General features: G+C 31.7%; 6 protein-coding genes across 6 annotated transcripts; 4 read left to right on the forward strand and 2 right to left on the reverse strand.

Moving 5' to 3' along the window:
* The first annotated feature begins 5,837 nt into the window (after positions 1-5,837).
* On the forward strand, positions 5,838-7,745 carry LOC124915093 (putative oxidoreductase TDA3). The gene is made up of 2 exons (XM_047455746.1): positions 5,838-6,762; positions 7,253-7,745. Exons 1-2 carry the CDS (start codon positions 5,871-5,873, stop codon positions 7,627-7,629), a joined length of 1,269 nt encoding a protein of 422 aa, XP_047311702.1. The 5' UTR covers positions 5,838-5,870; the 3' UTR covers positions 7,630-7,745.
* A 2,786-nt stretch (positions 7,746-10,531) lies between these two features.
* On the forward strand, positions 10,532-12,367 carry LOC124915384 (microtubule-associated protein RP/EB family member 1C-like). Its single transcript, XM_047456091.1, has 6 exons — positions 10,532-10,741; positions 10,852-11,007; positions 11,168-11,265; positions 11,431-11,656; positions 11,720-11,833; positions 12,036-12,367. Exons 1-6 carry the CDS (start codon positions 10,634-10,636, stop codon positions 12,321-12,323), a joined length of 990 nt encoding a protein of 329 aa, XP_047312047.1. The 5' UTR covers positions 10,532-10,633; the 3' UTR covers positions 12,324-12,367.
* Positions 12,368-15,185: 2,818 nt separating this feature from the next.
* On the forward strand, positions 15,186-15,776 carry LOC124915879 (rDNA transcriptional regulator pol5-like). Its single transcript, XM_047456629.1, has 3 exons — positions 15,186-15,270; positions 15,362-15,487; positions 15,588-15,776. The coding sequence occupies exons 1-3, from the start codon at positions 15,265-15,267 to the stop codon at positions 15,774-15,776; spliced, it is 321 nt and encodes a 106-aa protein (XP_047312585.1). The 5' UTR covers positions 15,186-15,264.
* Positions 15,777-17,962: 2,186 nt separating this feature from the next.
* On the forward strand, positions 17,963-21,515 carry LOC124914302 (tRNA-dihydrouridine(16/17) synthase [NAD(P)(+)]-like). The gene is made up of 3 exons (XM_047454818.1): positions 17,963-18,294; positions 19,350-19,456; positions 20,552-21,515. Exons 1-3 carry the CDS (start codon positions 18,064-18,066, stop codon positions 21,273-21,275), a joined length of 1,062 nt encoding a protein of 353 aa, XP_047310774.1. The 5' UTR covers positions 17,963-18,063; the 3' UTR covers positions 21,276-21,515.
* A 1,267-nt stretch (positions 21,516-22,782) lies between these two features.
* On the reverse strand, positions 22,783-25,117 carry LOC124914303 (probable 2-oxoglutarate-dependent dioxygenase At3g50210). Its single transcript, XM_047454819.1, has 12 exons — positions 24,946-25,117; positions 24,649-24,764; positions 24,446-24,564; positions 24,297-24,360; positions 24,147-24,214; positions 24,004-24,062; positions 23,761-23,926; positions 23,652-23,671; positions 23,512-23,558; positions 23,363-23,443; positions 23,209-23,298; positions 22,783-23,054 (listed from the first exon to the last, which is right to left on the reverse strand). Exons 1-12 carry the CDS (start codon positions 24,977-24,979, stop codon positions 22,926-22,928), a joined length of 993 nt encoding a protein of 330 aa, XP_047310775.1. The 5' UTR covers positions 24,980-25,117; the 3' UTR covers positions 22,783-22,925.
* A 3,794-nt stretch (positions 25,118-28,911) lies between these two features.
* On the reverse strand, positions 28,912-35,117 carry LOC124914968 (CBS domain-containing protein CBSX1, chloroplastic-like). Its single transcript, XM_047455604.1, has 8 exons — positions 34,715-35,117; positions 33,443-33,530; positions 33,301-33,365; positions 32,296-32,344; positions 30,854-30,906; positions 30,169-30,284; positions 30,004-30,061; positions 28,912-29,239 (listed from the first exon to the last, which is right to left on the reverse strand). Exons 1-8 carry the CDS (start codon positions 34,955-34,957, stop codon positions 29,165-29,167), a joined length of 747 nt encoding a protein of 248 aa, XP_047311560.1. The 5' UTR covers positions 34,958-35,117; the 3' UTR covers positions 28,912-29,164.
* Between the last annotated feature and the right edge of the window lie 36,972 nt (positions 35,118-72,089).

The following is a 72,089-nucleotide window of genomic DNA, read 5'->3' on the forward strand; positions in this document are numbered from 1 at the left end:
AATATATGAATAAAAACCGTATGGAATTTTAATATCTTTCAAAAACTGATATAATCGTTTCTTGTGTTCTGATGACAATTCATAAGGGGCTGCCGGACACCGAATAACACCATCAACTTTAATGGGATGTAAGGAATATTTTATGTTCAATATGACCAAATCTTTCATCGCTTTAATCACATCCTTGGTCTTTTCTTTTAAAATCATTAAAGTTCCCAACAAACTATCACATATATTCTTCTCAATATGAATTACATCCAAGTTATGTCTCAACATCAATGATTTCCATTAAGACAATTGGAAAAATATACTAAATTTGTTCCAGTTATCACCCTAGGATTCATGAATAATTTTTGTTTTCTTGGGAAAATACTTTGTCAAACAAATTTTCTTTAGATCTCCTACTTGCAATTGCATTTCGGAACCCGATAGTAAAATAGGAAGTGCTTTATGCTCAGTACGCCCGTCAAATGTATCGGTCTCTTTGCACCAACGATGATTAGCTAGGAGGAAGTGCCGATGACTCATGTACCACTCTTTCTGGCAATTTGTTAACCTCAATGATGCAGTATTCTGATTACAATACGGACATGCAAATTTTCCCAATGTACTCCATTTAGACAAATTTTCATATGCCGGAAAATCATTAATAGTCCACATAATATATGCCCATAAGTTAAAAATATTGTGATCGGCTAGCATCGTATGTTTTCACACCGGTATGCAACAATTCCTTCAACTCTTCAATAAGTGGCTCAAGAAATACGTCAATGCAATCTTCAGAACTTTTTGGTCATAGAATTAACATTGATAGAAGAAAATATACATGTAGTGGGAGAGACATTTTAAGGGATGAGAATTACTGGTCAAATGTTGTATAATGTTTTCCCGTTAGCTAAGGATTGGAAACCATCACTTTCCAAACCAAGTCGCATATTTCAAGGTTCTCTTGAGAAATTTGGGTACAAGTTATCAAACGTCTTCCATGTCATTGAATTAGAAGGATGCCTCAACACATCAACTTCGGGATTGCTATCTTTATGCCAAGTCATCTATGGAGAAGTTTTGGAACACATGTATAGTCTTTGCATCCTCGGTTTTAATGGAAAATACAGCAGCACCTTATTGGGTATATACTTGTCATTCACCTTTGTTCGAATTGCACCACTAGATTTATTGATATTTCATCTAGAAAGTCCACAAACTTTACATTTCTGCAAATCCTTATCCTCTTTACGAAAAAGCATACAATCATTCTTACACGCATCAATTTTTTCGTACGATAGACCCATATCTGTAATGAATTTCTTGCACTCATAATACAAATTTGGTAGCTGATTATGAACTGGTAGTACTTCTTCCTTCAATAAACTCAACAAAAAATCAAATGACGTGTTTGTCTACTAACCTACATTCTTTATGTGAAGAAGCTTAAGAAGAGATGAGGCTTTGGAAATGCGAGAACCTTCATAAAAATATAGTTTTGAATCGTCCAACAATTTATAAAATGTCTTAGCATCATCAACGGGATGCTCATTTTCACTCGTATGTTCATTATCATTGTTGACATTATGGTACAAATCAGTAATAATATCTTCCATTAGGTGATCCTCACAAACGTCAACATGTTCGTCTTTCATGGTATTACTCTCGTTATTTTGTGGTACATTGATCGGTTCATTTTCAAGCTCATCATCTGATTCATCTTCCACATTCTCACTAACAGCATTTATATTCGTTCAATTCTCTTTTCACCGTAAAAATACCAAAAATCATAATTTTGTCTTATGTCGAATACAATCAGATGATATCTAACGACAGTCTTATTCTCATATACTCGATTTGTACACCTTACACAAGGACATGCAATCGATGATCTACCCGTAGACCTTTCAGCAAATTCTATGAACTTGTCAACCCCCTCAATATATTTTGGATTAGTACGAAGTATAGTCATCCATGTTTTGTTATGGACTTCCATTAGGACTAGACAAAATATTACTATGTCAAATAATGTATATAATTTCTAAATTATTCATAAAGCTAACTAGTCCAATAATTTAACATATAATTCAATAAACTATCATAACTTAATCAATATACAATCCAATAATCCAACAATTCAATAATTCAATAAAGCAATAACCCAATAATCTAACTAACATATAATCCAATAAAGCAATAATTTAACATACAAATAATCCATTTATCTAACAATCCAATAATCTAACATTCAAATAATCTAACTTAATTTAAAATCAAATAAACCAACAATCCAATAATCTAACATAACATCAAATAATCTAACAATCTAACTAATATAACCTAACATTCAATAATCCAATAATCCAATAATCTAACCTAACATACAAATAATCCATTAACCTAACAATCCAATAATCTTAACTTTCGAAATAAACTAACAATCTAACATTGATTTAAAAATCAAAGGGATTTGAAGATTAACCTAGATATTGACGAAAGGGAAGCGGTGGAAGCAACAACAACTTCAATTAGCGGCAGCAGGGCAACTTCAAACGGCGACGAAGACTTTGAAAACGAACCTGGATATTGATGAAAGAAGATTATTTGAAAAAGAATGAAAGAGATTGAAAGAGAATGAAGAGTATTTGAAATATTAGAAGAAATTAAACTAACCTGATTGTAGTCTGATATTGGGAAAGAGATGGAACCGGCGGCGGAAAGCGGAAATGACAGTAGTCTGATATTGGGAATGGGAGCAGAACGGCGATAGCTTCAACAGGCGATGGAGAGCGAGAGCAGAACGGGAGCAAAATAGTGAGCGGAGAAGAAAAGAAGAGAAGAAAGAAAGAAGGAGAAAAGAAAGAAAACGACGCTCTCATGTTTTAATAGGGTATCTATAACGGTTTTAGAGTAACCATTATAGATGTTTAATCAGTATTAGTTCGGTTATTCTCAAGACCATTACTGATATCTCTTGTGAAGACGAAATGATAGACATCGTATTAGTAACGGTTTTAAGGATAACTATTACAAATGTATGTATTAGTAACGGTTTAAAGGAAAACCGTTACTGATACCTCTTGTGTAAAATAAAAATTGAATGCATATCATTAACAGTTTTAAAGATAACTGTTACTGATACCCCTTGTGAAGACGAAATGTATAGTAATAGTTTTAAGGATAACCGTTACAAATGTATGTATTAGTAATAGTTTGAAGGAAAACCGTTACGATTACCTCTTGTGTAAAATAAAAAATTAATGTATATCAGTAACGGTTTTAAGGATAACCGTTACTGTTACCCTCATTTTGAAAAAGAAGAATAAAAAAACTAGTATCTGTAACGACTCTTCCTTATGCCCGTTACTAAATTTGTTTATTAATAACGGTTTTATATGGCCGTTACTGATATCTTGATATCAATAATGGATATATAAAACTGTTAATGATAAAAAAATTCAGTAAAGGTGCTACAGCGCCGTTACTAAAATTCGTTACCAAAACCTTATTTTCTACTAGTGCAAATTATAACTCTATCAACCAAATCATACCTGGTCTAATTCTGTATATACAGATTCACTTAGATCCCGCTTTCTTTGAGACTGTCTACTCATATTACAATATACTCTATTCAACGAATATCAAATACAAAAATAATTAGAATAATATCATATACAAAACCATTTAGACCAACAACAATAGCAATTTATTCACATGGTTTTAAATACAAATCAAACTATGTCAAGATGTTATTTATATCCTAGAAATATAATAAATAGTGAATATGCTCTATCAATAGTCATTGATACTATACTATATACTATATAACCACCACTATATTACTCATTCACCAAACCAAACTATGTCAAGAATGCATATTATAAGTAACCATAATAAAATTGATAATAACAACATAGAATTCCTTTTAACATTTATTAGTCTATTATATTTTAAAATATCAAAACAAACACATATTCAGTACATCAAATCCTGATGTTTTGAAATTAAAAGCCGACAAACAAACATAAGCCACCAGTTCAACATTAAGAGAGACAAAACTCAATATTTGGTAAGTCAATACTATCCTACAAAATCCAACAATATTATCCCACATAATTTCAAATTCATAATGAGTTTTGATTATAGGCTTCAACAAGAAAGAAAATGGCCTTTCCCATATTCATATTAGTTAGTACTTATATTTTTCTGAAGCAGCTGAGTTCAAACTTCAAACCATAAGTTGAATGAAACCCATTTGAGTATTTACATAAATAAAAATCTAGTATGTTATTACTTACACAACATAGAACAACATAGCAATCTACTAAAGAACAAGTACAAGAAATATGTACTAAATATACTCAGGTACAGCATAGAAATCTAGAACAGAGATTTCTACAATTTATATCTTATTCCATAAGAAACATAGCAATCTAGAATAAATATTTAGTAATCTAAAAGAAATAGGGAATCCACGAATCTAGACTAAATGGAATACAATGAATCAATAGGGAATCAATGAGCACAAACTAGTAACGAGATATGTTGCGGCAATGTTACTTCTAGGTTGCGGTGGGAGTGCGGTGGGGTTGTGGCTAAGGTTCGGGTAGGTTGCGGCGATGTGGATGTGGGCGGCCATTAGAATCGGCTAGCATAAGAGAATTGGGGCAGAGGTAGGTGTTAGTTGGGTAGGATTTGGTGTAGAGGAGGACGTGAGTTGGGTAGGGTTTTGGGTTGAGGGAGGTTTAAGTCGGGAAGAGAGAAAAAGAATTGAGGGAAATGAATTTTTTTTTCTAAGTTTTGATGCTTGGGAGGAGTGTTTTGGCGAAAAAAATAGTTTTAGCGGACTTATTAAAATTTTTGACTGCAACTATGTTTTCATTAAAAAATGCATATCGCGAAATAATTTTGGACTAAAGAGTATTGCGATTACGTATGCATTAATCTTAATTTAGAGTTAAATTGTAATATTTACGATAATCACATATTAAAAAGGTCAATATTGTTTTTAATGTAGGTCTAGTGGCATGTTTTGTAGTTTATTTTGAACTCTCGGGTAACAAATGCATCAATCTCAATCACACTTTACACGCCTCTTATTCGTCAGTAATCAAACCACCAATTCCAATCATATTCTCACATGTTTTTATCCATCGGAAAACCAACTATCGATCTCAATCACATTTTCAAATGTCTCTTAATTCTCGAAAACCAAGCACCAATCTCAATCATAGTTTCACATGCTTCTTATCTATCAACAAACCAACCACCAATCTCAATCGATCTTTAATCTCGTGACCTCATAATCTTTTGTTATAGACCTTCTATTTCTCGATAAATCACAACTTAATCATATTTTCACACATTTCTTGTCCCTATGAAAACAAACAATCAATCTCAATCGACAATTAATCTCGTGACCTTACAATTTGGTCAATCAAATATTTGATTCATATTTTTTAACCACTCTCAATTGTTACCGACCTATTATTCATCGACAAACCACATCAACATTACACTTGGTTAAATGTTATACTTATTTTTGTTATATTGCAACTTCAAAACATATATATAACATTTATTTATTTTTTTTTAACTGTTTAAAATTTATGAACGGGTTAACCCACGATCCGACTCAAGTATCCATTACTCTCATGTATATATCCAAATTAATCAAATGTTTCACCGTCAAACCAAACAAATTTAAATCATATATATATATATATATATATATATATATAAATTATTATATATTATTATATATTACATGAGAATTAGTTTTTCAAAAGTAAATAATTATTTGTTAAATTAGATGATTAATTAAAAATAAATAAAATGGATTCCCACCCATCTGTCTTGTCTTGGAAGAAGTCTTCTAGAGAGTGATGATGACGTCATTTTCCTTCTTCGTCTTTCCTCCTCTCTCACAATCTCCTGTAAGTTCCAAAACACAAATCGTCCAAACCCGTCGCACGATCATGGCCGCCTTATCCGCTGAAAACAATTCAATCGACCTTCCTCAGAAACCGAACCACCGCGTGGTGGTCTGTGGAGGCGGTGTGATCGGAGTCTGTTCCGCCTACTTCCTAGCCAAAAGAGGCGCTGCCGTTACCCTAATCGAGAAATCCTCAGTGGCCTGCGCCGCTTCCGGAAAGGCCGGAGGATTCCTCGCTCTTGATTGGTGCGACGATAGTCCCCTCTCTTCCCTAGCCCGTGCCAGCTTCAATCTACATCGCTCCCTTTCTCAAGAACTCAACGGCCCCCAATCGTACGGCTATCGCGCCCTAACCACCCTCAGTCTCTCGATCCACGAATCTGACCCAAAATCAAAATCAAAATCCAACTCTTCTATTATACCTTCTTGGATCGACGGCACGGCGAGAAACTGTCGCGAAATCGGTTCGACGGAGACAACGGCGCAGGTCCATCCGCAGCTGTTTGCTCGTACATTAATATCGAAAGCGGTCGCGGATTATGGAGTTGAGATTGTAATCGGGAAGGTGGAGAATGTTCGAGTGGAGGAAGGAAAGGCGACGGCGGTGGAAATGGAAGGCGGACGGAAAATTGAAGCCGATGCGGTGGTTTTAGCTCTTGGACCATGGACGGGAAAATTGAGTTTGTTGTCGTCGATTTTCAGAGTGTATGGGATAAAAGCCCATAGTATTGTATTGGAACCGAAGGAGGCAGAAGCCATTTCAGCTCACGCTTTGTTTCTGAGTTATCATCGTTCTGAAGGTGGGCCGCCATTGGACCCTGAAATCTACCCTCGACCTAAAGGCAAGCTCTAACCTTAGCCCTAATTTGAATTTTGAAAGAGAAATGATTAGGCGAGAAAATTAGGGAGGGAGAGAATTTGACGAGGGAATGACTTGGCATAATCTAAAAAAATCAAATAATTTCACTCTTTTCTCTCACTTTTATATTTTACAAGTGATCACTTTTACATTTTACAACGGAACGAAGTTGATGGAATGAAGTTGATGCCAAGTCATTTGTTCACCAAATTCTCTCTCTCTATCACTCCTTAATTTGAAATTGAGGAGTAATAGATAGAGGAGTGATAGATAAATGTAATTTGGTGAGGAAATGACTTCGCATCACTTTGGAAAATGTAAGAGTGATAGGAAAGAGGAAAAAAAAAGAAATTATTTGATTTTTTCAGCGAATAAGATTAGGTGAATAAGATTAGGTTAAGTAATTCTCTCACCAAATTCTCTCCCGTAATCATTTCTCTTTTGAAATTTTGATGTAAATTATTGAGCTGTAGGTGAGGTATACATATGTGGAATGAGTTCGGAAGTTGAGGTGCCAGACGATCCGGAGCAGATTACCGGCGACCCTGAATCCATAGCCATGCTTAAGAGAGTGGGTTTAAAAGTTTCGAGTCGGTTGGGGGAAGGGAAGGCGGTGGTGAAGGCTGAGCAAGCTTGTTTCTTGCCTAGCAGCGAGGATGGTATTCCGGTGATTGGAGAGGTTCCAGGAGTGAATGGATGCTATGTGGCTACGGGGCATAGTTGTTGGGGAATCTTGAATGGACCGGCGACTGGAGCTGCTATGGCGGAGCTTGTGATGGATGGTCAGGCTTCTATTGTAGATCTAGGTCCGTTTAGTCCGGCAAGATTTGCCGAAGGTAGGAGAAGATGATTTAGATTGAAAATTATTCTATTTAGTTTGTTAATTATATGTTTTGTTTTTTTAAACAAAATTATGATTAATTAGATTTTACTAATAAACACCAATAAAGATCTTGTTTAATTTAGAGCAAAATTTGGACGTAATACTGAAATTATGTTTTTCAAATTAAACTAGTAAATTTATTTCATTTCTTTTAACCCATTATTTCTTCTTAATCTTAATAGATTTATTTTATTTTAAAAACATAGAGGTTAATTTAATTATATAACTTTTTTTTAAAATAAATCAAAATTTAATTAAAAATTATTATTATTATTATTATTATGTATAATGGATACTGTTTTAAATCATGGTATGCTTTTACTTTATATATTATTTATATTAATTTAATATTATACTGAAATAGTGGTACAATAAAAGAAATGATGGTATAATAGAAATGATGGTATAATGTAGGAATGTATTCGAAATAATTATTTTAAGAAATAACAAGGGAATAATTTTTATAAAATTGACTTTTACTTTGGTAAAAGATCAAATTCTCCTTTAATAATTTTTCTCCTCTTCTCTTTTACTTTCTCTCTTCTTCTCATTCAGGGTAACAAGGAAATGAGGGATCTTTCTTATCTCGACAACGACCGTGGTAACGAGTCGTCCTTAATATGCCCGGTCGATAGGTCGATATGTCTCTGCTATTGTGGTAACGCCTCCTTTTTGTTGTTTTTGTATAAATTGGGATGTAATTGTTGTTTCAGATTTTTGAAAGAGTTAGATCTTAATTTGTTTCTCTTTTTGTTGTTTTAGCCAATCCATTTAACCAACCATCTTTTCAAGATTAGCCAATCCATTTAGCCATATTTTCGTGAAAGTTGTACATCTCTTGTTTCGTTGAACTTTGCATGCTTAAAGGGAGAAGTGAATTTGGCAGCTCTAGGGAGACTAGTAATAAGGTGTCGTAATCTCACAAGTCTGAGATTGAATCATTCGGTGCCTATTGACAGTCTTGAGAAGATTTTGTTGAAAACTCCACAACTGGTTGACCTAGGACTAATGCCCCTGATTTTGTTTGGACGGTTCCGATTGATGAAGGCGTTTCAACCTGGTTAGCCTACGATAACTAGTGTTTTTTTATTGTTTAAGTTTGTGGTTATTTAATGCTTTTAGGAGAAAAATTGTACCTTTGTATGTGAAATGTGAATGGATTTAGCTTGGAAACAGAGATGGTCTCATGGTTCCATTTTATTATGATCCTTATTTCAGTTAAGAAAATATGGTTGTTTTAAATCTGATTGGTTCAATTGATTAAGTTAATTTTATATGAACCATTACATAAGTTAATTTGAAAACAACACTATTTCAAACCAAATTGTCCTAAGAAATATGCATTTGATAGTTTATTAAACAGTTTAGGGATGGTTGCATAAATAGATCTTAATCAATAATTGCCCAAATTACCTCAATCCATTTGGTTGTACAATTGTGCTAGAAATAAAACTCTCATGACGAAAAATAATAATTATAATCATGTAAGTTATAACAACCCAAAATGAGTAAAATTGTGTTTCCTTAGTAACTATTTATAACAAAAGTTGTAAATCATATACCTACAATTGGAAGCAATGGTAGCAAGGCCATCAATTGTGAAGCCCTCACAACTAACTAAAATCAAGCCCTTCAAATTTACAAAAGTTTTATAAAGCAGTTCAAAACTCTCATCAGTCCAATTTGCAAAGTTTGAATATACAGTTTGTGCACTTTGCATCGGCGCAGACTCAGTTTTCGCAAAGTGCTATTAACTATAATTTGTTTAGTATTATACACTTTGCGTAGGCGCGTAAATTGCATTTTGCACAGGAGTAAATCTGCGCGCAAATTATATTTTGCGTAGGCGCAAGATGCACTATGCGTCCCAATTGATTAATAATAACTGTTTTCAGCTATAACCAATCAATATAAAACTTACCCATCTTTGTTTGTTGAAGATCTAGTTTGATGGAGTCGGGAGTTACCGTTCAACGTATATGTTACAGTCATCGGGGGGATAATAGACGGGGAAGCAGAAACAGACGTCCAGCAATAACAGAGACGTGTCGTCGGGAGATAGTAGAGACGACTCGTTGTCGGGATAATAGAGATCCCTCGTTGTCTCGTTGCCCTGAGTGAGAAGAAGAGAGTAGATGAGAAGAAGAGAGAAAGAAGATAAAAGTTATTAAAGAGAGTAATTTGATATGGGCAAAAGGTTAATTTAAAAAAAATAATTTAATTTCTCCTGTTATTTTTAAAAATAAGTCTGTTATCAAGGTTACCAATTTTCTTTTTAATTTTAATAAATTTATTTATTTTTTTAATAAATTGGATGCTCAATTGTCAAGATATTTACTTTCTTTATTTTTATCTGAACAAATTGGAGACTCAACTTTTAATTCTTCTTGATATAACTTTCGCGATTTTTCTCCCATTAAAAAGTAGATATATATTTTGTTTGAACGTTATAACTGCGATATCTTACCAAAATTTTGGTATATCGCAAATATTCGATAAAATTGATATGTCATTTATATCATATCTAGATTTTGGTACAGTAAACTTTTGATGTGATAAAAGTATGATTTTTTATTATCAAATTTTTTGATAAGGTATACCGAATCGACTCAGTTAGATAGTTAGATATATTAGTTACTAAAAAAATAAATTATTCACAACTAGAAGCAAATAAGAAATAAATTAAACCATTAACAAACACTGAAATGTTTAAAAATTTTGATGCAAAAACAAAGAATTAAAAGTACAAAACAAACAAGTAATATTAAAAATAATGGAGAAATATTAAGTAAATTAATATTTAAAAAAATGAAAACATTTTATATAAAACGTGTCTGACGATCGGTTTTGTGAAAAAGTTAGGTTTTGAATTCAAAAGACGAAACCCTCCCGCTCCCCTTTTCTGTCTCTCTCTCTCTCTATATTTCTCATTCTCTATAGGCGCTGGAGCACCAAAACACAGAAATTATACATGGCGTCGAACATTGGAATGATGGATTCCGCTTACTTCGTCGGTAGAACAGAGATCTTAGCCTGGGTCAATTCGACTCTTCAACTCAATGTCTCTAAAGTCGAAGAGGTTTTCTCCGTTCGATCTTGCTCAAATCCTCACTCCATTTTCATACAATTGCTCCAATCTCTTCATCTTAACGATTATTCCTAATTCGTCTCCATATGTGTTAATCGCAGGCATCTTCTGGAGCTATTTATTGCCAGCTAATGGATTCGGCTCATCCAGGTGTTGTTCCGATGCACAAGGTGAACTTTGATGCAAAGAATGAATATGATATGATCCAGAATTACAAAGTTCTGCAAGACGTCTTTAACAAACTGAAAATAACCAAGGTTAGATTGATATTTGTGATATTTGTTCATTTGAGCTTTGATATGTGATTCTAAGGATCTGTAGAGGATCTTGCAGTCTCAGATCGGAGATTTGGTTTAGTAATTAGTTTATAATATGAGATCTCATAGATCGTGTTTTCAATTTTTGTTCTGTAACCAGCATGTTGATGTTAACAAACTTGTGAAAGGTCGGCCGCTGGATAACCTAGAGTTTATGCAGTGGATGAAGCGTTATTGCGATGGAGGTGTTACACAGAAGTAATTTCCTCTCTGAACTAATTAACTTTCGGTTTTACCAATTGATGATTCAAAACACTTTAATAGATTGATACTGCATTCTGAATTGCCAATTCAGAATGCTGCAACCTTGTTGGGAAATTCATTTCGTCTGTCTTATAAAAATCACATATGTATCAATTGTAGTTACAATCCTCTAGAGAGAAGAGAAGCTTGCAAAGGTGGAAAAGATGCGAGCAAGAAATCTGCACCTCCACAGTCTTCAGCCAAGTCTTCTTCATCAGCTAACGCAAGGACTCAAACTTCCCACAGTCGAAAGAATGATGTTCATAATAATGCTTCAAACCAATCTGTCAAGCCTTCGAAAGAATCAAAACCAGTTTCAGATAGTGGACCGGCATATGATGAACAGGTTTTCTTTCTTAACATAAGAATTTCAACTCTTTAGTTTCTTTCTTACGCCTTCTTTGTGCAGATTACAGAGTTGAAACTGTCATTTGATAGCTTGGAGAAAGAAAGAGACTTTTACTTTGCAAAGTTGAGGGATATTGAAATCATATGTCAGATCCCCGAGATTGAGAAGCTACCTGTAAGTAAATCCTTGCATTCATTCATGGTTTCAAAAGTAGTTCAAAGAAAAGTAAAGAAGTAAGGTATAAAAGGGTTATAATTGAGGCAATGAAGAACAACATATCTAAATACAACAAAGTCTAAAAGTGATAGAACTTGATAGACTTTTCTTCAAGCTTCTTATAAACTTAGATTGAATTTTTGTTCTTTCTTTAATGCAGGTTGTGGAAGCATTGAAGATGATACTATATGCGACAGATAATAACAGTTCATCAGTTGTTGCAGAAGCTCAAGCAATGATATCAAAACACCACAAGGGTGTTGAAGGATTGTTGAGTCCTATTCCAGAAGAACCTGAATTTGCGCAAAAGTCGGACAGTCAGAAGAGGAAAAGCATTGTCAATATCGATGTTGATGATGCTGCTGCCAACTCTTTGTCTCCGAGGCAGAGGGTTTCAGATGCTTCAGATGTTCATTGCAGTGGCTCACCTCTTGTGAAACTCTATTGAGGTTTATGTTTCTTATTTGTGTGGGAATTCTTGATATATTAGTTCAATTTATTAAGTAGTTACTGAGTATAATTGTTTTGTGACATTTGAACCAACTTATATGCTTGTGGGTATGGAAGGTGATAATATTGTGAAATTTTCACCAAATATCTTGCAACCTTATGTTCTGTTTACAATATTTTTTTCGAGTTTAAGAAAGATCCTCATTTCAATTTAAGGGTTCTTAGTTAAAATTTGACTTTTATTTTATTAGATTTTATTAGGTAAGACTTTTTAACTTGAATTAACTTTATGAGCGATTTAAAACTATTTTTATTTGAACTAAATTAATGAATTATGATAATCTATTTCTTTGTTTGTTGATTTTATTAATTTTATATGGAAGAGAGTGCAACAATTTGTTGTATTGAGTCTATTGACTATACTTCACTTTAAGTTGTTCTATTTATAAACACAATTTTATTTTGTAAAAGATTATACATGACAAAATATTTTAGGTGGGTTGTTTCATTTTGAATATCACAATTTTAATTTTTTTTTTCAAATGGACAAAACAACCGTCTTCTAATTTTATAGTATTAATTTTTTTTTATTTACTTAATTTATCAAGTTTATAAATAAAATATATTTACACAAATGTATTTAATATTTTAAATAGAGTATTTTTTTCGATATCTACATATTCTGATTTATTAAAAGTGATTTGGATGACTAAAAAATGTGTGATCTTATAAAATTTAAATAAATATAGATTTTATATTTATTTTTATGGATAATAATTAAGTAATTGTTTTTTGAGATATACAAGTTTTAAATTATTTATTGCGGTTTGAATGTCTTAAAAAGAAGCGTGATGTGTGAGAATAGTTAATATTTATTTAAAAAAAATAAAAGAATTATTAATTTTTTTTATCAATGTGGTAATTCATTAAGAAATGAAAAATATTAAGTTAAAATAATAAGACAATGTTTATTTACGAAAAAATCTTAAATTACTAAAATGGTATTAATTCAACCTACTTACTTACTACACAATTAAAATTGCAGCCTATTTACCCAAATCTTAGCCTCAAATTGTAATTGAGTCAAAAATATATTTATGAAATTATTTAAAAATTTATCAAAAAAAATCATTTATTTGTTATTATCTTTTTATATAATTCAATCATATTTTTCACTAAATATAAACAATTTTTTTTTTAAATTTTAACTTTTATTTAAAAATATCATAATTAGATAAAACTCAGACTAAATGAGAATTGAAAAATAATAATAAATCTTTAAATTTAAGCCTCTCTTGATTAAATTATTATTAATTAAACTATTTAAATTATATTTAAGTTTTAGTGTCAATAATTTTGTGTAAAAGATTAAAGTTAACAAATTTCTCAGTATATTTTTTTTTATCAAATCAGGTAATTGTCCCATTTTGTTTGAAATTGCTTTTTAAAAAGAAAAAAACTATTCAATATTTATACAAATCATGGTCTTTTACAAAATCTTTATGCATAAAGTTTGCGTTCAATATTTGAAGTCCCAAAACTTTATATTGCTCCTATGTACCATTAATTTGAATAATATAATTTCAAAGAAAAATAAATAAAAATATCATTGTAATAATAACTTCATACTATAAGAAATTTGAGGAAATGACCCCACTTGATAGGCTTAATAATAGTACCAGCGCATAAATTAAATAGCGTGGTGACCCTCTTTTTTTTCTAACGAAAATGCCCCTATTGCGTCACGCAACTTCAAGTTACGTGACGCAATTTTTTATTTTTTAAAAAAATTTAATTATGATTTTTTTTGGAAGAAAATGGCTTAGTTGCGTCACGCAACCCCAATTGCGTCACGTAATCAATCGCGTCACGCAACTCCAGTTACGTCACGCAATCACTTCACGCAACCCCAATTGCGAGACGGAAAAAAATAAATAAAAAATCTCACGATTCCGGTTGCGTCACGCAATCTCCGACATGAGCAAAATCGTCCAAAAACAGTAAAAAGGATCACCAGCACTTTTTTTTTTTTAATCTCTATACTTTCCGCAATTGCCTTTTTTTAGGGTAACTCCACAAATTTCCCCGTAATATAGTTAGGATGTTTTATATAAAAATAAAATGCTATATTAAATAATAAAGAACTAAAAAAAAATGAAGAGAAATAGCGTTCACTAAAATGACATCTCCTAAAATGGGAAATTTGAGGAAATGACCCCAAAATAGGGCCAAATAGCCGATGGTGCGGGCCACTAATTTTTATAGCGCTGGTGACCCCCAAATTTTTTAATGACCATTTTACCCATGCGTCACGCACCCTCCAGGTGCGTGACGCACCCTGAACCCTATAAAGACTTAATTTTTTTTCATTTTCTTTTCAGTTTCTCTCTCATCCAGCCCCTTTCTTCTCGTCTTCTCCGCCGTGAACCCTAATAGCGGCGGAGAAGACTTTCTCTTCTTTTTCATCGCCGAAGAACCAATCGAAGAGGCACCGTCGACCATTCCACCATATTCAATGGTCTATAGCTGCAAAGAACTTCCAAACGCGAACTGCGGCTCCAACGGCGAACGACGACGGCCGAAACAAAAATTTCCACTATATTCGTTTATATTTGTGTTTATTTCGTTTACATATGATTGTTTGTGTTGATTTCCTATACATATGATTGTTTGTGTGGATTTCCTTTACAGAACGTCATTGATTCGCCCTGATTCGTTGAATGCAGGTTGATTGGTTGGTTGCGTCACGCAGGGTGCGTCACGCAGGGTGCGTCACGCAGGGTGCGTCACGCAGGGTGCGTCACGCAGGGTGCGTCACGCAGGGTGCGTCACGCAGGGTGCGTCACGCAGGGTGCGTCACGCAGGGTGCGTCACGCAGGATTACAAATGAAAGTTGACGAAGAATCAATTGGAGGTTTATTCGTGGCGTTTCTTCATCAATGGAGGTATATTACCTTACATTTGCTGACTTCAAATTCTGTATTATTGGTGCTTTCATGTTAATGATGTTTTTTAACTAATATGTCCCGTTTACAGTGTGCTAGGCAAGGTTTTGCATTGGGTTTATCTGTCCTAGTTAGTTCTATCCCAAGCATCAAAATTGATGCATTGCTGAATCTCATAGTAGATACCCTGCCGGCCACTTCTTCAATGAAAGGACAGGTTACAAATGAAAGCCTCAATTTTTTTATATTTTTTTTTGCCAAATGGAATAATGTTCATTTTCATTAAATATTTAACTAGATGATGGTGGCCAATATAGGACATGCGAGATAATCTTTTGGGTCGATTATTTGCTTATGGTGCTATTGCACGATCCAAAAAGTTATCTGAAGATTGGAGAACTGACCAGAACTCAACGCAAATTGTTGAATTCATTGGTTCTCTAGTTGGCCTTGCATCCAAGAAGAGGTACCTTCAAGAGCCTGCTGTCTCAATAATTCTGAACTAATTAACAAGGTAAATTTCTTCGACATGAGTACACTTATTTATCTGAGGTGTTCACTCATTTATATGATATGTTAATTGGGTGGTGTTTACAGGTATCTGCAGAGTCTGTCTTGAATGAGATTTTGAAGCACCAGGTCTTGGTGATTGGTTTAATGGTGCAATTGAAGTTGGAAATCCCGATGCATTGCTTCTAGCTCTTAAAATGAGAGAGAAAATATCTGTTGAAAGCAATGTCTTTGGGAAACTTCTTCCTCATCCATATATAGCTGGAAGCTTTTTTACAGTTGAACACTTGTCCTCTATTTCTAACTGCTTGAAGGTGATTCTCGTAATTGAATTTCTCTTGATTCTTCCTTTTATGCAAACTAGTCTTAATCTTCTTTGTATGGCCTAACTTGCAGAAGTCTACTTTCTGTCAGCCTCGTGTTCATAGTATATGGCCTGTCTTAGTGAATATTATCCTACCAGATGTGGTCTTGGAAGTAGACTCAACTCAAAGCTCGCATTCTGGAAAAAAACACAAAAGAAACCGCAAAGCTAGTTTGTTGGAAGAAGAGGTTGAGAAAAATCTGAAGTGCTTCTGCGAAGTTGTGTTGGAAGGATGTCTTTTTTTGTGCCAATTTGAGTTTTGCTGTAAACTCTGTACTGTGTATATATACAACACCTTTGTTATAGATTATTCTTCATTTAAGTTGGTTCAAACATTTAATTTATTTATCTTTTTTTATTTGTTATTTGATAAGAGAAGTGTGATTGAGGTAAATCTTTGAATTTTGAACGAAATGATTCAATGGTTTAGTTTCAAGTTATAGAGGGTTAAACAAATCTAGATAGTTACAAATAAATTGTGATTTGTGAACCAGAAGTTGTGATTTGAGGTAATGTAATGCTTTACAATTATTGAGTAATGTGTGATTTACAAACCAATGTAATTACATATAAAGTTCCCAACATATTTGATTTACAAACAAATAAGAAACGATTTATAAAAGACAGTATAAAGACACATATCATCTGATCTTTGTTGATCATAAAAGAGATCGATCAGATCCAAAAATTAGGGTTCTTCGTCGTCATTATCCTGCACCAAGATGATTAACATGTCACATGTCGATCTGGCTCTGCAATCTCACGTTCTCTCTTTCTACATGAGACATTTTATTTCTCTCCTCCAACAGATGAACTTGCAGGTGTTCAACACATTTTGCATCTTCTTCCAATTGCTCATTTAACTCATCAATCTCTCTATCCTGAGTTTTCAACAGACAATGGAGAAATATGTGACAAACTATGTCATCAAATTAAAAATAGAAGCTAATCAATCTACTACAATCCTAAACTACAAAATTTGGCTTTTATGGGCCACACAGCTTGGATTGACACCAGATAGCTATATAGATCCAATTTGAGAAAGATTTCATAATCAAGAATAAACTAACATGCTTCAAGCCTTCAACACTCTAAAATCAGTTGTCAGTTACCCTCATTTCTTCAAAGAATAAATTGGGTATTTCAACAGGGCATTTCATCAACCTAATATATTTGAACTGTTAACACAAAAAAGAAATAACATATTCAGATGGTTGCTACTATCAATCGAGAGACACCGTAACAATGAAATGCAAATACTAACTATAAATGGTTTGGGGTGCGTCACGCAGGTGCGTCACGCAGGTGCGTCACGCAGGTGCGTCACGCACCTGCGTGACGCACCCGGATTTCGCCGCCGGTGACATTTACCTAATCAATCCCTAATCCCTAAACCCTAACAAACAATGCGTTCAAATAAAGGAAAAAGTAAGCATACCAGTAGCAGAAAGAGACATCTCCTTCGTTGGGATCCCGCCGTCTTCGTTGGGATTCCTTCGTCGGTGGTTGTACTTTTTAGAGAGAAGAAGGAGAAAAGGAAGTGACGAAAGAGAAGAAGAAAGAAAGAAATGAAAAGAAAGAGAAAAACTGTAATTTTTTTTATTATATAGTAAGGGCATTGTGGACTTTTCACAATGCCCTCAGGTGCGTCACGCAACCGGAGGGTGCGTGACGCAACGGGGGTATTTTCGGCAGAAAATTATTTGGGGGTCACCAGCGCTATAAAAATTAGTGGCCCGCACCAAACATAATTAGCCCCCTTTTTGGGGTCATTTCCTCAAATTTCCCCCTAAAATTGGAGTAAAAAAAAAAGCTCTTATCCATGGCCGTTTCTTCCCTCAGAAAATCTCACCGCCTTTACTCCGGTACCTCTGTTATCGCCGGAGAAGAAGAGAAGAACTCACCGGAAAACCGAAATCATGAATTGTTACATCCTAAGCTGCGATTCGCATGTCGAGCGAGCTTTAACTCACTGGAATAAGGTGGGGAAGCCAAAGATGATTGTCGCTCCCATGGTTAACCATTCGGAGCTACCTTTCAGGATGCTTTGCCGGAAATACGGAGCAGAAGCTGCTTATACGCCAATGCTTCACTCTCGTATCTTCATCGAAAGCAAGAAATATCGTTCCCAGGAATTCACTACCTGCCAGGTTTTTCCATTTCTCATGCTTTCTTGTTCAAATTCGTTCCGTTCGTCTCTCAATTGTAAATTAGTCTGCTCCTTTACAATAAGATGGATGATGAGAACTCAATGAATTGGCATTTGATTTAACTTAAAACTCTTACATATATAAACAGTGGAAACTATTCTACTTTCAGAAGAGTTCTTAACTTTAACAAGATCATTCTTCAATATTATGTGTATAATCAATCTGCTCAGCCATTACAGCAATTCAAAATGACTGGCAATTAAACCTAGATGCTCAACAGTATGGCTCTGTATACTTTGATAGAGAATAAATACACAACATAGACTTCTGTGATGATCATTTCTTGTTTCATAAGATTATTGTGACTTGACAATGAGAATTGGAAATGGTGGATAAGTTGATGCTTGTGCAGGTGATATTGCCTTTCTTTGTGAAATCAGAAGCAATTCTTGTTCAATTAGTTTGATCAAAGTGAGAGTGTTGCACTTTCTTAGGTTTAGGGTTGAAATCAATAGAAAAGAGGAAATGAGGAAGGAATGGCCTCAATATTTCATATACTCCTTGATGGCTAACTCAACCTATTTATTATAATCATAGGGTTTTCCATCTATTCTAACAACTCCATGGGCTTATTTACTATATAGTGTCCTAATTAATAACCCTAACCTTAATAATACGTAACGAAGAGTAATATAACGAGGTTAGTATTGGAATAATGGAATTATCCTGGATGGGGGATTATTCCGATGAATTAGGCAAGATTCTTATTCTGAATAGGTTTATATCCAAAAAAAGCTTCTTCTCAAATGGAGTATAGATGTGTATACATTCATTGTCTTGTATTTCAACTTTCAGACTTGAATTATTTTATGTTAGAAATGATATAGCAAATGCATGTTAAATTCTAATAAGTCTTTTGCAAAAAAAAATCTCAATTTCTCTTCATGACTCCCAATCTTTACACTTGGTTCTTATTTATATTTTTCTATCTTAGCCAGTGATCAATGTAAAATCTTCATTGAGTGTATGATTATCTTATTGATCATACTTTGCAGGATGATCGTCCATTACTTGTTCAATTTTGTGCAAATGACCCAGCCATTTTGTTGGAAGCAGCTCAAACTGTGGAACCATATTGTGATTATGTTGATATTAATTTGGGGTAAATTTTCTTCTTTATTAGTAGTGAAGAATAATTTTCTTTAGAGTGAATTCATAAAATAACCCAAGTATTCGTCAATTTTATTGAAATCCGCCCTTAACTATCTTCATATATATATATATGACAGTCTTGTAATGAACCCTTAGGTAGACGAAAGTCTTGTAATGGAATTTATCTGTTCGAATTCTCAGCCACGACCAAATTTTGATGACCGTACCTTTTTTTTATATAGAAAAAAGATGACTGCACCTAATGTTTGCCATATGTACCAATTTTCAAACATCACAACATAAATACTAATAAAAGGAAACTCATAAGAGATTATAGCTTAAGTTGACTAAGTCTTTACTTAAGAGGTGGAGAGTCTCTCATGCTCGATTCTCAATAGGAATGTTCTGATTTAAGTGGAGGTCGTGATCGTGGGTTGTCGTGTAATCCTCCTCCATTAAATAAACCATTTTTTTAGGTTCCGTTTTAAAAATGACTCACATCAAAACAATTATATAGTTTATGATGTATTTATGCATTTTCTTTGTTTATTTGAATAAAATTATGTTTGGAAACAAAACTTAGCTAGGGGCAGATTCAAATTTTATTTATAGTGTTGAGACATCACACAATAACGTTAATCTAAAATGATAGTAAAGTAGTGAATGCAAGATTTAACGAGGTTTGACCAACAATGTCGCCAATTCTATAGGTATTTCATGAAATAATAGTTCAAGTAACCCTAGTTTAGAATGTCACAAAAACTAAACTATCATTTAACCCAACCCATTCATAATAAACCCTAATTACAAATACATGAGTCGAGGGCCTCGGGCTTGAGCAGCCCCACCCCTTCTCCATAAAAGAATAGCTTACATTTTTATTTTAATGACTAGTCATTTGTTCTATTGGTATGATTCTTACGTTAAGTGATTAAGATCAGGATAGGGCAACCCATTCCTTGAGCCCGACACTGTACGAATCGTATCCCGTATATAGTTTCATTAGGATTCTGATATAGAAATGGGGTTTACACTATTCTTTAGATTTTGGTTACAATTTTGGCATCATCATTTTCTAAACTAACTTAACCACATGAACTTATAGGTGTCCAAGGCGAATAGCCAGAACAGGTAACTATGGAGCTTTCCTAATGGACAATCTCCCTCTTGTTAAATCACTAGTAGAAAACCTTGCTCTAAACCTCAAAATTCCAGTCTCCTGCAAAATACGACTTTTCCCAGATCTACCCGACACAATAAACTACGCCAAAATGTTACAGGACTCCGGTTGCTCCCTCTTAGCTGTCCACGGAAGAACAAGACTAGAAAAAGATTCGCGAAAATCAATTGCCAACTGGTCTGCAATCAGAGCCGTGAAAGAAGCTGTAAGGATCCCAGTCCTGGCCAATGGGAATATAAGACACATGGACGATATTGACAGCTGTCTTAGAGAGACTGGTGCAGATGGTTTGCTTTCTGCAGAGTCGCTTCTTAGAAATCCGGCTATGTTTGCTGGATTTCGATTGGCTGAATGGGTTGTAATGGGGAATGAAGAGGATGATGGAGGGTTGTATAAAGACGGGGGATTGGATCAATGTGATTTGTTGGTTGAGTATTTGAAGCTTTGTGAAGAGTATCCGGTACCATGGATAATGATACTTTCGCATGTTCATAATATGGTTGGAGATTGGTTTGTGGATTGTCCGGAAATTAGAGATGAGTTGAATCGAAAGGCGAAGGCGAATGGATTGACGTTTGAGTTTTTGTATGGTATGGTTCATCGGCTTAGAGAAGTTGGTTCAAGGATACCACTTTATGTTAAGGGATGAGGAAGTATGATTGATCATTTGATTTATGCTCTCTAATTTGAGAGTTGGTTCTCAGTTTGAATGAGAAACCATGAAGATAATTCATTTGGATATTGATTTGGAACATAATTTAATTAGATATATATTTATAAATTTGTTCTATTTGTAAAAAGATTTTTTTTTTTTTGCATTTAAGCTTTGATTGATATGGTGATACATTTAAATGATATGATATGTGTTTTTGTAAACAAGTTAGTTTGATAGATAAGTATTTTTAATATTTAATATTTAAAAAATTGTTAGAATTGAAATTGTAAATAATGTATATATATTTTAAGATTATAGTTTGATTCTAGTTTTATTTAAGTAATGTTATAGATCTGATGTTATTTTGAAATAATGTTTTCTTTTTCTTTTTCCAAACTAAGTATTTTATCAATATTTGAAAGTTTGTCATAATTTATTGAAAATGTTTTTCTTTTGGATTGATATTAAAAAAACAGATTTATTATTATTATAATATATATATATATATTTATATTAAAATTTAGAATAAACATTTTTATAATTAATTGAAAATGTTTTTTATTTTATTTTTTACCCTTATTATGACTTTTTATTAAGATGTGCTCTATTTTTATTTTAACCACTTAAATTTGAACTGATGTTATATTTTGTTAGGTAAAAAAATTTGTTTAATTGGATTGAATTTTTTAATTCGAATAATATTTTAAACTTTTGGTGGGAATCATCTTGTTGATGTTTTCTCGAGTATTTGTATCATTTTCTTGACAGTAAAAAGATAAAATTATCAGATTTAGAGTTATTTTTTTTTGTTAAATAAAAAGTTATTCAAATTAATATTTTATTTGAATGACCTCTAACAAGTATATATATTCTCCCTTGATTTTTACAGATTTTTCGGAATTTTGACAATATATGTAAATTGTCAGTTATCATTTGACATAACCGTTTTGGCGTTACTTACCAACTCACGGGTTATGACAAATACCACCTCCGCTCTAAATATTTGGTAAAAATTCTTATGACAGTGCATTATTGATTTGTTGTGTTGCTATATTTCTCCACTCATTGTTTTGAAACTCAAACGAGTTTATATTTAGAGTCAATTCTCAAAACATTTAATATCTAGATTTCATTTTCTTTACTTGAGATTATTATGATTTTGACTAAATATTACAAACTTGGAAAAAGATTGTTACATGGCCTGTACAGCTTTCATTTTTGTTTATAATTTTTAAATCGACAAGAGAATTCATATTGGAGTAACTCTACGTGGAGATTAGAAGTCAGTGAATACATTTCATTTAGAACAAACAGTTAAAAAAAAACAATTTTGGCTTTTTTTGGGTACAATATACTGTTGCTCCTAATTTGTAAATATATATTTATTATTTATAAAACCGAATATAACATAAGATCAATAAATTGAAACCAACATTTGATTATAGATCCAAACTCTTAAGACATACTTGCAAATTTGTGTTTATGGTTTTCAAATTTCAAATTAAAACATGTTGGTTCTAATTTTATAAATAAAAAAATCAAATTGAAACACTTACATTAACATTATTTATAACAACTATTTAACACAAGGTAAGTAAAACATAATTCAGACAAAGCCACAATAATAATACATATAATCAAATTCTACACCACAAAATTGTTCTGCACTTTCCCTATTAAATGTTCTCCATAAACTGCACTTCCAAACTTCTTCGTCCCTCCGGTTCTCTTTACACAAGCCTCCATCAGCTCAATTGCAGCGTCGAAGTTCGGCTGTTTATTAAGTAAAACAAAAAAAAAGTAGTAAATTCCAAATTTCAGAACAAGCACCTAATTTCATCCAAACTTAAAAATGTTTCAACCATTTCAATCACTGTTTTCATACCAAAATAAAATGACACATTCTAAATTTAATCAATTTAATTACCTCATAGAAGTAAGCAACAGAAACACGATATTTTGGCGAGTTGTTGATAACTCGATGCAAGGTTGACTCGTAAAGACCATTGCTGAGAATCTGCATTATTTTCTTCAGGTTTTTGTTTTTACTAGTAAATCTTATAATCTGAAGATTAATGTACCTTTAACATGTCCCCTATATTGCATACAAATGTCCCCGGGATAGGAGGGGCTGATATCCATTCACCCGAGACATTTCTCACCTGGAAACCATACAAAAATGTAATCAATGAAATCACATTTGAATCCTAATATTTGAAAATTTTCATACCTGCAAAGCAGTTATATCAGCATCTTGATTAACCAGTGTCAAGAGACCTATATCATCATTTGACAAACATAAGAGACTACTTTCTATACAGTTGTAAGTAAAGAAAATTGAGCATTCTTGGAGGATATTGAGAAATTTACCATAGTCAGTATGAGCACCACTGGATTTATTTCATGGAAAAGTAAAGAAATCAATCAATAACCAACCCAAAGATATAGAGAAGAACAGACAATTGCTTGACATTTTTACCATCCGGTTTCATTCTCTGGAATCTTTGTGTCCTCTGCATGGGATCTACCCGGATACCCAATTATTCTGAATACCCAAAATGGATCTCCAGCCCTTTCATGTTCTAGTTCATCTGCTAACAGCCCAAGTGCTAGAGCAATTCCTCTCATAATTTTCCTTGAAAGATCTGTTTATCATTCAATTCTTTCAAGATTGGATTTTTTTGTCACTTCAGTTAGAGTATATATATATATATATATATACCTGTGCAAAGGGTGATATACTCCTCCATAAGTTCTTTCAGATTTGGAGGATTAGTTGGCCTACAAGAACAAAGGAATAGATCTATCGAATAATTGCCAAATCAATAATACTATTGAGTCAAGAATCCAATATAATTCACATACCATTTATTGGGGCCTTCCATAAGTTTTCCAAGAGCACTGTACATTCCTGGTTTGACCTCTCTGTAGCACTGGTGGACCATAGAAGAAGAAGAAAAGAATAAAAATGGTGGTATGGAAATGAAGTGCAAGAGAAGAAACATATATACTGACATCAATAGCTTCATGCATGTCAGGAACCCCTTTAGTAATGTTTTCCCCAGGATATTGATATCCTCTGCAAACAAAGCAAAATTCAATAATATATATGGCTCCTTTTATCTTAACTAAATTAATAATAGATTATCAGAAGCAAATTAAACCTGTATCCTGTTGCAGGAGAGAGTTTAACATTTAATTTCTCATCATTAGGTAAGCTAAAGAATCTGTGTGACACCTTCCTAACTTCTTCCACAAGGGAATCAGGGATACCATGGCCTTTCTGTTCATCAGTTTTAGAAATGAACCCAACATCATTCATGAAATTAGTTGTAAAGCTAGCTAGTATTGAGAAAGAATATATTACCACATAGAAGAATCCAGAGTCTCTACAAGCCCTATCCAATTGTTGAACAACATTGATGACACCTATGTCATTTGTCATGTCTGGATCATCCCATTTGGCCAACAATTGACTGATGTCTGCATTAATATGGAATTAAGATTCATGACCAGACCCATGCACATATATACCCAATTAAGATTCTTTCATGAAGTAGAAGAAGAACCCAACTCCAGATATGATATTGAAATAAACAGATGTTGGAAAATCTGATGGAGAAATTAAGCAAAGATTAGACTCATTAATTTGTTGTTTTCTCACCTACTATAGGAATGGATTTGAAGTCGGTCGCCATGTTTATGTAATAATATGGAGTCACAATATCTCTGTGTGTGTATATAATGGATTTGAACGATGATGATGATGAAATATGTATGGACTCTTTCTCTCTCTATGGCTAATCTCTAGCTACACTTTAAGATTAGATTCAAGAACGATGAAGACAGATTGTGCAGAAAAAACAAATTATATTTTATCATATGATTCCTTCTGTTTTTATTTTTTTAATTTTGGAGGCCTACCTCAACAATTATTATTAATTTCCTACCCTTATTTATATATCTAACATTATTAATGTGGGTCTCGACTCATAATCTTTGATTATCTTATCTTTATCTTTTCTTTTATATTATATTTAATTATGTTTTTATATATATATATATAATTTTTTTTTTGAGTATTTTTTATTTTTTATTTAATATATATATATATATTATTTATATATATATCAATATCCTTTAAGTATTTTTAATATATATATATATATATATATATATATATATATATATATATATATAAATGGATATTTGGTTCGGATCGTGAGTTGACCCGCTCATAAACTTGAAACGATTTAAAATAAAAAATAAAAATGTTATATGTATGTTTCGAACTTACAACATAACAAAATAAATACAACTTTTTAATTAGGTGTGATTGATGTGTATTTTTTCCGATGGATAATAAGTCGGTAACAAGTAAAAGAGTGGTTAAAAAATATGAATCAAATATTTACCAAAGTGTGAGGTCACAAGGTTAAATGTCAATTGAGATTGGTGTATTATTTTTTAAGGATAACAAACGTATGAAAGTGTGATTAAGATGTGGTTTGCCAAATGATAAGAGGTGAGTAACAAATGATCGTGATGGCGTCACACGATTAAAGGTTGATTGAGGTTGGTAGTTTGCTGAAGGATAAGAGGCGTGTGAAACTGTGATTGAGATTGGTGGTTGATTTTCTGAGGAATGACAAATGTTTGAAAATGTGATTAAGATTGATGGTTGGTTTACCGAGGAATAAGAGACGTGCAAAAATATGATAAAGATGCATATGAAAAAGTGGAAGTAATAATAAGATGTCGACTAATTAACTAATTGGTAAATATTAAATAGAAAATATATATACATAAACAAAATTATAAAATTATTTCAACAATCTCAAGTGGTTTAGCGGTTAAGGTGTTCACATTTAATATTTAAGACCTGAGTTCGAAATTGATGTTAAAGAATGCATTTTTGAGTATAATATATGGTGGCACAACTTTTAAACAAGAGATAAGAGACATATGAAAGTGTGATGTCGGATTTATTAGTTAGTTTGACGAACATTTGAAAGTGTGAGGTCGTGAGATGGAGATCGGTAGTGGGTAGTTTATCAACCGAGGGGATAAAGAGACATATAAAAAAGTGTGTGTCATAAGATGATGGTAAATGAGGGGGGTTAGTGGTTGGTTTGACAAGGTATAAGAGATGTGTGATCAATTGGTAATGGTTGTTGATTTGTTAAATTGGGGGTAAAAGAAGTCATATAAAATTGGTGAGTTGTTTACTGAGGGGGTAAAGAGACATGAAAAAGTGTAAGTCGCAAATTGAAGGTCAATTGAGGACTACTGGTTGGTTTGACGAGGGGATAAGAGGTGTGTGATCGATTAAAATTGGTTGTTGATTTATTGAAGTGAGGGGTAAAAGAGGTCGACTAAGATTAGTTATTCGTTTACCGAGGGGATAAATAGACATATGAAAAAATGTAAGTCACAAGAGATCGACTAAGATTTGGTGAGTGATTTGTCGAGTGGATAAAAAAATATATAAAAAAATGTGAGTCACAAGAGGTCGACTGAGGGTGGTTTGTCGAGGGGATAAGATGTGTGTGAAAGTGTTTGAGATCACGAGACGAAATGTCGACTGGGATTTGGTGGTTAGTTTGCAGAAGTGAAGGTAAATATAAAAGGTCTTCTTAACAAATTAGATATTAGTTGTTAAAAATATATGAATGAAATGTTTTGATTGACCGAAGTGGTCAATTGGGGAATTGGTTGTTGATTTGTTGAAGTGAGGGTAAAAGAAGTCGCAATAAGAGTAAAATGATGCGAGATAGGGATTTGTGGTTAATTTGTCAGAATAATAAATGGAGATATCAACAGTTAAAAATAGGTAAATGAGATGTTGATTGACCGAAGTATAAACGTGTGTGTGAGGTCACGAGATTAGAGATCGAAATTAAGATTGGTGAATGATTTGTTGGGGGGATAAAGAGGCATATGAAAAAGTGTGAGTCACAAGATGAGATGTCGATTGAGGAGATTGCTGTTTGGTTTGACGAAAAAGTGTGTGTAAGGTCATGAGATGAGATGTCGATTGAGATTTTTGTGGTTGGTTTGCCGGGAGTGGGGAATAATTTAAGAGGTTGGTAACAAATGAGATATTAGTGGTTAAAAATATATGAATGATATGTTGATTGACCAAAATGTAAAAGTGTATGAGGTCACAAGATTAGAGATCGATTGTGATTAGTGAGTTATTTGTCGAGGGGACAAAGAGACATTAAAAAGTGTTAGTCATAAGATGAAAGGTCGATTGAGGGATTTATGTTTATTTGACGAGGATAAGAGGTGTGTTTAAGTTTATGAGGTCACGAGATAAGATGTTGATTTAGATTTGGTGGTTGGTTTACTGAAGTGGGGGTAAAAAAAGATGTTGCGGTAATATAAAAGGGAAAGGTAATAAATGAGGTATTAGTGCTTAAAATACATGAATGAAATGTTGAATAATCGAATTGTAAAAATGTGTGAGATCACAAGATTAAAAGTTGATTGGAATTTGTGGGTCATTTTCCAAATGAATAAAGAGAAATATGAAAAAGTACTAGTCACAAGATAAGAGGTTGATTGGTGGTAAAAGAGGTCACGGTAAGAGTAAAAATCATGAGATGAGAGGTGAGATTCATGGAATAAGAAGCCGATAATAAAGAAGATATTGGTGGTAAAATATAATATAAATGAAATTTTGATCGACCGAAATATGAAAATGTGTGAGCTCACGATACTAAAGGTCGATTGAGATTGGTGGTTGGTTTGTTCAGTGTGATAAGAGGCATGTGAAAAATATGAGGCCATGAAATGAGAGATCGATTAAGATTGGTGGTTGATTTGATAAGAGATAATTGGTGCGTGAAAGTGTGTGAGGTCACGATATGAGAGGTGAATGTGTGAAAGTGATTGGTTTATCAAAATAGTGGTAAAAAAGATCGCGGTAATGGATAAGAGATCGATAATAGTTTAAAAAGCGTGTCTAACATTACTTTAGATAAGAGCAAAATATATGACACAACTTTAAGTAAAAAAATCTCTAGATCGATCTATTCTATATTAACTAACCAGTAATTGACCATCTATGTTTAAAAGAAAATATTTCTTTTAAGTGTTTTTCAAACTTATTAATTTATTTTAATTTTAGTTATTTATTAATTTTAAAATATATGTTAATAATTTATGATTAAACTTAATTTTTATCAACTAAAACTAATTTTAAATTAATTAAATTTAAATAATATTAATTTTATCTAAAATATTTATAGATAAATATTTTCTAAATATTCATACTATTTTTTCTAAATTCTATAAGAAAGATGATAAGATAAAAATTAGAAAAACCTTCAAATATCTAAATTTCATGAGAAAAATGAAAGTTATAAAATTGATTAAACCTAAAATGGTGATAGTTTAAGTAAGAAACATCTCACCTAAGAATCTTATGATTTAAAATGGGTAATGCTAACCACTCCGAAATTAAACCAAAATAAAAATAAAATTAAAAACCACATAAAATTGAGCCCATGAACAATTTAGTTTCTCTCTTATTTGAGTGTTACTAAGAATCCGCATTTTCCTCACTTAACATGGGAGTGATTGAAATCTTTTGCAATACTTCTAAATGCGGCAACATAAGAAATTGAACCAGCAGAAAGATATTAGACATTGGCCATTTTCAATTCAAATCAGTATGAAATACACACTAAAAAAAAGGTTAGGAAATTCGTGCTATAACAATAATGCATATTGATCTGAGTGAATAAAATATTTTACACATGCATCTAAAACAAAATTTTAGAACCTAAAATCATTGCGCATACTGAGAGAGTGCTCGATTAGTTCACCTCTCCAAATGCACAATTATAGCAGGCCGAGACTGATGTGTCTCGATATCACAATTGCTCTTCCGTGTCTCGTTTCATCTGGAGCGCAGCTCTTACCACATTACCTCTTGTGATAATGCCAACCTTCGTCACCCAACAAAGTCACAATAATCACAATCCATCACCGTTAAGAAAGTCTTTTATAGCTTGTTTGATCTTGGGTTATTTGTAATAAGAAAAATGATTTCAAAATATTGTTGTAAGAAAGAATGAATTATTCAGGTGAAAGTACTAAGAATTAAATAGAGTGATTTGATCATTGAAAAGATTCCTGATCTTATCTGATAAGGGATCATTTGAAAATAATCTAAATAACCAATTATCCATAATGCAAATGATGAGGATTCTCTCTTGGATATCATTATTAGTTATGGTTTACAGTTAACTTAGATGGTAATTGTTGGAATGGCTGTTTTTTATTCTTAGGCCTTGTTTGATTGGGTTCTTTGAAATTAATTCCAAATAATTCATTATCCAATCAACAATCTACACATTAACCACATCATTCAAATCATCAACCAAATTACTCTCCATTTAAGAAAAAAAGTAATTAATTTCTCATTATATATTTATATCCCCATTCCTCTCGTTAGACCATCTGTAGCACTCATAGCCATAGCTCTAACTCGATTGTTTCCTAATAATTGCTGTTCCTAATGTCTTTATACCCAAATAAATTGATGATAACCTACATCAAACAAGGTTATTTGGACAGATAACCCAAGATCAAGCAAGGCCTTGCTAATTGCTATATAAGATCATGGGTATTTTTTTAAATATTGCAAATGAGGGAACCTCACTCTCATCTAACAAAGGAAAAGGAAGTAGAAAAGGATGTGCATAATTACCAATTTTCCTTCGCCATCCACAACAGGTAGTCTGCGATATTTGGTTTTTAGCAGTAATCTGTAATAAAACAAACACGCCTTACTGAATATATATTCAGGACAAACACTCAAGCAAGTTGAAGAAACAAAAACAAAGAAAGTAGAATGGATCATAGGGAATATGACCTAGCAGCATCCTCCAGATTGGTGGATCTCCTGACAACAACTGGTGCAGGCGTCATCAGATCTCCGACCATTTTGCCATTTGTTTTAATGAGCAATTTCTGGACTTCATTGAATGTCTGCCCAAGATGCCTAAGCTTCATTAAGTCATTCATGGAAAGAAATAGAAACCAACAGAACAATGCATAATCAAATAAGGAAACTGGGTCTTAGAAACTCCGAGATTTTATGAGTATGTAATTTGGATTCCTACCCGTCATGACCCCCACTTCAATTAAGGTGCCTTCAGTTGAATCGAACCTTAGACCTCAATACTCTTACCACTTGACCTACCCTGAGTGGGTAACCTAGACCCATCTGAATCCAGATTTAGATGAGAAAGCATCAATAAATTTCTTTGAAGACACTTAGTCAAATATCTCGTCTGGAGGTGGATCCAGATGAGGATCACATTTACGGTTTCTCATCTAGATTAGGTTTAAGATCCAATTAGTGTTTCCAAATGGACCCAATTGTAATTTCAACAGTGTTAATATTTCCAATTTAATAGAAATTTGAAGGCAATTTGTTACTGTTTCTCAAAGTTAAGGTGAAATTCACCATATTTAGAACCATGGAGAAATAATCTAGAAACAGACAAAAAAGAAAGCTGAAAATTTTGTTAATATCTCAATATGTTGTTACGTACTTTCCAAGTGCTGTCGACTTCAGGAAACATGTCTGTATCAGTTCTTCCACCACCTTGAAACAAGTGCAGAACGTGATTTAGAATGTACATTAATGTCAGATTACAATGAAGAAGCAGAGACCAGAGGGACAGTAAACATGCTTAAGGACGCAATCGTGCGATTGTTCGTATTTCTCACCCAACTAACATAAAGAAACAAATAGCCTTTAACAACTGCTAACCACATAAACCATGAAAGGTGCAAAGGTAGAAATCTAAGAAAAAAACAATTAGAGCTTGATTGATCTTGGATTATTTGGAAAAGAAACTTGTTTGATGTACAAGTGGTTTACTTGGATAAAATGACAAAAATATCCTTGGTATTTTAAAATTTTGTAAAAATAATATAAAAGTATTTTTAGTATTTCAGTTGATGATTTAAATAATGAAATTGAAAAAGTGATGTTTGATGGGATAGTGAATTATTTGGAAATAATCCACATAATACAAGCTCTTAAGCTAGATGCTACTTGCAGTAACATAAATGAAGACATAATAGGACATGACTCGTGGTTCTTTAAATAACCAAGAAAAAGTCCAAATAGCCAATCAGAAAGTTGAAAGGAAAGCACAAACTACCAACTATACTCATAAATGGCATAAGTTGCTCTATGTTTGGTTAGGGTGAAATTGGAATTGGGGGTCCACTTCCAAATCCTTTGTTTGTTTTATGACTCAAAATGAGGAATTGAAATTGGAATTAAAATTCCAATGGAATTGAATGTATATGATTTTTTAAGTTTCAATTTCATCCTTCCCACTTGGAATTGTAATTTAATTTCAATTCTTATAAAATTAAAATTTTAGTTTGGTTCTAATTCCAATTATACACATCCAAACATAGCCTGACTGAACTTCGTATAAAGGCTCAAATTGCCACTCCCCTTAAACAGTGTTAGCAAATTTATGAGATGGATTATCCTTAATAAACAGATCAGATCAGCCACCCCTTCCTTAAATTTAGAACAAAAACATTACTGTCTTTGCTCATGCTGAGAAGAAATAACTGGGGGATACTCTTTTCTGGGATAGTTTTGGCTTTGAGGAACAAATCTCATTGCCCCTAGCACCTGTGCCAAGTTCATTTGCAAAAATGGGTTTTTTTTCCTTCTTTTTATTTTGAAGGTATCATGGTATAATTAATGAGTGTTGCCACTTTGTCTTTATTCTCCATTTAAAGATTTCTTTTAATGGTGACACACCATATCAGAATAATTTGCCACGTTGTCCACCTACATGACAAGGGATGGAAAATTAACACCATCTAGGGGGAGAGGGCGATTTGAATATCATGTTTGATGGGCAATTGAGCCATTTATATGTATAATATGCTATGTTAACCTTTTGACCAAGTTTGATAGGAGAATTATGTCTAAAATGATCTACAGCTTAGTTATACGCACCTGATATGGAGTCCAATGCCAACAAATCATAATCTGAAACTAGACCAACCTGCAATAAAAGAGAACTAATTGTCAGTCCCTCAAATTTCATGATTTTCTAAATACCACCAAATAGTCCGGGACTGATGTAACTAATTAGTTTGCTGTCTTTCATTGTCATTTATATTTGTAAATGCGGAAATAATAAGTTAATTGTTTCTTTTTCGATAATTGCTTAGTTGAAAGCACCATATACTGTTGCCTAGTAAGACCACATATTTACCAAGTTACGAATCACAAATCCTCAGCAACTAGGAATTTTAAACTAACATAATAGGTGGACACCTCAAAAAGCCACCAGAGTTCACCATCATCTAGTCTGATATCCTCATTGAAAAAATTAATGGCCAGAAGTCCTACAAATATGCTGGCTTGAATGTATATTACTTCTGATTCAATTGTAACTATCATTTACCCTTTGTTTATACGCGGACCTTGTTCGATCTCGGGTTATTTGGAAAACCTTGTCTGGGGTAGGTTATTGAAAATTGGGTTATTTGGGTAGAAAGACATTAGGGGTATAAATATATAATGAAAAAAATCATTTCGTTAAAAAATAAATAGATGGTATGTTGGTTCATGATTTGAATGATGTAATTTCTAATGAAAATTGATGTTATGATAGTGGGTTATTTGAGATTAATTCAAATAACCCAGATCGAGCAAGGCTAATCAGAAGAAACAAACTTGACACTAAAAATATAATTTGTTAGTTGTGACTTCATCCCCATCCTTCAGTCCTCAAATAGGTAAAAACTGAATGTATCAAATTTACGAGATTCCAGCTTACCACTGAAGCGAAAAAAAATAAGAAAAATACTGCGGCCGAACCAAACAATAACAAGTAGTACACCGTGAAAGGTCTGGAAATGAAGTGAAGAAACTAATACCTAACAGTAAGTCAAAATGCAATATGTGATATTGGATAAGTAGAGTATAGTTCTGAATAAAGGACAAACACTTTACCAGTTTCCAGTCATCATCAATCACAGGAAACCCAGTAATCCTGTTCTCAACTAGCTTTTCTAACGCTGTATACAAGAAAAGAATTGTCATAAAAGGAAGACACGAAAAGTTACTAGGGATAAAACCAGAGAACTACGACTACCTTCATTCACGGTTGTTGTAGGTTTTACCACATGTAAGTCCTCTTTAACTGTCATGAAGTCACCAACAGTGTAGTCCCCACCTTTTGGCTGTAGAAGAATTAATCCTCAAGGTAAGGAGGAAAGTAAATAGAATACAACAGAACAGAGAGAATGCTTCAGTATGTTCATAACTATTTGTGCAACTGATATCTGGCTGTAACAGAACTGTAATGACAGAGAAGCAGTTGATGGCATCATAAAGGGGATAATAGTGCTTATAATGATCAAAGAGCGCAGAATTATTATATCAAATCTTCAGGAAATCCTACCTGTTGCTTATATTTCTTGAATTTTAACACCCTTTCATCACAGTGATTACCCTGCACCTGAAAGCAGTACTAATGGATCCATGTCTACTTTACAACCAAGTGTAGGATCCTAAACTGTTGATATGTATGACTCTTAATTGTGATATGATAGCATTACAGTAACTATAAGGATACGGGTAGTCAAAATCTGAACTTCGAATTATATCCGGTTCTTGTACAGTATGCTCTAATTGTGTAAACTATAGAAGAATCTGCAAGACTGCACCCTTTTTTCCCAGTTATGTGACTCGTAAAATTTGTTGAATAATGAGTTTGCTTCCGATGTTCATTCATCCTGATCACCTTCTTTAGGTTTATCATGGAAGAATCAGGTTGATGATATAGATCCTTTGGAGATCACATTCTTCTCTATGGTTATTCATAATTTGATCTAGCATTCTGGATATAATTATTTTCATTGAATGAAAATAGACCACATTGGTCAGGTCCTTTCTTCAGGGGTTTGGTCACACATCACTTCCCTCATAGTTTTTTAAGCAAATTTCTATTAAATTAGATTACATTTCGCATTATGACTCACATAAGGAATGAATTTACACTACTAGTATCTGTTTCAAATATAACATTTAAAATAGAAGATGCTTATTATGCCCTAGAGTTGTCATCCTTCATACACCATGTCTAACTTGATACTACCTTCATTTCTCTGCTATAAAACCCTTCTTTTATAATTGTCAGAAGCAACTATTATATTGGAGGAACAGTATATATTGAAAAATGAAAAGAACCACATCATTCCATATATGCACTAATTGAGTACTTAAGAATATAAATAAATCAACTATACATCCCCATTTATTACCAACACTATACTTCACTATTTAGTAGCAGTATTCAGAATTCAGCGATTGAGCATATACAGAACTAACCAAAGTAATAAACAGAGTGGAAATGTTGACTTACCGAATCGGAATTGGCTGTGAAAGGAGCTGCTGCTGCTGATGCTGCTGACGCTACTGCTACGGATCCACGGCCATCGGTATGATGGAACCATCGGAAGACGGGTAAGCTATGGGTGTGGAGGAGAAGGCAAGGCAAGCGATGAGGGAAGGTGGCGAAGGAAGAGGAGGAAACTGAAGCAGAAGAAGATTTAGAGCGTAGGGTAGATAAGGATAAGGAATCGGGCAAGGAAAGTGAAGTGGCCATTTCAGAAAGGGAGAGATGAAGAAATTGCAGCGCGGGTAACAATGGAAGGTTGAGGATTGAGGAAAAGCAAATTCAGCCACCCAACCAACCAACCAACCGACCCAACCTTCAGAGATTCCGATTTCGCCGGCGTTGCAACTTGCATACAGATAGAAAGAAGCAATCAATTTGCTTTATTCAGATATTTTCTTACAATGTCCCAATTATATCAAATGGGGTTCCAATTACAATCTAATTTTTAAATAGCCACTCAAACTTCAAGTAATCATTTGAAAACACTCTTTTTATTAGTTATACCGAAGAAATCATACCAATACTGTAAATATAGTATACCGAAATCTCGGTATGATACGAGTAACATACCGATCATACTAAAAATATTGACAGCATACCGATATTTCGATACGACATCAGTATTATATCTTTAATACAAAAAAAATATTTCACCATTGCTTGTTCCAAGAGTGTTATGAAATGATCAAAGTTCGAATGTTTTACAACCTTAGAGCAAAATTTGAAGACAATTGTTCTATTTTGCTGAACATCATAAAAGTTTTGACTGAATAATTTATGTCTTTGAAACTTAATAATGGAAGGGTTAACAAAGTCACAAAAGTATTTCTATTAGAAACATGATACACTCTCCTATGAAAGGAAGAGTTCAAGGTCGACCACCAACTAAACGGAAAGAATCTTTCATTGAGAAATTGTGATGAAGTCGGACTCGATATCCCGAAAAAAGTTTGACTGCATTATTATGTATCTTAATTATTTTCCATGTGATTTATGTTTTGCTCAATAAAAGATTTGTAATTGTTTCAACTTACAACTTCAATCCCAACATCAGCTCCACAACCTTCAAATGAAAGTTTGAGCATGCTTCACACTTCATTGACGTTTTTCTTATCATCTCAACTTTCGCAGGTGGATCGACATCGAATGCACAAATAAACGTGAATGCCTATTATTCAATTCAAAGAACACAAGATTATGATGTTTTATTGTGAACATTGTAAAGACATTGTAAAAACTTGAGAGTTTTGTATATAAATAATATGTTTAGTATTTTATATGAATAATAAAATGTTCAGTGTCTATGAATTACATGTTTAACACTAATGAAATGCATGTTTAACACCAATAAACTAAATGTTCTTGTCATTTTTAAGTTAAAAAAACTTAATTTTTTTTAAAAATATTATCATGTTCAGCGCCAATTAACTCCATGTTAACCGCCTTTTTAAGTTAAAAAAACTTAGGGTTTTTTCAAAACATTTTTATGTTCAGCGCCATTGAACTACATGTTCAGCGCCATTGAACTAAATGTTCAGCGCCAATAAACTCCATGTTCTTGTCATTTTTAAGTAAAAAAACTTAGTTTATTTTCAAAAAGTTTTTCATGTTCAACGTTTTGAACTATTTGTTCAACGCCAATGAACTGCATGTTTAGTGCCAAACATCACGTTCTTGTCATTTTTAAGTTAAAAAAACTTAGTTTTTCCAAAACTTTTTCATGTTCAACGCCAATAAACTGCATATTCAGCACCAATAAACTCTATGTTCTTGTCATTTTTAAGTTAAAAAACACAGTTTTTTTTTTTCAAATTTTTTTCATATTTAAAATCATTGAACTACATGTTCAGCACTATGAACTCCATGTTCTTGTCATTTTTAAGTTAAAAAAAATTATTTTTTTCAAAACGTTTTTCATATTCAGCGTCATTGAATTGCATGTTCAACACCAATGAACTACATGTTCATCGCCAATTAACTCCATGTTATTGTCATTTTTAAGTTAAAAAAACTTGTTTTGTTTTTAAAATATTTTTCATGTTCAACATCATTGAACTGCATGTTCAACGCCAATGAACTACATGTTCAATTCCAATGAACTCAATGTTCTTGTCATTTTTAAGTTAAAAAAACTTAGTTTTTTTTCAAAAAGTTTTTCATTTTCACCGTCATTGAACTGCATGTTCAACACCAATGAACTGCATGTTCAATGCCAATGAACTTCATGTTTTTATCATTTTTAAGTTAAAAAAACTTAATTTTTTTCAAAATATTTTCATGCCACGTTCTTGTATGTTCTCATAACAAAATATACATTTCATTTAATCATAATCATAATAAAATTACTATAACAAAATTTGGTCATATATATACATTTTGTATCCAATCTCTACACATTTCTAAGTTATTTATATCTTTATTGTTATAGAAGTCGAAACATAATTTAGTCATTGAATTCCTATTTATGGTGTTATTTTTTGAACTCAAGATGGCAATGATGTATTTGATCCTCAACACCTCCATTATTTCGCTTTCCTACAAGAAAACAAGTCAGGTTAGTGAAGAGAATTTTGAAACAATCAAATATGTTAAACCGTATAACTTATATTTTCTTTTATAATACCACAATCCCATTTTTCTACAATCCATGTATATGTCTTCATGTGTTTCATTGTATATACTCCACAGTCTATTTTTATTTGTTTTTGTTTGCTATAGGAATTTCAAGACCTCTATAGTGAACTCGGCCACAATATCAACAATTGGAGATTTATATTTTGTAAAAACTCAACAAATCTTTCCTTCTATTGTACCAAGGTAGGAAAATAATATAATATAAATAGGGAAGAAAATTATTGTACCAAAGTAGGAAAATAATATTTAGAGAAGTTACATGTTCACACTAAGACGGCTAGAAAACTGAAAAATAAAATATTTGAAGATATAAGTTTAGCTGTCTCAAAGTCTTCAAGTGATATATTAAATAATTTCATTTAATTTTTAAGAGAGCTTTTTCATAATATTTATAATAATGTAGAAAAAATTGTAAAATAACTTAAAATCACATTAAAAAATAAAGTTAATAAACATCACTTCAATTAGGTAGAGCATACATATGAGTTTGTAGTGAAGAAAATTTTCTTGATCTTTCGTCTTTGTTCTTATTTTTTCAGCGAATTTAGAATTTCTGCCCAAACATCATCTATACTGGAGTTCAAATATTATAAACTTTTCATTGTATGCATAGCTATTGTGGTCAGTGTGACATGATCACTTTTGAATACTGAGCCCTACAAAGAAAATTAAGAAAACACATGTGGAATTAACAAAATCTTATAATGACTATGAAGAGTTATAAAAATGTTACCTTAAGTCTTGATATCCAAATACTAAGTCCGCATACAGTTTTTATCCCCTATCTTGGCATTCGTGAAGGTAATGACATGTTTATTTAATAGACTGGTCAATACTGGAGATCTCGGAAGGTAATTGCATGTTTTTTTGGTAGCTGCAAGTACAACCTCTGTAACTATGTACATCCTCTATAGCTTTAGGTACACCCTTTTGCAGTTGTTAGAATTAAACTAATTCTATTAATTAAATGGAAATGATATTTGGGCAAATGAAATTTACACCAAATTCAAATGTGAATTAGTGGTGAAATTTAATCCAAATAAAATTCACACCAAATTTAAATGTGAATTAATTGTGAAATTAATTCAAATGAAATTCACATGAAATTCAAATGTGAATTAAAGTGAAATTAATCCAAATGAAATTCACATAAAATTCAAATGTGAATTAAGGTGAAATTTAATCCAAATGAAGTTCACATCAAATTCATTGTGAATTAAATTTGTTAATTGTTACAATTAACATTAATACCTTGAATGAGGCAATTAACAAATGGTGTTAATTGCTATTGTAACTACAAAATACTTATTGTTGCATGTAACTTGTAAGGATGATGAAAAGGAAAACAAGGATAACCGTTGGATGAATGGATGATGGATTAGTGGCCGTTGGATTAAAGAATTGATTATGAGTTAAATTTTCAACTATAAATATCCCTTTATCTTGTATTCCTTTACACACATTATCTTATGACTTCTCACTCTAGAATTCTAAAATTCTTTCCTTGTTCTCGTGAATATTCTTGTGAGTGTTCTTATGCGTGATATTCGAGTTTATTGACTCGATCATTTCTGTGTGAAATCCAGTGATTGTGATTCATGTACTTTTGTCTAGTTCGTTGTTGTAGTGGTTTTTTTGTGCTAAATCATTGTAGGTTCTGTTGTACCTTGGGAAGCAGCCACCGAAAAAACTCTCAAGAATAAACGGGAGACGGTGAAACTATTTTAAGGGAATTGAGATTCCACAGGCCTCAGAGCAAACGAGAAGATTTTTCTTTATCTCTTAAATAATCTGTTGTATTTGTTTTATTATCATTGTATTGTATTCATATATTATTTACATGTAATAGATACGAGATAAGATTACCAACATCAGTTGCATTTGTACGTACACCCTCTACAACTGCATGTAAACCCTTGTAATATTATGCTTTTATTATGAGTCTTTTTGTTAGTGAAAGTTTTATTCTTAAAATCTACGAAAAAACTAAAATATTAACAAATTATCTTTATTTATTTAGACAAAAAATAATAATAATTACATTGATGCATCTTCATCGGTTTGGTCATCTCCAATGTATATTAGGATTAAATTTTTGTTCGAGTTGGAGATGTCCTTAAACATCTCCAATAAGTATTTAAGGGCATCACCTTATTCCACTTTATGGAGGGCCTTATCTCAGTCACTTTTATTCCCTCAGTTGTGTGAAATTTTGGTCAATTTCTCAATAGTAATTGCACTATTTTCTGTAGGGTGCTAAGATCCTGTAATATTTTCAACCAAATTTTAGTTTTGAGTATATTATACAAATATGTTTTCAAAAACATATGAATTTTACTTTTTCTTTCATGTCGATAGTGGATAGAGAGACAATATTTATTGTCTTCTATCAATGAACCGGGTATATTCTTTGATCCCCTCCTCCATATTAGTTTTTATCTGAAAATTTAAATAATTTTAGTTTACTCAAAATCACTTGTAAAATTTATAATTTTTACGTACAACTTTAATGGAAGGAAGATATTCTTTAGTCGGTCGAAAAAAAATTATGTACTGATTTCCCTACACAATAAAATCATAAAAAAATTAGAAACATATTTATTCAAAATAATAATCACAAATATAGTTTAAGCAATCTTATTAAATGACCAAATATTTTTATCAGTTCTTTCTATAATCTATATTTTCCATTATATGAATTGTTAAGCAATCTTATTAAATGACCAAATATTTTTATCAGTTCTATCTATAATCTATATTTTCCATTATATGAATTGTTTTTTAGGTGTGGACCTATAATGTTCATACCATGACTTCCCGCATAACATATATATATATATATTATATATATATTATATATATATATATATGGTATGCCGGTTGCAACTTTAAGTAAACCCAATCTCCCACTTTAAACTCCCTTTCTTTCAGTGCAATGGCGATCGACAAATTGGTATTACTAACTCAGAGCATTACTCACTTTCAGCAAGGCTCGATCAGGAGTTTAGGAGAAAGTTTATATAATATTTATTAAAATATATATATATATATAAATATTATAGAATATGTATTTTTTAGAATGTATTTCTTATATACATTTTTTAGATTCCATATCAACAGGGCAATATTTTTATATAAATATTTATACCTCCCTTTCCTTCTTGTTTGAAAGGCTTTCTTCTTTCAAATTTCTGTTTATGCTTATTTTTACCATAAAGGCAAAGTTTGGATCAAGCCTGAAATATGTGAATTATGTAAAAGATCTAAAACCCTCTTTTTTTTAGTAAATCAATCCCCAAATGTTTTTTCTAGAATGTAATAGGCCTTTAACCCTCTTTCGTTTGACTCGGGGAGCTGAGTTGATCGCATTCATTCATTTCTTTCGTAGAGGGAGTTCGTGAGCCACTTATTTCGGAGAAAGAAAAGAAAGAAGTTTTTTCCTCCTTTTTCCCAATAAGTCGACGGCCTTTTCAAAATACGAAAAAATCGATCGAGTATCTCATCATCTGTTAGGTGGGCCAACCAACTGAGTTGTTGGGTCGGACGTCCATGTCACTTTAGATGGTGCGCTTTAAGCCGTTTAAGTCTTCAGTGTTCTCTCCTTTTGTCAGAAGAGCGGTTCCCATCCAACCTGCAGCAGTACCGACGACATTCAGGGAGGGAGGGATATATATATATATATATATAAATTCTCCAACCTTATATTAAAACTTTTTAGCAACTTCTCTCAAAGCGACACACATTTGTATTTCTATATAAATGTTATTTACAAATAAGTGACAATTATCAAAACAAAATTTTTATAAAATAAATATTATTTACTTCATCGGACATAAACGCTCGATCAGGGTCATTTACGATGGGTGAAAATCAAACCGTTTTCCTTTTGTCACTTCAATATATTAGAAAAGAACTCTAGAGACAAAGGGTGTTTACTTAACCAAATTTGTATAAATCAAAATCAGTTGTATCTTGTTCATCCTTCCTTACCCACGAATTGATTAAACTTTTTCATTCCTTACCCACGAATTGATTAAACTTTTTCATGGTTTATCTGTTTAAAATAACAACTTCAATATGAAATAAAAAAAAACAAAATAATAAATGATAAATGAATTTAAAAGAAACATGATAGAAAAATTTATAATCCAAATTTTAAATGAAAAATTTATTGTTAAGACAAAAAATTATTCTAGACTAATCATACCTACAACTATATTATTAATTTTATATTTATTTGAGTTATGTGTTTCGATCACTAACAATAAGGGGAGATGGTTTAGGGAATAATTGGATTGAAATTTGTATTAATTTATGAATGACCAGTTTGTTGTAGAGAGTAATTAAGTTGAAATTAGAATTCAAATTAATTACTATGGAATTCATTAAACATTTACATTTTTTCTTCCATCTCAACACCATTAATTAATTAATCTTCATTTATTAAAATTACATTTGGACTAATTTAATAACTTTTCAAATAATTGGGGGGTTTCCAACGGAAGAACTTATTAGTAGAAGTGTGTGTACATGTGCTGAATCCCGAGGGTGAGAGAGATGGAGAGACCCGAGAGAGATGGATAGATAGATGTAGCGATCAAGAGAGATGGGAAGATGGAGAGACCTATTTATAGATGATGAAGATTAAGAACATCATCATCAATATTGATATGAAATTATATTGGTCATCATGAGATCATTTGACTGGTAAAAAAAAGAAAAAAAAAAGAAAAAAAAAGAAAAAAATTGATGCATGTTTGATTAAGAGAAAAGAATGTTAAGAGAGATTGATTATAAATATGATGCAAATTATATGTATAAGACAAAAAAATCAATTATGAACTGGCAAAGAATAAAGAAAAAAAGCTAAGTTAGGCAATGGTATGAATGACAACCCTCCATTAATTCTCGAAGGAATTGTTCTGTTCTTGAAGATGATGAGGTTGTACTAAATTAATTTTAATTTAGGGACTGGAGTATAGGGTAAATACCCGATCAGAGGAGGAGGGTAATTGTAAAAAAAATGGCTTGGAGGGTAAATGTACCCAGTCTTATACCTTTACTTTCCTATGTTGTTATTTACTCTATAACACTATTTTTCTCTATTTCAGAAGCAATAGCGATGTGAATAACGACGGTAAACAATATAAAACAATCAATCAATAACGACGAGAAACAATCAATAACGGCGATAAATTACCATCGTTATTGATGAATGCATACATAGTATTTGGGGCTATAGCTCGGGCCGGCTCCGCCCCTGCTTCCCATGAAGTACTGTTATTAGAAAATTTGGAGGAGATTTATACTGTATCTTCTTCTCTAGTGGTGGCCTCTATGGAGGATTTGACTCATGGTCCTCAATCTGTGAAAATATAAAAATATTTTAAAATTGATTGTTTTTGTCTTCATGATTATTATGGGATAATTAGTGCGTTATATATAGTTAACTGTTTTGTTGAAAATTTTCTCACTGCAGAGTCTCGGTAGACACAATGCAAAGAAAATTTCTTTTTCTTTTTCTTCTTCTAGACAATCAGAAGATGATATAATTTTTATTGATTAGCAACTATGCTAAATGTAAATTTAGTTTTAAAATAATTGAAACTATAGTGAAAAATTCACTATATAAAGAGGTCTTTGGATTGTGCATTTCAACTCTCCTTGATTGTATTTTATAAATAGAAATTGATGCATATAGATAACAATAGTTGAGAAATAGATTGGACGTGATCTCTTATATAGACTACCTTAGACAGAGTCTATGTGACATAGATGTATGATAAGGTTTTGAATATTCTGATTAAGTCTTTAATATTTTTAAAGGTCAACTGTTTCAAAATAGAGATCATCCATCTGGCATGATAGCATTTTTCACACGTAACAAAACAACGAACATAAAAATAAATTTCTGAAAAACATTTCTTTTCTAATTAAAAAAAAAACAAATTATGTGACGACTCTCAAATCATTACAAGTCTAGGTGTCGAAAATCTTAGAGATGTTTTTGCGAGTTTCGTCTCTCAGCTCTCTTAATTCCATTTGACATTATTGGAAACAAGCTTGAATCCTATCCTACCATTATAGATTTTTTTATTAATTAGAGTTCGAGAGGAATATACTTTATGGGCTATTGCGATTCGGGTTGATTTTCCTACATTGATCGAGTTAGACATGTACAATGTCCAAAATAAATGGTAGGCCATTTACAAGTAATCAATTTTTTAAATTTATGTCATCCTTAGATTAGGCATTGCTGCATAGGTAGACTTGGCACGGATTTAGAAAAATTAAAATCGATAAAATGTATTTAAAGTGACCAAAATCATTTGTAGAGACCGTCTAATTTGACGATGCCATTTTTCGTAGATGACCTAACACCGAACTCTGTTTTGAAATCAATCTTTAAATAAATTGTTTTCTTTACTCGTTAAACTAACTTTTCTTAATTTTGTGAGAAAAACTAGGTGACAACTCATTAGTCGAATTTATTTTAAATCAATGAATTTATAAAGGAACTCTAATCGAATTACCTTTTATTTATATCTTATTAGATATTTGAGAGTAAAGTAAGTTATAAGATTTATATTGGAGGAGACTTTATAGCCTTACTCAAATAAAGGGAGTGAATACCGAAGAAAAAGAAAGGGAGACAGCTAGAGCCGTCAATTTGAGTTAGGCCCATTGGGTTGGCCCGCCCCGCCAAACAATTTAGATGGATTGGGTTGAAATATTAGCAACCCATTTGGAAGTGGGTCTACACGGGCCAGCCTGCTCGAGTCGCGGTTCTAGGCGGGTCGGGCTTGGGTTGGCCCGCAGGTTGGTAAAAAAAATCTAATCTGATTTATAGCCTTATAGGCATATGCCGCATAGCCCTAGTTTTTTTTTCTCTCATAGAAAGCACTACAACAGTCAATACTCAATACTTCGTCCATCGGTCGCCGACTACTTATTTGTTCCACATTTATTCTCTTCGTTCTCGCCTTCAAGGGTTCGTGGATTCAAACTATGTTCCAAACTACAGTAGTCAATACTCAATAATTCGCCCATTGAACGTCGTCTACTTATTTGTTCCGTCTTTCTTCTCTTCATTCTCGCCTTCAAGTGTTCTTGGATTCAAACTTTATTCCAGTTCTAAAAGCTTCACACTGAAAGTCTGAAACTTAATATTCTGTTAAATAATAGATTCATTTTCGAAATGGACTCCTCTCAAAATCAAGGTATTAATTTGGATGTTGATGAATTTAAAAGTCCTAAGCATGATGAATGGTCATCTAAAAATTCTAGGGAATATTCTGATATTGAGATGTATTTTAAGAAAATGAAGGGTATTGATAACATAGAAAAAACTGATAAAAACAATATCCAAACATTTAAATTGAACTATTATATTTTCAACAATTTCAAACACTAAACCCATTTCGCTAGTCTAGAAAGAAAATGAAAGACTTCTTGAGGATCTCTAAGAGGGTACAAAGTGGTTGTCTCCTTAGCCTTTGAAACGACTACTATGGGAAATACGTAGTTCATACTTTTTAAAACTTGCGTAAAAAACTCATATATTAACAAATTATCTTTATTTATTTAGACAAAAAATATTAATAATTACCGTGAATGCATCTTCATTGATTCAGACATCTCCAATGTATGTTGGGATTAAATCTTTGTTCGAGTTGAAGATGTCCTTAAACGTCTCCAATAAGTATTTAAGGGCATTGCCCATATCCCACATTAAATTATTTTGGTCATCACAAGAACATTTGACTTGTAAAAGGAAAGAAAAAAAAAAGAATTGATGCATGTTTGATTAAGAGAAAAAAAAGGTTAAAAGAGATATATTGTAAATATGATGCGAATTAGATGTATAAGACAAAAAAATTAATTATCAACTCACGAAGAATAAAGATAAAAAGCTAGTTAGGCAATGGTATGAATCATAGACAACCATCCATTCATTCTCGAAGAAATTGTTCTATTCTTGAAGATGACAGGGCTGCACTAAATTAAGGGACTGAAGTATAGGGTAAATATTTGGTCGGAGGAGGGTAACTGTAAAAAAAAATGTTTGCACCAAAATATAAATGGATTTGAAAGAACACATGAAAAAAGAATTAGAGTCCAAATTTTGAATGAAAAATTTATTACATACATAATATATATATATATATATATATTATTTTTTTAGAAAAAAAAATATTATTACACATTATTAATTATTTAATAAAATTTAATTATTTAATTTAAATAATTGAAAGTCATATTTAATTAAATAAAATTTTATATTAGAAAATTTTTGTGTTATATTTATTAATATAAAAATGTATAATATAGAATTACATATATAAGTAATGATTTTTTTATATGATATTATAATTATAAATTTAATAGATTTATATAAATATATAATTAAAATTTAATATAGTGTATATTAATTATTAAAACTACTTTTGGCCAAATTCAAAAATATCTAAATTCGGTATAACTTAATTAATTATTATTGAATTTGCAAGGTCCATAATTAATACATCATTTTCAATTAAAGAGACCATAGAAGAATTAAGAGTACAATACAATCAAGGAGAGTTGAAATACACCATCTTAAGACCTCTTTATATAGTGAATTTTTCACTATAGTTTCAATTTTTTTTAAACAAAATTTAAAAAAAGAATAAGATATTTCCTTTAAATTGTGTTTATCTGTAATGAATTTTTTTTTTCTTTCAAAAAAACAAAGTTAACTATATAACCCACTAATTATCTCATAATAATTATGAAGACAAAAACAATCAATTTCAAAAGATATTTTTATATTTTCACAGATTGACGACCATGAGTCAAATTCTCCACAAAGGCCATCGGGGAAGAAGATATATTATAAATTTCCTCCAAATTTTCTTATAATATTAACTCATTGAGGGAGGGGGGAGATCCTGACATCCATCTGGATCTTGAACTGCATTTTAAGGGAGGAGAACAACCACCTAGACAGACAAGAGATATCTAGATTTAGATTTTTGGTGACCTTGATATAATCTCTTAACCTTCTTTTGAAAACACAATTTCAAAACAATTCAATTCTTTCTTATGTTTGGAAAAATTATAAATTTTTATTATTTATTTTAATCTCATTTCTATATATTTTGTGTAATTTTTATTTATTTGATGTTAAAAAATCAAATATTTTTAAAATATAAAAAATCTTAAAAAAATATTTTTAAAAACAAATATATATATATATATATATATATATAGAAATGATTGGAGGAGGGTTTGGGTGAGGGAATAAGAAAAAAAATGATGTGACATAATCTGATTCTCTAAAAAAAAATCAAATAATTTCTCTTCTCTCTCTTTCCTCCCACTTTTCCATTTTTTAACCAATGAGGGTGATGTCAAGTCATTCTCTCTCCTATTCCCTCCCCCAAATTCCCTCTCCTTATCACTCCTCATATATATATATATATATATATATATATATATATATATATATAAATATATAAATAAATCTTCACAATTTAACCCAAAATTAAAAAATATTTTTTTTTCAACTACATCAGTTAGTCGTTTTAATGATAGATAATAATATATCATTTTTTATTTACTTCTTGGATATATATAAATATATATGATATTTAAGGATTTATAATATTATAATTTGATTATAAGCATGCTAATAAATAAGGTTGGTCTCACCTTTTGGCTGCACTTGTATAAAAAAAATAATTAAACAAGGATCTCATATTGACGATATATAATAATTAAGTATATATATTTAAGTTTATAAATATATAAATAAATAAAATAATCTGTTCGGCTTTAAAAAGAATTTTTAGTGGATTTAGAAACCTTTCATGAACTGCCCTGGGACAAGTCTATCTTAGCCCAAAATCTAAGCCTAGAGTCGGCCCTGTAAATAGTGTTATTTGATATATTATAATAGTCAAATTTAATAGGGGTGATAATAGAATAAATAACTGATAGTATAGTAGTTTAATAATTTTAGTTAATATTATTTTTAAATTAATAATGTTTTAGAAATAAATTGTATTTAATGACTATTGATATGATAGGTTTTTTTCTTGATTAACTAGTTCATTGATTTTTTTGTCTTACATAATTTACATCCTATTTACTATCAATCTTTTAACTCTTTTTTCTATCAATTCTCTTTCTTTACCAGTCAAATGTTCTAATGACCAAAATAATTTATATATCAATGTTGAGACCTTGATAAGCCTCTCATCGCTCTCTCTTCCTCACACACACACCTTGGATGCATGTTGAGACGAAAGAAAATGTATATGTTTCTTGAATTTTATATTAATTTGAAATCTAATTTTACTTATCTTTAAAACAAACTTAAAACAAACTGGTCATGAATAAATTAATACAAATTTCAATCTAAATATTCTCTAAACCATCTCTTTATTAGTAACTCAAATAAATAAGGGATATCGTAAGTGTTGACGAGAGGAGCATGTGGCCAGAAAAATCAAGGGATTTGATCACGTGTGGAGGAAGTAGAGCTTATGAAAGATCGGACGTCAACGAGCGCAGCGTTCCAGCAAAGAAGGCGGCTGAAACGGCGTTGTTTCGGGTAATGCATCCTACATTTCGTTGGCGGTCAGCGGCTTGACTAACGGGGTTAGTCGCAAGGGCGGAGCGAAGTGGCGGGCTGCGGTGGGCTCTAGCCCAGGGTAGAATTATAAAACAAAATAAATGTATATGTATATAATTAACAAATATGATCTGTAGTCCACTTGGCATTGAATTGAAATTATAATGGGGAGGTCAGATGATCTAATCCTGGCCTCTCCCTCATTTTTTTTATTAATTATTACAATTATACATTTAAAAAATTATATAAATTAATATATTATTTAGTTTTCTAAAATAATTTATATGCATTAATGATTTATAATTTTTTTTCTAAATGTTTATTCACTTAATAATATATTTTTATTATTATTTTTATATTTTATTTTTTCCTACTTTCTCATCTAATTAGCTTCACTTATTATACTTTCATATTTTCTATATAGTTAATTTTTTATTTAAAATTTAATTAATTTAACTTTTTATATTTTTAAGCTTAATTTTTCTTCAAGTATATAGTTTTAAATTTATAAATTTCTTTTTTAAATGAAATATTCTTATCTTTGATTAGATTTTATATATTTATTTTATTTTAGTAAGGATATTAATGTAACGCTCATTTTTTTTAATTAATTATTACAATTATACATTTAAAAAATTATATAAATTAATATATTATTTAGTTTTCTAAAATAATTTATATGCATTAATGATTTATAATTTTTTTTCTAAATGTTTATTCACTTAATAATATATTTTTATTATTATTTTTATATTTTATTTTTTCCTACTTTCTCATCTAATTAGCTTCACTTATTATACTTTCATATTTTCTATATAGTTAATTTTTTATTTAAAATTTAATTAATTTAACTTTTTATATTTTTAAGCTTAATTTTTCTTCAAGTATATAGTTTTAAATTTATAAATTTCTTTTTTAAATGAAATATTCTTATCTTTGATTAGATTTTATATATTTATTTTATTTTAGTAAGGATATTAATGTAACGATTTGATTAATGTTTTTATTTATTGCACGAATAATAATATAAGAAATTATAAAAAAAAATTACGGATAACATTTTTAATTTTATTTTTAACTGTTTTAAGTTTATGGGTGGGTCAACCCACAATCCGACCTAAGTATTCATTTACTTATAAAGTCTTAATAACCTAGTTGGTTAAAAGATTGTACTTGTGTTTGTTAGGTTGTAAGTTCGAAACATACCTCTAGCATTTTTAATTTTATTTTTAACCGTTTTAAGTTTATGGGCGGGTCAACCCACAATCCGACCCAAGTATCCAAATTAACCACAACTCTCGACCCGGCAATCCGGACACTTTAAAATTAAGCATCATTGTATATATATATATAGATATTAATAATATTTTCAGCCCAGTGAAAACAAAAATCCTGGATTCGCCCTTGGTTAGTCGGTCCTGTTAGTTGATTCGATGTGGGCGCGTGCGTGTGGCTCTACTACATCCGGCTGTGTGGGAGCGTCTGGAGTGTTGAATGAGATCTAGGCGCTCATCTAATAGTCCAAAATCCCGCTGCAAAGATTAAAAATAATTTCAGCTACACATGATTATCAGATTTTATTTTTATTTAAAAAGTTATTAAAAATCGATTTTTAATTCCTTTGAAATAAATTTCTTCGTCAAAAATTTCACAAAAAATATTTCTGAATCATAATAACAATCATAATTTATTTTTTTTGGTATTTTTTGGAATTTTGGTGTATTTTATTTAATTGGTTTAAGTTATGAATTAAACATAAATCATAATTAAATATTTTTAACCCTTCCTTTGTCTAATTTGAGTAAAATAAATAAATATTTTATTCTCAAATTATTTTTGGAATTTTGAATAATTTCCTTAATTATGGTATAATTATTACAATAATTAACCCTTAATTAGGTTTTAATTCTTTTTTTAAGTTATTTTGAATATAAAAATCCAAATTATTATGTTAATATTATTAAAAATAATACTATTATTTGAAAATAGGGTAGGTCAAATTTTTATGTTTACAACTAGCATGACAACTTAAAGTAACACTCTAATAAACATTGCTGACCTTGCTACCTTGGGTAGGGCAATAAATAACTTAATTAATGTATTGAACAATAAGAAGAAAATGTTTAATATTTTTGAAAATTGAAATGATGAATGGAAAGAGTTGGAATGAAATAACAAAAATAAAAGATAATTTATAGGAGACAAATGAACTAGATATAGGTTTATACTCTAGAGACATGATCATTGTCACAAACGTAAGCTCGAACAAAGGGTTCACCATTGAAATAGTATCAGCCCCGGGGATTGGGTTGCTCCATCCCTAAGGTAGAAAAATGTGAAAATAATTTGGCTGCCCTAATTTTATTTTTAAAAAAATTATTTTGGGTGAGATTTGAACCTATAACCAAATAAAAAAAATAGTTTTTATTCTAAACGACTATGCTACATACTTTTATGTTAAAATAATTAATAAATTTAACTAAATAACATATTTTTTATTAAATGGGTTGCCCTAGCCCGTGGGTTTGCTAGGCATACCTATGGTCGGCCCTGTAATGGAATAATATTCGTAGAAGGCACGCTTTAAACATAAGGAATACTACATGTCCCATGGGTGTTTACAAGAACATAAGGCACATGAAATATCAATTTGTCTCTTATTATTCATTTGATTGATATTCCTACATACCTAAGACTACTTGAAGTTAACGAAAACACTTCTAAAAAGCATGTACATCTTGTTCATTTCCTAATGAACACACCCTTTCCAACTTTGAATGTAAAAATATTTGTTGATTCGAGTAACTCCGTAAAATAATAACAATAGAAAAAATAAAAAAGAACACACGATATAACGAGATTTGACCAAACTATATATGTCCTTCGTATTATCATCAAATATATTATTTCATTCTTAGGGATAAAAACTCTATATTATATGGTATTTATAGAGTAGTACATTATGTCATAAAGACTAAACTACTCTAGAACCAACCCATTAACTCTAAACTTAATTTAATATGTGTATATAAGTCACATACAGTTCAAGTCTTCTTAGAAGATAACAATATAGAGTTTTAAACACTCCAAGTGGACTGGTCTACCATCATTCCTTAGCAACTTGAGACATTCAACAAACCCAAACAATGTCAAAACTTGTTGGTAGTATAGAGTTCATCAATATATAAGTTGCATTTTTACTAGTATGAACCTTCTGTAACAATATCAGTTTTTCCATAAACTTACGAACTTGAAGATCCATTTAATTGCTTCATAATTTTGTTTACCCGGTTTTGATCATAAACTTATTAACTTGACTCACAACTTAAACCAAATTTGCTCATGTACAAACTATCGCATACATCAAACAACTAACTACACTTGCATATGGAACATTTGTCATTCTTTCAATATCTTGGTCTATCTTCGGACATTGTTTAGAAGAAAGATTAAATGATTCACCAAATGAGTGGACAATGTGTTCGAATTGTTCATTTCAAATATGTCTAGTACTTTCTCAACATATTCCTGTTTAGATAACCACAGTTTTCTTGAGTTTTTATCCCCGTAAATTTATATTCCAATAATTCTCTTCACAACACATTAGTCTTTCATATCAAAATCCTGGTTCAACAAAACTTTCAAACTAACAATAAAATGCATATATTCTGTAGCAATCAATATATTATCCACATAAAGTAACAAAAAAACACCTATCATCAAGGCTTTTGTCTTAAATACAAAAATTATACTCGCATCGCATATAACCAATTTTAATCATGTATGAGTCAACCCGTTTGTACCACGTCTTGGAGACTATTTTAATTCGTACAATGATTTCTTTAACCTTCACACACCAAATGTTCACGTCTAGGTTGAGTGAACCATTTTGGTTGCTTTATATAAACTTGCTTATCTAAATCACCATTCTAAAAAGCAGTTTTAATATACATATACTCTAAATGCAAATTACAATTAGCTATTAATGCAAGCACTACCCTAATTGAAGTATGTCTAACCACCAAAAGAAAAAAAATCATCATAATATATCCCTTTTACTGCGAAAACCTTTATACAACATGTAGAGCCTTTAACTTTTCCATTTCTTTTTATAATACTATTGATTTTTCTTATAGACCCATTTACATATAATATTCTTCTTACCCTCAGGAAGCTCAACTAGCTCTCACGTTTGGTTCTTCTGCAAATATTTCATCTCCTCAATCATTCTACTCATCCATTTATCTTTCACCTGACTCGTAATAACTTCTTAAAAGTTTATTGGATCATCAACATTCAGGGATGGTCCCAGGATTTCGAATTGGGGTAGGCTTGAAAAAAATTTAGGTTGGGCTTAAAATAATAACGAGAAAATTTTGAAAAAAACAAGTATATAAAAGTAAAGTTTTACCATTTTTTTAATAATTAAATAAAAAACAATGAATTATATTAATTTTTTTTAAGAAATTAAGGGTAATGTCATATTTCTACCGTAATTTTTTTATTTTTTATTATTTTTTTTCGGGGTGGGCTTCAGCCCACCCGAGCCCCTACATAGATTCATCCCTGTCAACATTGATAAGTAGTGCAAACGAGACGATGTTTTCATAACCAATTCTATTAGAAGGCTTCACATTAGTGCATCTTTGTCTATCTCTAACTAGATTATAATCTTGTAAACTATTTGTATCACAACATTCAGAAGCTGAATTAATTTGAACTCTCACCTTTATCAAATGTCACTAAAGGTTGTTATAAATTCATTTCCACCCTATTAGATTCTACCGAGAGTTCTTCTGAATTCATTTGTACTGTATCTAAAATAGAGAAATTTTTCACAATATTGTCTTTACTCTATTGCAAAGATTGCTCATCAAAATACCACATCTCTGTTGTAGTTGGATCCCACAACTTATCCCTTAACATATTTCTTATAATCTAGAAAGATGTATTGCTTGGACTTAGGATCAAATTTTGATCTTTCATCACCATGTACAAGCACATAAGTTGGACATTTAAAAATCGTTAACTTATTAAAGTCAATTGCATTAGTTGTTCACACTTCTTTAACAACTTACATCTCAAAGATGCCCGTGGTAATCTATTGATGAGATAACTCTCCGTATTCACAACTTCTTCCCATAAACTTATAGGAAGCCATGCATTCAATTTCAAGCACTTTGCCTTCTCAATAATGAATTTATTAATACTTTTTTCCACACCATTTTTGTTGTGGTTTCTTAGTACAATAAAATACCTCTAAATACCATACTCTTTACAAAATTTCTTAAACTATATATTTGTGTACTTTATACCATTGTTAGACCTAATATACTTGATTTTTTTACATGTCTAGTTCTCTACATCCGCTTTCCATAGCTTGAATTTGGCAAAAACTTTAGATTTCTGTTTCAAGAAATAAATCCAGACCCCATACGTCAGATTTGCACATAATTAAGAATTCCTCTTGTATTGTTGGGAGTATAACTTTAGTCTGTTTTCAAGAGCATAAAATATGCAAAAGTCTAACTTACAACTCTTTACACCTTTCAACAAATTTCTTTTATGCAATTCAACCATTCCATGCTCGCTCATATGCCTAAGATAAAAATGTCATAATTTTGTGATATCATCATTTGACTCAACAAAATGATCTTCACCTACAATTATACTCCCAACAATGTATAGATATTCTCTTTGATTCGTTTTCCTTTCATAACAATCAATGTGCCTTTACAAATTTTAATAATTTCCCAATCCTCATCCATTTTATGAGAATATCTATTTTTATGTAAGTAATTAACGTGATAATTTTTTTCTTCATTTCAGGTATATGTATATCATTATAAAGAGTTCTAATAGTATGATCATATATATTAATTTTGACTTCACCGTGCCAATAATACTAAATCATTTATTGTCACCTAAGTGAATAAAACCAAAATTACCTGACTTGTATGAACTGAACCACTCTTTGTTAGGCGTTATGTAGTGAGAACATTCTGAATTAAGAATCTATGCATCTTTGAATTAACAGTTTATAATAAAAAGTACATCACCATTATTCTTATTTGAGTCGTCTTTTTAGACAATTTTCACCGACTTAGAAGATTCAACATCATTAATTGTTTTTAGACAATTTTTCTTTATATGTCCCGACTCTCTGAAATTATATGTCCCGACTCTCTAAAAGATTCAACAAAATGTTGTTGGCTAAAAAAGCCAGCACAGAACCGTAAGGGTTCATTTAGCGGCGACCGCGGGACATACCGAAGTCCTACGACTCCTCCTCGTTAAAGGAGTCGTTGTTGACGCAGTCACGAACAAATATTCCACCGCCCTCCACCTAGTGGTGTTAGGGTGGCGGAGTGACTGTGTAAGACTACTTCTTGCGAACAGAGGGAGGACAAATATACGTAACTCCGAAGACGGTGACATCGTTTCATACATAGCGGTCGTCTCTAGAGACGAGCACATCGTGAAGATGCTTCTTCACAAATTTGCATACAAGGACGTAAGGCATAGGAAAGGGAAAACGGCATACGACGTGGCGACGGAGAATGACCACAACAAGTTATTCGATTGTTTACGTTTAGGAGACAATTTATGTACTGTTGCACGTAAAGGAGACATGAGAGCAATTCACAAGCTATTAGAAAATGATGTTTTGATTAATAGAAAAGATCAGAACGGATGGACGACTCTTCATAGAGCGGAGTTTAAGGGTAGGATTGAGGTGGCGCGTGTGTTGATTGAGAAAGGATTTGAGTTAAATGCGCGCGATGAGGAAAGGTATACGGCTGTTCATTACACGGAGGAAGTAGGGAAAGTGGAGTTAGTTGAATTGTTGATTAAAAAATGGGCCGATATTGATGCGGCGACTAAGGTAGGCACGACCGCTCTATAAATCATAGAGTCTTTACATTACAAGGGAATCTCGAGATTGTTTGTGAATGGCGATGCGGTTAATAAAGGGTATTTTGGGAAATTGAAAGGAGATAGAGAGATTAATGTGGGGAAGATGATGATACACCGGAGTAAGGGGAATTGCAGAAGAAGCTTGGATCGCTCTTCGGCGGCTGCGTTGGAGGTTTTTCAGTGAGAACAAATATTTTATGGTTTGTGATATAAAATGCAAATAATATATAGTTATCATATATTTAAATTGAAGTATTTATTTACATTTAAAGTTAAAAGATTATAAAAAAAGGTTATTTGGTTAGAGGAATGATAAACTCAACGAAAAAATCAACGAAAGTAAGTTCACGAATCCGACGTAGTCTGTCAGATTGTTCCCACGTTTCAAAACCGTTCATTTCGGGTCCCGAAACCATAAGAATTTTTTTTTGTCCTGAACCCAAAATGAACGTTTCAGGACATTTTGAAGCCGTTTCGAGACTTGAAATAAGCGTTTCAAGACATTTTGAAAAATTTCTCTCTTCTACCTACATGGCATTCGTGGACTTACTTTCGCTGATTTTTTCGTTAAGTTTATCATTTTTCATTTGGTTATAAGTTAATTAAAAATCTTTTTTTATGAAAATGAAAGTTAAGATATGAGTTTGTATAAGTTATTTAAATATTTAATTAATTAAATTATTAAATATTTTAATTTTATAAAATAAAATAAAATATTTTAATATTTTGATTAATAAATTAAATAAAAAATTATATTATATAAAAAATTATTTTTATATTTTTTAAAGAGTCAATTTTTATTAATTCAAAAATATCTTACCTATGCAAAACTAATTTGCAAATAATAAAATATAAAGTTTAAACAATCAAAGGTTAAATCTATACATAAAATAATATATCTTTATAAAAATAAAAATTACAATAATTGGTGATTCCAAATACGAACTCGTTTGAGTTTCATAAGAATGAGTAAGAAAGTAGAAGAAGCCGAACAAACCAATTTAGTAGTGTCGAAAAGAATCACTACAAAATATTTTGAGCGACAATGAAAGTTGTCTTTGTTTATGGGTTGATAAGCAATGCAAAAAAAAGTTATGTGAATGTTAATTGATAACAGATCATCTATATATATATATTCAAAATAATAATAAACTCATAAAAAAATAAGTGATGTTCTTCAAATGAGATCAATTCAAATAATTAATTATTGAACAAATGAGAAATAATTCCAGTACTGAAAATTTTAACCATTTACTGCTAAAAAGATGATGAACACAAACTCGAAAAAATATCTTCATGAATACATACTCGAAAAAAGATAATCAGAACAATCAGCAAGTATAAACAATAAATGACCCACAAAAAGTTGGAAGTATTATTCGCAGTGTTCTAAATTTCGCTAGGCGCCAGTCGGGCGCCTGACTGGGGCCTAGCGCCTAAACGTTTAGGCGGGCCTAGGCGGAGTACTGAAATTTAAAAATAAATCTTTAACTAGTTATAAAAATCAAGTAAAGAGCAACACCAAACAAATTAAATATGTAATTACAACCGTTAATGATCAATTCCAAATATGAGAATAATAGCATTCCAATCATTCCAACAATCACAAAATTTGATCCAAATTTCCAAACAAAACTACAAGTCTATAACAATACACCAAAATTTAAAAAAAATCAAATTATATTGTTCAAACATCACCACAATAGGCATAATATAATATAAAATAACATAATAATAATAATAATAATAAAAATTTAACAACTCACTGACAAGATTCAGATTCTGGTTGATGTAGACAATTCACTAGTATGTTTAGGTTCTCATCATGAGGTTGAGGGTAGAGTGGTTAGTGAGTAGTGTCTAGTTAGTATTTAGAAGTTATTTTAGTTAGAAATTCCAAAAAAAAATGGGTTGGGCGCCCGAGTTGTTAGCCTAGACGCCCGCCCATGTGCGCCGAAATTTAACAAAACGATTTTTTCAAACAAATAGAGGCTTTTCGGTGCGCTAGACTAACGTCGAGCACTTAAGCAGCGCCTTGGCGGGGGCCTAGACCGAAATTTAGAACACTGATTATTCAAATTTTAAAAATCTGAGACGACAATTCTATTTTAAACATAATGTCAAATTGAACAAAATATAATACCAACTCAAATCTGATGGTAGAAATAGAAACGAGATATTCACCCTAGGGACAAGATACAATTATTTTCCAATTTTTTTTAGAGAGAGGGAGAGAGGGAATTATACGCTTAAACCTCATAATTTTCATATATATATATATATATATATATATATATATATTAATGTATATATATTTTTTATTGATAGAAATTAGTATCTAAAATTAGTTAAAATAAAATAAAAGTCAAAGTAATTTTTTATCTATATATTAATGTTATAAATAAATTTATAGCTAAATATATAATAATGCTTAAATTCAATGTATTTGGATTATAAATCGAGAGTAGTGGTTAATTTGGATAGTATGTAAGAGTAAATATATATTTGTGTCGCGTCGTGGTTTGACCCGTCCACTCATAATCTTGAAAAAATAAATTAAAAATGTGATATACACAAGTTTTTTGATATGCATGTGAGAGTAAATAAATAATTGAGTCGGGTCGTGGTTTGATTCGTCCACCCATAAACTTAAAAATTTTTAATTAAAAAGGTGATATACACAAGTTTTGAACTTACAACCTCATCATTTAAGTTCGTATAACATTTCTAACCATATAAGTCAATATTTTAACCAACTATACTAATAACAGTACATTTTAAATTTAACTTTAAAATTGATAAACGTATGACATTTTAACCCAACTAAATTAATAATTTAATTTATATATATTTTCATAATTATAATTATATATGTATATATATATAATTTTATATATATAATAATTAATTTTATAAAATATAAATATTTATACATAAAATTATAAAAGAAATTAACAATATTAAAATATTTAGTGCGATATGAATTAAAATTATTATTTGAATAATTCAAATTATCAATTCACTTAATATAATAATTTAATTAAATAAGCTTATATATATACTACAAAATATAATTTTAATTAATTTTAATTGAATATAAATATTATTATGTGATAATGATTAAAAATCTTATACTAGAGTTTTATGAAAGATTTACAATAATTATAGGTTTTATGTATAAATTATTAATTGAAAATTTATTGTTAGAGTAAACAATTATAAAAGCATATGGTTAACTTATAAATGCATATGGTTAAAATAGAAAAAAAAAATTGGAGTGTTTATATATAATATAATGTCAACTTCATTAGATTAATTGTTATAATTCCTTATTTGCAATAATAATAATTACCCTTTAAAACTAAATTATTAAAATAATTTGTGATAATGTGTTATTTATTATACAAAGAAAAATATTAAATATTTTTTAAAATATAATTTTAATAATTTAAATATAATTATTTAAATTAAAATTAATATAAAAAGTCAATAACAATTATCTAAGTAATAACTTTAACATGGTTTTGACCCTATAACTTTCGGTATAGACACATTATCGAAGGTTTTGGTAACTCTCGCCATCCCTCGGTATTGACTCTTTCGTTAAAAATAATTGGGCATTTACCGAGAGATATCGTAGAATTTTCGGTTTAGATACCCTAGAGTAAAACCAAAAGGTAATTGAAAAACTTTCGGTTTTCCTCTTTGTGGAAAAACCGAGAGTTTTACAAATAACTCTCGGTTTTTTCCATTTGAAGAAAACCGGGAGTTATATGAAAACTCTCGGTTTTTCCACAAATAGGAAAACCGAAAGTTTTCATATAACTCTCGGTTTTCTCCATTTGAAGAAAACCGAAAGTTTTCTAATAACTCTCGTTTTTCTTCAAATGGAAAATCCGAGAGTTATATGAAAACTTTCGGGTTTTCTCTTTGTGGAAAAACCGAAAGTTTTTATATAACTCTCGGTTTTCTTCAAATGGAGAAAACCGAGAGTTTTCTAATATCTCTCGGTTTTTCCATTTGAAGAAAAACTGAGAGATTTCAATATTACTTTCGGTTTTTTCCTGTAAATTTTTAAAAATGTGCTAATTATTTTGCTCGCAACCAAAACCTCGCAACCAAAACCTGTTCAGCCAAACCAATATATCAATAATAAAAGAAATGACACATACATTAAACGATCACATTAAATGATCATTATCATTACAAAATTCGCAACCAAACTAATAATCCGAACAATCTGTTATAAATTCAAATTGACACAACTACTAATGAAAACATGTTTTGAATCGAAACAACCTTAGCTTATGGGGGGAGGAGGTGGTTGTTGCCTCATATACAATTCGATTCTCTCCATTCTTGCGTTCATCTCTAACTTCTCCCTCTCCATTCTTGTCACAATTTCTTCCTTTTCCGCTTGCATTTCTTCAATTTTGCGCCTTCTTTCTTCATCCCTCTTCTCCAGTTCCTCCAGCTTGAGCTTCATTATTTGATTCTCTTCTAACAATCGCTCATTGTTTCGTTGTGAACTGTTTCCACTTCGACGATCCTCACGAAAGTGTGTGGGCCGGACGCTTGATCCCATTCCGAACACTACCCCGTGTTTTTGTTGTCCGAACACCCTCTCCGTCAATTCAAAATCCGATATTCCCGGTTCGTTACTAACAACCTCCTCCATCTCAACCTACACAATTGAAATAAAGTATCATTTCTATAATAAAAAACTAAGAATATTCAATTCACTTACAATTTTCTCTTGCACGTGTTCGTCCGGGACAGGTGTTGGGTTTTCTTTTGTCAGTTTTGGGGTACGGGTCCTCTTGAATACTTCAATGACAGACGGTGCCCGTCCCATTTCAATCGCCTGTTGAAATAAATGATTTATATAATTAATAACAATCTTTAGATTAAGTTATTACAAATAATGTACTTACCAACTCTTCTTCAATTTGTGCAAACGGTCTACTTCCCGTACGATGTGGGAATTTCAGCTTCTTCCTGTTAATAATATTTATACGACTATTTTTCTGTATTTGAAATAAAAAATGAAGTTAGATTAATTAATATCAACTTTTATTTAAATTATGAAACCATACCTTAAATTTTTCCGTGAAGAAATGGTTGCGACACACAAACTCCCAATCATCTCGATCGTAGTCTGGTGGAGGATTAGCCAGTACCACCGCCTCGTCTCCTTTGTGGACGCGGATATATGCCTTGTTGAAATCTGACCGTCATCTATCCCATATCTGATTGGCGTGTCCCAATCCGGTCTTTCGAAAAGACTCAATATCACCATTAGTAGCTTCGAATGTTAAGAATAATTATTTAATGACGTAATTTATAAGCAAGTAATAAGTATTACCTTGATAGCCGTCCAAAGTGAATCCAACTAGTCTGCACTTAATGCCTTCCACTTTAGAAGACGGTGTGAGACGGCTACGGGGTCCCGGATAATCGACCCCACATGTTTAGACCACCGTGTTCTTCCCACGTCTGTACCGCCTGGCCTCCCATCCTTCTCTCTAAACGTAAGAGGAATCCTTGTCCCCGCTACCCTCTTAGACAGCGCAATATTCTTGTTCTTCCCCCGTCTCTTGCGGGCAGAAGATTCTTCAAAATTATTAAAATCATAATTAGATATGTGAATCAATTGAAAAATAACTAATTTGTAAACGAGTTACCTGTCGATGATGGGTCGGGAGTGGAACTGTGCTCCTTCTCTTCATCCTGCTCGATAGGCTCCTCGAGACCCTCGTCTTCAGCCTCATCGTCATCCACCATATCAGCAAACGTGCTCTCTATAAAATTTTTGACCTCTGTAGCCTCAACATCCTCGTCTGTTGGGGGAGCAGTAGCTATCGGGACCACAGCAATAGGTGGTTGGTCTCTAGAAGACGATCCTCAGAGCCTTAAGTTCTCTGATTGGGCAAGTAAGTTCTGGTTTGGCTTTAACAATTTGCTGGGTGTTTTCCTCATACTCTTCCATGTTTCTTTACGACCTTCAGACATTCTTAATGCATACCATTAATAAATGAGCGAATATTTGAAATGAAGTAGTAATAAGAACGAATATAAAGTAAAAAACATAAATCTACTTAATTAATTAATCTGAACTATATGTTTGTAAACCGCGGTTTTATTTTTGTCACAATCTTCCAACCGAGTCGGGCGGATATATCAGGGGCGTAGAATACTTGTTTCGCTTGACTCGCCAATATATACGGGTCTTGACTTTGGGTTTTCAAAATTCGGTTTACATTTACACTTACGAAGCCATATTTATCCACTTTCACTCCTAGTTCCCCCGAGTGTGTATCAAGCCACTTACACTTGAATAAAACAACTCGTTTGTGAGAAAAGTATTGTACTTCGATTATATCCGTTAAAACTCCGTAGTATGACATAGTTTCAGACCCGTTGTACCCCTCAACAACCACCCTACTATTTTGAGTGGTCAAACCTTCGTCGTGTTTTTCTGTACAGAATTTGTATCCGTTTACTTTACACCAAACATACGTAGACGAGTACATACTTGAACCTTCTCCTAAGTTCTTGAGGTCTCTTGATATGTCGTTAAATTCTGCTAAATGGGCGACCTATATATGTATCCGAAATGAAGTTGTTAAAATGAATAAAAAGAGTTAGGATATATGGTTTATAATTTACTCACTCGATGCTTGAAATAGGCGGCAAACGTTTCTCCAGTGGACTCGTTGTTATTGCAATACTGCATATAATCTCTGCAAATAGATCGAATATTAAATAGCACACTCTTTAATGCTAATTTGTAACAGCAACATAGAATCTTACGTGTAAAAAGGTTCTGCTTCAGGACAATTTTTCAAAATGTAAGAATGAGCTGTCACTCGATCGATATAATCCAAGTTGTATATTTTTCCGTTAGATAGGTCTTCCAACGATGCAAATATTGAAATGCCCGAGATTTCAGGTTGTGAATTTTCTTGCTCTTCTTCCTCCATATACATGGCACATAAATTAATACTCTCATTAACAAGATATCTGTCGCTTATAGAGGCTTCGGAATGGTTATTATTCCGCAAATATCTTTTCATTGTACCCATGTAATGTTCAAACGGATACATCCATCGATACTGAATAGGTCCTCCAAGCAAAGCCTCAAATGACAAGTGAACCGGGAGATGCATCATGATGTCGAAGATTGACGGCGGAAAAATCATTTCAAATTTACAAAGTGTCAATGTAATATCCGTGTACAATAGTTCCAGGTCCTCTTGAATCAACTCTTTGAAGCACAACAACCGAAATAAACGAGACAAATTTACTAACGCATCATACACATTATCTGGAAGTAATCCACGAGTTGCTAAAGGAATAAGATATTCCAATAAAATGTGACAATCATGACTCTTTAATCCCGAAATCTTTTTCTCTTCCAAATTTACACAACCGCCGATATTTGAGCAAAAACCATCAGGCAACTTGAGATCTTTCAAGAAGTTACAAAGACGTTTTTTATTTTCGGATGTCAAAGTAAAAGGCGCTTCTGGATAATGAATAACTCCTTCATCATTTATAGGATGTAACCATGATTTTATGCCTAAGAGTTCTAAGTCTTTACGGGCATTAGGACCATCTTTAGTCTTCTCTTTCATATTCATTATTGTTCCCAACACGCTATCACAAATATTTTTCTAAATATGCATCACATCCAAATTATGTCTCAATAATAGTGATTTCCAATAAGGCAAACGGAAGAAAATGCTAAGTTTGTTCCAATTGTCTCCCCGCGTTTCATGATATATCTTGGTTCTCTTGCTCAGATCCATACTAAGAATTATGTCTTCTAGGTCTCGTGTTTGCTCGTAACTTTCTTGCCCCGTTAACAATCTAGGGGGATCTCTATAATCAGTTCGACCATCAAACGACTCTTTATCCCTTCTGTATTTGTGCTTCGGTGGAAGGAAGCGTCTATGACCCAAGTAACATTGTTTGGAACCATGAACCAATTGAAGAGATACTGTGTCGTTGTTACAACAAGGACAAGCGAATTTACCTTTCGTACTCCAGCCTGATAAATTCGTGTAGGCGGGAAAGTCGTTAATGGTCCACAACAACGCCACTCGCATGTTAAAGTATTGCGAGGTGTGTGCATCAAACGTTATCACACCTGTTTGCCACAGTTCATGCAACTCTTCGATCAATGGCTGGAGAAATATATCAATTGCATTTCCCGGACTCTTTGGACCCGGAATTAACATAGAGAAAATGAAATTGCTAGAATCCATGCAAGTCGTGGGTGACACATTATAAGGAACGAGAATAACCGGCCAAACACTGTATGATATTTCCCATTTGCAAATGGTTGAAACCCATCGCTTGATAAACCCAGTCTTACGTTTCGAGATTCTGAAGAAAAATCTGTATAATTTTCATCAAACGTCTTCCAAGTTAAGGAATCAGCGGGATGTCTCAACGTATCACTATCAACTCTTCCTTCTTTATGCCATCTCATCATTGGAGCCGTTTTTGAGGACATGTATAGTCTTTGCAGTCTTGGTATTAAAGGAAAATATCTCAACACCTTTTTTGGAATGAATTTCCCATTTTGCTTCTCTCGAACTATCCCACTTGTTTGGTCGACTTTCCATCTTGAAAGACCGCAAACTCTACAAGAATCTTCATTTATGTCGTCCTTCCAAAATAGCATACAGTTGTTCTTACATGCGTCTATCTTGTCATATTTAAGCCCGATATTAGTAATGAATTTTTTACTTTCGTAGTATGAGTTTGGCAATTGAGCGTCAATCGGTAATATGTAGTCTTTAATCAGACGCAAAAACATATCGAACGAAGAATTCGTCCATTGACATACATTTTTTATGTGAAGTAGTTTCAGTAGTGCTGATGATTTCGTTATTCGAGCACCTTCATACAATGGCCGTTTGCAATCATCAAGCAATTTATAAAATCTATGCCCATCTTCGATTGGTTCATCGTTGTTCGGGACATCATTAACGTTGGGGAACATATCGTTTATAAATTCATGCATATAACGTTCTTCGTTGACCTCTTCATTAATTGTATTATTCATCTTCGGTCTCGCATCGTTGAATTCCGGCACGGCATCCTCCGACTGATCATCGTCATCATCATCATCATCGAAGTCGTCGGCATCTTCATCAACATCGTCATTAACCACTTGAGTAGTACGTCTTTTTTCTCCATGAAAATACCAATACTCATAATGCACATTTATTCCATAAACGATGAGGTGAGTCTTCACTTCGTCTATTTCCATAAACGACGTGTTCAAGCATTTCACGCAGGGACATTTCACGGTTTGTCGGGATGTACTCCTAACAGCATACTCGAGGAATTTGTCAACACCTTCCTCGTAATCTAGATGATCTCGACGTAAGGTCATCCATCTTTTATCGGGTACTTCCATATTTCTAATAAAATGGAAAACAACCCGCATTATTATTAACTTAAATTTGTCTAAATTAATTAGGCTTACATAATGCTAACATAATTTCTACCTATTCTATCATTATTCAACCAAAGTTCAATTTAATCTAACATTATCCAACCAAAATTCCATCTAAACAAACAATATTTCATTCATATAAATTTCAAACATAATCTAACATTATTTCATTCATATACATTTCAACAATATCTAACGTTATCCAAGCCAAATTCCACACAAACATTCATATTTCATTCATATACATTTCAAACCTAATCTAACATTATCCAAGCCAAATTCCACCTAAACAAACAATATTTCATCATAAACATTTCAAACCTAATCTAACCAATCTAGCACGGCAGTCTTCAATCTGACCTAATTCAAATAACCAATCATCATTAATCTAACCATTTTTTTAAACTAATCAAACCTAGTCAAACACTATTTCAATCATACATAATTCAAATAATTTAATTCATACCTAAAATCCAATATAATACAAACAATGCAATTCTAACCTAAAATCTAATTTATTCATACATAAACCAAATCTAACATAATCAACTCTAATTCAAACAATTCAATTCATACCTAAAATCCAATATAATCCTAACAACATAAAAATCCTTAAAAACCGACATTTTTTAGGAGTTGTGCCGGCGACGGTGGAGAGGCGCTGCGACGGTGGAGGAGGCAGCTGAAGGTGGAATAACCTCGGCGATCTTCAAGAGACGGACGGTCCTAATCCAAAATCAGACAAAATCAAACCATATTATCTAACTTAAATTTAACATAAATCCAACAAAGTTCAAACTATATATATCATATACCAAACAAAATATAATCTAACAAATCAATATAAAAACCAAATCTAACCAAAATATTGAACATATAACATAAATCTAACATTAATCAAACTTTTTCAAACCAAATCTAATAACCAAAATCAAATCTAAATCAAACATAATTCAAACAAAACCTAAATCAAACATAATTCTAACATAATCTAACATAAATAATATATAATCAAACAAAAACTAACATAAATCAAACTCAAATCAAACCAAATAATCATCATATCAAACAAAATATATCATAATCAAAACCTAAACTAACCTAAAATTAAACTGAATAACCATCAATCAAATTAATATAATAAAACCAATATAATCAAACCCTAAAATCAAAAATATAACCTAAAATCAAACTAATTGAACAATCTAACTCATATAACCTAAAATCAAATTAATTTAACAATTAATCAAACCAATATCAAACCTAAAATCAAACTAATTTAACAATCAATCAAATCAATATCAAACCTAAATTCAAACTAATTTAACAATTAATCAAACCAATATAAAACCTAAAATCAAACTAATTTAACAATCAATCAAACTAACCTAAAATCCAAAATCTAACTAACTTAAAATCCAAAATCAAACCTATATAACCTGAAATCCAAAATCTAACCTAAAATCCAAAATCAAACCTAAAATCAAACTAACCTTTGCGGCTGTAGGTTGAATCGGATGGCGGCAGCAGGAGGCGGCGACTGTCTTCAATCGACGGCGACAGTCTTCAATCACCGGCGTCGTCGATCCAAGCGGAGGCAGCGACCTGGCGGCGGAAAGCCTTCTTCAATCAGCGGCGGCGTCAATCAGAGGAGGGCGGCGCGACTTCGTCTTCGATTGCTAGCTGGAGGACGCGGCGCGGAAGAAGAAGCGGAAGAAGAATCGGAAGAAGAATCGGGGAGAGAGAAATAAAACGGGGAAAGAAGAAAGAAAAAAAGCAGGTTTTGTTTTTTTTAAAGGTCATTTCCGAGAGTTAATCATATAACTCTCGGTTTTGATCATTTGATTAATTTCCGAGAGTTATATGATTCCCTCTCGGTTTTGATCATTTAATTAATTTCCGAGAGTTAATCATATAACTGTCGGTTTTGATCAATTAAATTCCGAGAGATATGTCTAAATCTCTCGGTTTTGAAATGTGTACAATTTAATTTAATTAGATAATTCCGAAAGTTAATTGTATAACTTTCGGTTTTTATGGTTATTTCCGAAAGGTATACAATTAACTTTCGGAATTACAATTTCACAAATTGTTAAATTAATTGGTTTTTAACCTTCTAATGACTTTGAACAGCATTATTTTAACACATTTGATAACCTTAAAACATTACACAATCCATATGATCAAACTTTGTACACATTCATATGATCATCAAACACAAACATACATATACACTTCTTTATATAATCAAACACAATAATAAAGATTTTAATATCAAACACAATCTTCATTTTTAAAATATAACACACACTTGTTTATATTAGATAGGAGTCTAGATTAGTAGGTTTAAAACAAAATAATTTAACAAATTAGGAAGTGGAAAAACCGAAAGTTGATAGTATAACTTTCGGTTTTTATTGGTATTTGCGAAGGTTTTGAATAAACCTCTCGGTCCTGACCTTAAACAGAATGTTTTTAGGAGGGTCAAAACCGAAGATTTTCAAATAAACCTTCGGTTTTTACCATTCCCCATACTTAGAAAATTTTCAGATTTTTTTAACCGAGGGTCAAAACCGAAGGTTTATTTGAAAACCTTCGGTTTTTACCCTTCCCCATACTTAGAAAATTTTTGGATTTTTTTAACCGAGGGTCAAAACCGAAGGTTTTCAAATAAACCTTCGGTTTTTACCATTCCCTATACTTAGAAAATTTTCAGATTTTTTTAACCGAAGGTTTATTTGAAAACCTTCGGTTTTTACCCTTTCCCATACTTAGAAAATTTTTGGATTTTTTTAACCGATGGTCAAAACCGAAGGTTTTCAAATAAACCTTCGGTTTTTACCATTCCCCATACTTAGAAAATTTTCAGATTTTTTTAACCGAGGGTCAAAACCGAAGGTTTATTTGAAAACCTTCGGTTTTTACCCTTCCCCATACTTAGAAAATTTTTGGATTTTTTTAACCGAGGGTCAAAACCGAAGGTTTTCAAATAAACCTTCGATTTTACCACTCCCCATACTTAGAAAAATTTTGGATTTTTTTAACCGAGGGTCAAAACCGAAGGTTTATTTGAAAACCTTCGGTTTTTACCCTTCCCCATACTTAGAAAAATTTTGGATTTTTTTAACCGAGGCTAAAAATCGAAGGTTTTCAAATAAACCTTCGGTTTTTACCACTCCCCATACTTAGAAAAGTTTTGGATTTTTTTAACCGATGGTTTATTTGAAAACCTTCGGTTTTTACCCTTCCCCATACTTAGAAAATTTTCAGATTTTTTTAACCGAGGGTCAAAACCGAAGGTTTTCAAATAAACCTTCGGTTTTTACCCTTCCCCATACTTAGAAAATTTTTGGATTTTTTTAACCGAGGGTCAAAACCGAAGGTTTATTTGAAAATCTTCGGTTTCTACCCTTCCCCATACTTGGAAAATTTTCAGATTTTTTTAACCGAGGGTCAAAACCGAAGGTTTATTTGAAAACCTTCGGTTTTTACCCTTCCACATACTTAGAAAATTTTCAGATTTTTTTAACCGAGGGTCAAAACCGAAGGTTTATTTGAAAACCTTCGGTTTTTACCCTTCCCCATACTTAGAAAATTTTTGGATTTTTTTAACCGAGTGTCAAAACCGAAGGTTTTCAAATAAACCTTCGGTTTTTACCATTCCCCAGACTTAGAAAATTTTCAGCTTTTTTTAACCGAGGGTCAAAACCGAAGGTTTATTTGAAAACCTTCGGTTTTTACCCTTCCCCATACTTAGAAAAATTTTGGATTTTTTTAACCGAGGGTCAAAACCGAAGGTTTTCAAATAAACATTCGGTTTTTACCATTCCCCATACTTAGAAAATTTTTGGATTTTTTTAACCGAGGGTCAAAACCGAAGGTTTATTTGAAAACCTTCGGTTTTTACCCTTCCCCATACTTAGAAAATTTTTGGATTTTTTTAACCGAGGATCAAAACCGAAGGTTTTCAAATAAACCTTCGGTTTTTACCACTCCCCATACTTAGAAAATTTTTGGATTTTTTTAACCGAGGGTCAAAACCGAAGGTTTATTTGAAAACCTTCGGTTTTTACCCTTCCCCATACTTAGAAAAATTTTAGATTTTTTTAACTGAGGCTAAAAATCGAAGGTTTTCAAATAAACCTTCGGTTTTTACCACTCCCCATACTTAGAAAAGTTTTGGATTTTTTTAACCGAGGGTCAAAACCGATGGTTTATTTGAAAACCTTCGGTTTTACCCTTCCCCATACTTAGAAAATTTTCAGATTTTTTTAACCGAGGGTCAAAACCGAAGGTTTTCAAATAAACCTTCGGTTTTTACCCTTCCCCATACTTAGAAAATTTTTGGATTTTTTTAACCGAGGGTCAAAACCGAAGGTTTATTTGAAAATCTTCGGTTTCTACCCTTCCCCATACTTGGAAAATTTTCAGATTTTTTTAACCGAGGGTCAAAACTGAAGGTTTATTTGAAAACCTTCGGTTTTTACCCTTCCACATACTTAGAAAATTTTCAGATTTTTTTAACCGAGGGTCAAAACCGAAGGTTTATTTGAAAACCTTCGGTTTTTACCCTTCCCCATACTTAGAAAAATTTTGGATTTTTTTAACCGAGTGTCAAAACCGAAGGTTTTGAAATAAACCTTCGGTTTTTACCATTCCCCAGACTTAGAAAATTTTCAGATTTTTTTAACCGAGGGTCAAAACCGAAGGTTTATTTGAAAACCTTCGGTTTTTACCCTTCCCCATACTTAGAAAAATTTTGGATTTTTTTAACCGAGGGTCAAAACCGAAGATTTTCAAATAAACATTCGGTTTTTACCATTCCCCATACTTAGAAAATTTTTGGATTTTTTTAACCGAGGGTCAAAACCGAAGGTTTATTTGAAAACCTTCGGTTTTTACCCTTCCCCATACTTAGAATATTTTTGGATTTTTTTAACCGAGGATCAAAACCGAAGGTTTTCAAATAAACCTTCGGTTTTTACCACTCCCCATACTTAGAAAATTTTTGGATTTTTTTAACCGAGGGTCAAAACCGAAGGTTTATTTGAAAACCTTCGGTTTTTACCCTTCCCCATACTTAGAAAAATTTTAGATTTTTTTAACTGAGGCTAAAAATCGAAGGTTTTCAAATAAACCTTCGGTTTTTACCACTCCCCATACTTAGAAAAGTTTTGGATTTTTTTAACCGAGGGTCAAAACCGATGGTTTATTTGAAAACCTTCGGTTTTTACCCTTCCCCATACTTAGAAAATTTTCAGATTTTTTTAACCGAGGGTCAAAACCGAAGGTTTTCAAATAAACCTTCGGTTTTTACCCTTCCCCATACTTAGAAAATTTTTGGATTTTTTTAACCGAGGGTCAAAACCGAAGGTTTAGTTGAAAATCTTCGGTTTCTACCCTTCCCCATACTTAGAAAATTTTCAGATTTTTTTAACCGAGGGTCAAAACCGAAGGTTTTCAAAGTTTTTACCCTTCCACATACTAGAAAATTTTCAGATTTTTTTAACCGAGGATTAAAACCGAAGGTTTATTTGAAAACCTTCGGTTTTTACCCTTCCCCATACTTAGAAAATTTTCAGATTTTTTTAACCGAGTGTCAAAACCGAAGGTTTATTTGAAAACCTTCGGTTTTTACCCTTTCACATACTTAGAAAATTTTCAGATTTTTTTAACCGAGGGTCAAAATCGAAGGTTTATTTGAAAACCTTCGGTTTTATTTTTTTAATTAAGGGTCAAAACCGAAGGTTTTCAAATAAACCTTCGGTTTTGGCCATGCTGTTTTTTTTTAAGTGAAAAGCAAACAAAAAATAAAATAATTTATGAACAATATTAAAACCAAACCAAAGATAATAATAATAATTCATAATTATTAAAACAAAACACATAAAAATGCCATCGTTCTTACGTAAAACTAAACACATAATTAATCTAGAAATTATTAGATGGGGTGGGAGGAGGGGGGTAGTTGATTCAGTCTACTCCTCAACAATACAAGTTCTTGTTCGAGATTCTCTAATCTCTAGGCCATTTCAGCCCTGTCCGCTTCAATTTCACTCAGCAATCGGCCTCTTTCCGCATCCCTCAATCGGATTTGCTCTATTTCCAGCGTCATTTGTCTCACCTCTTCCTCACGTGCCGCAATTTCTGTTTGTGCTAGCAAATTCTGGTAACACGGAGGCAGTTTCTCCAGTGTACGCCGAAGACTATTCCATTAATCACCCATCCTAAATGCATTTCAGATATATGTATATATATATTAATCAAAGAAAATATACCGTTACCTAAATCTAATATAACTTCAATCAAACAAAATAACAAATCTAACAAAATTATATATATTTAACAAACTAACCTAAATCTAATCTAAACAATAACGTATAGACAAATCTAAATCAATGAAACAAACAAATAATTTAAACTAGCCTAAATCTATATAATATATATAAACTACATTATAAGAAATTTAAATCTAATAATAAACAACAAATAAAAAAAAATGAAACAAACCTGAACGCGAGAAGAGAAGAAGAGAAGCGGCGTGGGGGACGGCGTGGGGGAGGCGGCTGCGGCGCGGGAGAGAGAGAAAGGAGAGATGAGTGGAATGAAAAAGAGAAGGGTTAGAGTTTGTATTTATAGAGGTAGATACCGAAGGTTTTCATATAACTTTCGGTTTTGATATTAGTCAAAACCGAAGGTTTATTAAAACCCTTCGGAAATAACCATTACCAAACTTAGAATTATTTTTAATTGAGCCAAAACCGAAGGTTCTTTGGAAAACCTTCGGAAAAGAGAATTTCAAAAAAGGTAAAATCAAAGTTCTTTGAATAACCTTCGCAATTAAAAATCTCCGGGATTGCAAAACCGAAGGTTTTATAAAAACCTTCGCAATTAACCCACATTCAACACTTAGAATTATTTTTGGTTTTTTGGGAAGGTAAAAACTGAAAGTTTTACAAAGAACTTTCGGTAATAATTAATAAACCCGAAGGTTTTACACCCCTCTCGGAATCTATTTTTAATACCGAAAGATTTATTCCTCTCGGGAGTATTTAGGAGAGTTTTATAAAACCTTCGTAAAAAACCGTTGGTAAAAGTCGATTTTTTATTAGTGTATTCAACATTTTAGTTTTTAGTTTTTTAAAAAATATTAATAAGAAAATAATTATTTAATTATAAATTATATCATATATAATATTATTGGTTAAAATATTTAAAATATTATATTAGAGTAAAATACCCACTTCTATTGAATAAATTTAGACTTCTTAAATATATATATATATATATATATATATATATATATATATATTTCATTAATTACTTATCCTTTTAAATTTTATTATATATATTTTAATTTAAATATTTTATTTTTAATGATTATTATATTTTAAAAAGTTACTCTAAATTAATATTTTATTTGACCAAAAATAATTAATTTTAATTATACCTAAAACTTTATATAAAAATAATAAAATAATATTTTAATATATATAAAAATAATAAAATAATATTTTAATATATAATCTCAACTAAAAATATTATTTTTATTTTAGGTTGAAATAATATTAATTATTTTTGATCAAATAAAATATTAATTTAGAACTTTTTGACATATTATTTAATTATAATTAAAAAATATATTAAATATTTTTAAGCATGTAATTTTAATCATTAAAAAGAAAATATTTAAATTA

The sequence above is a fragment of the Impatiens glandulifera genome, chromosome 9 (assembly GCF_907164915.1).
Source record: "Impatiens glandulifera chromosome 9, dImpGla2.1, whole genome shotgun sequence".
Lineage (NCBI taxonomy): Eukaryota > Viridiplantae > Streptophyta > Magnoliopsida > Ericales > Balsaminaceae > Impatiens > Impatiens glandulifera.

Excerpts from the sequence above, each read along its gene's own strand:
- LOC124915093 (XM_047455746.1), top strand. The coding sequence starts at position 5,871 with ATGATGACGTCATTTTCCTTCTTCGTCTTTCCTCCTCTCTCACAATCT. Across the intron at positions 6,763-7,252 it reads AATCTACCCTCGACCTAAAG|GTGAGGTATACATATGTGGA; the intron begins GCAAGCTCTAAC and ends ATTGAGCTGTAG.
- LOC124915384 (XM_047456091.1), top strand. The coding sequence starts at position 10,634 with ATGGCGTCGAACATTGGAATGATGGATTCCGCTTACTTCGTCGGTAGA. Across the intron at positions 10,742-10,851 it reads ATGTCTCTAAAGTCGAAGAG|GCATCTTCTGGAGCTATTTA; the intron begins GTTTTCTCCGTT and ends TGTTAATCGCAG. Across the intron at positions 11,834-12,035 it reads CCGAGATTGAGAAGCTACCT|GTTGTGGAAGCATTGAAGAT; the intron begins GTAAGTAAATCC and ends TCTTTAATGCAG.
- LOC124915879 (XM_047456629.1), top strand. Across the intron at positions 15,488-15,587 it reads CTTCTTCAATGAAAGGACAG|GACATGCGAGATAATCTTTT; the intron begins GTTACAAATGAA and ends TGGCCAATATAG.
- LOC124914302 (XM_047454818.1), top strand. The coding sequence starts at position 18,064 with ATGAATTGTTACATCCTAAGCTGCGATTCGCATGTCGAGCGAGCTTTA. Across the intron at positions 18,295-19,349 it reads AGGAATTCACTACCTGCCAG|GATGATCGTCCATTACTTGT; the intron begins GTTTTTCCATTT and ends CATACTTTGCAG. Across the intron at positions 19,457-20,551 it reads TATGTTGATATTAATTTGGG|GTGTCCAAGGCGAATAGCCA; the intron begins GTAAATTTTCTT and ends ATGAACTTATAG.
- LOC124914303 (XM_047454819.1), bottom strand. The coding sequence starts at position 24,979 with ATGGCGACCGACTTCAAATCCATTCCTATAGTAG. Across the intron at positions 24,565-24,648 it reads ACTCTGGATTCTTCTATGTG|AAAGGCCATGGTATCCCTGA; the intron begins GTAATATATTCT and ends ACTGATGAACAG. Across the intron at positions 23,299-23,362 it reads ATATAGGGGACATGTTAAAG|ATTCTCAGCAATGGTCTTTA; the intron begins GTACATTAATCT and ends AAAATAATGCAG.
- LOC124914968 (XM_047455604.1), bottom strand. The coding sequence starts at position 34,957 with ATGGCCACTTCACTTTCCTTGCCCGATTCCTTATCCTTATCTACCCTA. Across the intron at positions 32,345-33,300 it reads TTGATGATGACTGGAAACTG|GTTGGTCTAGTTTCAGATTA; the intron begins GTAAAGTGTTTG and ends CTTTTATTGCAG. Across the intron at positions 30,062-30,168 it reads AATCTGGAGGATGCTGCTAG|ATTACTGCTAAAAACCAAAT; the intron begins GTCATATTCCCT and ends GTTTTATTACAG.